The following is a 72,089-nucleotide window of genomic DNA, read 5'->3' on the forward strand; positions in this document are numbered from 1 at the left end:
TTTACTAAACTGAGAGTTTATAGAAGTAAGTTTTAGAAGAGATGTTGCCCATAGCAACCAATCAGATTCTAGCTATTATCCTCTAGGAGGTGCTAGTTAAATGTAAGTAGAATCTGATTGGTTGCTATGGGCAACATCACTTTTAAAACTCACTTCTAGAAACTCTCACTTTAGTAAATTTACCCCTATGAGTGAAAAAGTTTATATACTGTATGAATCACGGGCGTTTCTAGAGATTAGGGCGCCCGTGTGCAGTCTCCGACACGGGCCCCCTCCTCTCCGCCTGGCTGCCGACAGCACACTGAGCTGTGCGGGGCCAGCGCCGGAGTTATAGACTCTGCGCACTAGAGTGTGCCCAGAGTCTATAATTTATGTACAGGTCACCGGGAAAATGGTCGTCGAGGCCATTTTCCCTGTACTGCGCATGCGCAAACGATGGGAAAAGGGCCACCGCGGCCATTTTCCAGTTGTTTTACAGCGCTGGACCCCCGCGCCGACATGGGACTCCGGAGAGGTAAGTAATATTATGGGTGCAAGGTGTGCGGTCCAGGGCCCCCCTGAACCCAGGGGCCCGGGTTCCCCGCACACTCTGCACCCATTAGAGATATGCCCCTGGTATGTATGTGCCATCACTCCTAGTCCTGTACTCTGCAGCCAAGCAGTCAAACAGCGGTAATGAAGTTAGGGATATATATATATACACACACACACACACACACACAAATACTAGCGACCAATTTTGAATTTACGGCGATAGCCTTGTATAAACGAGGTCTTATGAGATCGCCTTGTAGACATTAGTGTTGACATCAGGTGGAAGTCTTGATGACGTTACACGCAAACAGGGCCATGTAAAGTCGTCCATGAGCAAAACAGTCTCCACTTTGGTGAACGTCGGCGCGCTAAGTGTCTGTCCCTGAGCTTTGTATATTGTCATTCCAAAGCCGACTCTTACCGGGAATTGGACTCGTTTGAAATTAAAGGATAGTTTTTCGCATAAATTAAACAGGAAGGGTAAAATACAGGGAAAAACTGAACTTTTGTATCAGTAAACAGGACTTACAGCTATTTTTCTGGAGAGATCTAATAATACGTATCACTCCCAGCAAACAGACAGACGGAAACCAGGAACTTTATTTTATACTACGTATAGATACACACACACTATATACTGTGTATAATGGTTAGACTTTGTGCACACAAGGAAGAGAAGGGAATGTTACTGAGACATTAGGAGAATGTGGATAATTCCTAATAGAGCTGTAGTCCATTTATAAAAAGTAATCACAAGCAGAGGTGCTAGCGCTGCCAGATAAAGCTGTGATCTAATAAACGGCTAGGTGTTTATGCTATTACTTGATTATTGGTTTTCTTACATTAAGACGCATGTAAATTAAGCTAAAAGCTGAATGTAAGACATGGTGTAATCCACCTATTATACTGTAGGGTGGGCGTTCTTATGACAAGGTCTATTGTCCTGGTGTGATTCACCTAATAAACTGTAGGGTGGGCGTTCTTATAATAAAGTCTAATGTCCTGGAAGTATATACGGGGCCTGGGTTTGCAGTAACTTTAGACAGGATGTTCTTATACAGCCAGTTGTCAGTACTTCTAATGCAAGTCACTGATGAGGTTCTCCAAACAAAATGATTCCCTTTATCCACTGGTATATTTCAGTCTATGACCCCTCCTCGGACGTCACCCATATGAGGAAAAGAGAGAGACCGGAGCATCAGGTGCAGGCGTACAATGGTTCTGTGATACAAGGTATAGTGTGCAAAACTTACCCAGATCCTGTAGCGGGTTCCCAGGTGCACCTGCAATCCCTGCTCCACGGTCCAGTGTGTGCGGGTATAGGGGTGGGTGGTGGTCTGGCTAGACCATATATACACTATGAACGTGGATGTATGGGAGTAAAAACTGTATTGCCTGTCCACACACCTAGGTGCTACAAGTGGTACAGGTAGAATAAAAATGGCAATAATCACGTATACACATACAGTAGTGCCAAATGTAAGAGTTCAGGGGTAAAAAGTCTGTAGGTGGTAGGGCCCCAACGCGTTTCGTCCCCTGTAGGGACTTTTTCAAGGGTAGGCGGTCTGGTGGGCACAATGAATAGCCTTAAATACCTTAGTTAAGATCCCCATGTGGTGTTCATCATGCTGCTTCCGGTACGCGCTATCCACTGCGCGCTGGTCCCGTCACTAGAGTGTACTAAACCCTCTGCATGTTGAGCTGACTGCGCTTGCTCCGTGCGCTAACTGTAGACTCTACATATCATAGTAAGGTGTGGTGGATTTAGCTGTCTGTAACACAGCGTGTATTGCAGCTATCTTGGTCTCCCCTGTCTCCCTAATGCGGGTGGCCATTTTGGGTGAGATTTTTTGCTGTGTTAAGTAACTATAGAGCTGTGCTTCCCGTGAAGAGGCATTGTGTGCTGCAGGATAATTCCTTGTTTCCCAAACGGAATTTCCCATACAAATTAAATGCACAATTATTTCCTATTACTCAACCATCCACATTTATAGTGATATTAGGTGTACACTATAAGGTTTATCTCTCTTAATATAATGCATAATTCTAGTTAAAGGGGCAGTATAGTTCTATCCCCCATGTCATCAAGCTAATCCTGATTTACCATTGCTTTCTATTCTTATCTTACATATGTTTCAGAACGGTCATGCAGTATAGATGGGTATTCATAATATACCTCCTCACAAAAAAAATGTTTTGGACTTATTGTACTCCATTGTTCAGTGTGCGTCTAATTTGGAAATAATGGTTAGGGTTCTTGTCATTAAAGGTACCATTAGAATTTAAATTAAGTTGTGACTTATATTCACAATATTGTTAGTATTGCATCCCCTTCTCCTAACAAATTGTTACGGCTGTATTTTTGGACTTCTTTAAGGGTCAATGTTTAGACCCTCCGGTTGGAGGGTTCTCATTTCAAAAATCCACCGACTTTCTATTCTGTCGATTCTGGTTGTGTGGTCCCCACCTCTCCAATTGGGTTCAACCTTCTCTAGTCCAATAAATGTAAGACCCTCTGGTTTGCACGCATGTACTAACCTGAAATGGTCTGAAACACTATGGCCTAAAAATCCCTTTTTAATATTGTTGATATGCTCATTGATTCTGGTTTTAAGACTGCGTGTGGTCCTTCCAATGTACTGAAGTTGACACGGGCATTTTAGTACGTATATAATATTGCAGCTATCACAGGTAATTGTGTCTTTTATCTTCTATTTCTTACCGATATGACCGATGTTATTTATTTTGTGGGTGCCGTGCTTCTATACTTAAGTTGTTTACATGACCTACAGTACAGTACATTGGAAGGACCACACGCAGTCTTAAAACCAGAATCAATGAGCATATCAACAATATTAAAAAGGGATTTTTAGGCCATAGTGTTTCAGACCATTTCAGGTTAGTACATGCGTGCAAACCAGAGGGTCTTACATTTATTGGCCTAGAGAAGGTTGAACCCAATTGGAGAGGTGGGGACCACACAACCAGAATCGACAGAATAGAGAGCCGGTGGATATTTGAAATGAGAACCCTACAACCGGAGGGTCTAAACATTGACCCTTAAGGAAGTCCAAAAATACAGCCGTATCATTTTGTTAGAAGGGGATGCAATACTAACAATATTGTGAATATAAGTCACAACTTAATTTAAATTCTAATGGTACCTTTAATGACAAGAACCCTAACCATTATTTCCAAATTAGACGCACACTGAACAATGGAGTACAATAAGTCCAAAAAATTTTTTTGTGAGGAGGTATATTATGAATACCCATCTATACAGCATGACAGTTCTGAAACATATGTAAGATAAGAATAGAAAGCAATGGTAAGTCAGGATTAGCTGGATGACATGGGGGATAGAACTATACTGCCCCTTTAACTAGAATTATGCATTATATTAATAGAGGTTAGCCTTATAGTGTACACCTAATATCACTACAAATGTGGATGGTTGAGTAATAGGAAATAATTGTGCATTTAATTTGTATGGGATATTCCGTTTGGGAAACAAGGAATTATCCTGCAGCACACAATGCCTCTTCACGGGAAGCACGGCTCTATAGTTACTTAACACAGCAAAAAATCTCACCCAAAATGGCCGCCCGCATTAGGGAGACAGGGGAGACCAAGATAGCTGCAATACACGCTGTGTTACAGACAGCTAAATCCACCACACCTTACTATGATATGTAGAGTCTACAGTTAGCGCACGGAGCATGCGCAGTCAGCTCAACATGCAGAGGGTTTAGTACACTCTAGTGACGGGACCAGCGCGCAGTGGATAGCGTGTACCGGAAGCAGCATGTTGAACATCACATGGGGATCTTAACTAATGTATTTAAGGCTATTCATTGTGCCCACCAGACCACCTACCCTTGAAAAAGTCCCTACAGGGGACGAAACGCGTTGGGACCTACCACCTACAGACTTTTTACCCCTGAACTCTTACATTTGGCACTACTGTATGTGTATACGTGATTATTGCCATTTTTATTCTACCTGTTCCACTTGTAGCACCTAGGTGTGTGGACAGGCAATAAATACAGTTTTTACTCCCATACATCCACGTTCATAGTGTATATATGGTCTAGCCAGACCACCACCCACCCCTATACCCGCACACACTGGACCGTGGAGCAGGGATTGCAGGTGCACCTGGGAACTCGCTACAGGATCTGGGTAAGTTTGCACAATATACTTTGTATCACAGTACCATTGTACGCCTGCACCTGATGCTCCGGTCTCTCTCTTTTCCTCATATGGGTGACGTCCGAGGAGGGGTCATAGACTGAAATATACCAGTGGATAAAAGGAATCATTTTGTTTGGAGAACCTCATCAGTGACTTGCATTAGAAGTACTGACAACTGGCTATATAAGAACATCCTGCCTAAAGTTACTGCAAACCCAGGCCCCGTATATACTTCCAGGACATTAGACTTTATTATAAGAACGCCCACCCTACAGTTTATTAGGTGGATCACACCAGGACAATAGACCTTGTCATAAGAACGCCCACCCTACAGTATAATAGGTGGATTACACCATGTATTACATTCAGCTTTTAGCTTAATTTACATGGGTCTTAATGTAAGAAAACCAATAATCAAGTAATAGCATAAACACCTAGCCGTTTATTAGATCACAGCTTTATCTCGCAGCGCTAGCACCTCTGCTTGTGATTATTATTTATTTGTATGAGGTTGGGCTACCTCTTTTGTGTATAGCAGCTAGAGGTAAAATTACAATCCTGTAGAGCGTACCACTATAGAGCCATTTATAAAAAGGCCTAAAACATGGCTTCCACACCCTGAGGCTTTCTCTGTGTTCCTCGCCATCCCGGATAACCTCCACAGAGTACTGTATGAGGCGCTTACACACTAGGGACGTGCAGTCACGGCAGGCAGAGGCTCCCGTCATACTCCCGAGATTTGATATAAAAAATGATTAGAATAATACAAAGACTATATTTATAACTTATAAACGTCTTCGTTTATTGTAATAATTTTTATAGGTAACACTCACCAGCTTTGTGAAGCTCCCTGGGACTGCAGGGAGACAAGAGATGAGGCAGCAGCAGCTCAGCCTCGCTTCTGTATAGTCAGACACTGCTTGCAGAGCTTGGGGCGGAGCCACAGCACGGGCAGTAAGCTGCACAAAAAGATAGCGAATAGAGGCATGCCTCTGAGTATGGGGGGGGCGTGCCTTGAGCACTGATGGACACCTTGGATGTGTCATGTGACCAGGAAGTGCACTGCAGTGTTTAGAGATCAGAGCTCAGCGATGCAGATAGGGGAATCAATGGACACTGAAGCTTAGTGTAGTGAGGGGAGAGTTACAGTGAGTAGGGGGTGAGACAGGCTCCCAGCACTCAGACCCATCTCCATGTGTGCCTCTCCCATGACAAGAATTCAATGAGCTAAATGTACAAACATAAGGTGCCTGTACTAAGGGGGATTATTTGTTTTTAACTAATACTCCCCATATAATACTTAGGGACATATTTATTAAAGTAAATTTGTGGCATATCCTCCAAAAAGTTTTCAAGGGGTACCTGCAAATATTAAGGATCCCTGAGATTTAAAGAGGGACTGCAGCAAATCTCCTTGATATATCCTGTGATCCCTCCATTTCTGATTGCGAAAACAGCCCCTATGGGACGCAACGGGGGCTGCTAAACTGTTGCATTTACCAAGCTCCAGATTGCGAAGTATCCCGTAGCTTGGCCTTGGCCGCTAACAACACCTGAAGATGGCAACGGTAGCCCCTGGGCCACTGAAGCGCTGAGGCTGTCATAGAGAGATCCTCCAGGTTGATCTCCATCAGCCCCCACTGACGACCGCGCAGGCCGACGACCGCGCAAGCACAATATGTTCTCCGGATCAGAGCTAGCAAGCCGATATCACTCTGCTTCCAGGCCTGTGCCAGGACGGCCTCTTATCAGAGCCCGTTTCCCGGCAAGAGCTTTATAATAAAGTCCCCGGAATATTTTAATTTCCATATTGTGAATTCAGGCAGAAATAATTTATTACATCTGCATTAAAAACGCGGATGGGGATAAATAGGGCCCTAAGGGGTAAATTTACTAAGATGGGAGTTCTATTAAGAAGTGATGTTGCCCATAGCAACCAATCAGATTCTACTTCTCATTTATCTAGCACCTTCTAGAAGATAATACTTGGAATCTGATTGGTTGCTATGGGCAACATCACTTCTTAATAGAACTCCTATCTTAGTAAATTTACCCCCTATGAGAGAAGTGCAATGAGCAACGTTATTTCTAGTCCATATTGAGAGGAATATGGGAAAATAGGGAATAAGGTTAGATGCGTTCAGGTTCTGGACTAACAATACAATAATAAGTCTTTGCTATGAACTATAAAAGTGTAGGACTAAGTGAAATGTGCAACAATTATATGGTATTCTCAAGCTTACCTCTTACCATCTGCATAATGTAGCATCCGCCCTCTCCGATACACCAATAGGAGTTGATTTTTCTCAATGATCTCTAACCACATTTGTATTTATCCATGAAGAGAAAGCCTGACATATGTACTGTACAGAGGAAGCAATGTACAGTACATTTACTGCTAAATTCAGATATGGTTTCAATAAAGAGTTCCCCATTTAATTCATTAGAAGGCGGATGGATCTCAGGAGTCCATGGAATTTTTCACACTGTATACAAACCGTGCTGAAATGTCAAACAAAATACCATAGTGTAAGGAGAATAAAGACTTCATTTAATACTGTTGGAGAGAGGATGCAGTGTAATTATCCATTATTAGTTCCAGGTAATACCAGTAAGCAATCTTTAGACTGGAGTCTGTAGCCGATGCTTTGTAATATACTTTAACTATTCTTTTTTTTAATGATCAATGTAGTTATTATATGTATTTTCAAAGTATTTGTTAATACGTCAGTGTATTCAGTGTTATTATTTGCTGTGAAACCTTTGGCAATTCTGTGCTGTGTGAAATAGGTGAAATAGGTGGTTTTGAGAACTCTGCTGCCACCTTGTGCCTACAAGTGAAAATACAGGATGTGCAGCTACGGAAATAATTAGGAAGCTCTCTACCCAACTAGTTCATAAAACATTTCTTCTAAAAATCATGTAATTTATTTAATCTCTATATAGAGTAAAATCGTAAAAAGGTAACTCAAAAGTGATATTTTCTAATTAAAATTATGCAATACAACTGTAATACCATTTACTAGAATGGCTTCTTAAAGCATTCACTCTGAGGCGTATATAATATATAGCTTAGGATATTCTGCTCATTGTTCAGAGTTAGGAGTAAGATCAAGAAGAAAATAAAAGGAGCAATTTGCACCTTGGTGAAACAGTGTTGCCCTGCAGGGGGGGGGGGCTGATGTAAAATGTGCAATGCTTTATATTTGGGAAGGGGGCGTGTTCCAGCCTCACACTAAATTTAAGTGTAAAAAAATAACGCTGTCCGGTATTTGTTCTCAACATGCAAAAGCCGCCAGTATTTACTATGCATGCAAAAAAATAACTGCATTTGCCCCCCCCCCCTCTTACATTGCAACATGGTTTGTTCCAGAAACAAATCACTCCTAACGCTGAGCGAAGACCTCCGAGCACTTTGCATTAAACCTAGATTTCTCCCAGGTTTGTGGTGCAATGTACAGAACATGTGGAAGAGCAGAAATTGGCAAAGCCGTGGCATCAGTTAGGTGACCTATAGGTTTGCAGAGAGCGAGATTACGGTGCCGCTGAAGGTGAGGCCATATTCTCAGGGGTGTTTCTAGCTAATTCTCCTTCACGGAAATTCCTTGAACTCTGCACGAGCTTTTAGGTAGCAGAGATTGGGTTTCATACTATACTTTGTAAGAGCTCCACCACCGCCACTTAGCACAGAGCTAATAGCCTCTATGCAAAGGGAGTACGTTGTTTCTTTGTTGGGCTTCCATTGTTGCCCCCTCCCCCCCCCCAAAGCATCAGCCTGGGGGCTAATTGTTCATCAGAAGGACCCGATTTATTGCATGGTGGCGTGTGCACCTGCTAACGTATGCCACATAAGTCCTTCTTGTCAAATAATGAGAATGGTGTTTTTCTCCGTGTTGAGCAGACAATTTCGGGCAGACGTTGTGTTTGAAGTATCAGGAGTTATTTTAGTAAGATGTATTAGCATGCAGATTGATTTTAATATGTTAACGTCACTTTAAGTGGCATTAATTAGTAAGCACTAAAGGCTTATAGTAAGGTTCCAAAGGAATCATCATAACCCCCGGCTCCTTCCTGGAGAAGACATCAACAGATATCTGGGAGTAATTCGGGAGTCCTCTGTCTCTGTTATGTTCTGTGGCTCTGGAGCGCCCTCTGGTGGAGACCCTCCAGATGTGTCTGATAGCATTCACTTAGCTTGGTGACCGTAGAGAAACGTTGATCCACCTGTGTAATCTACCAAGAGAAAGTATACTGGTTATTTCAATGGGGGGAAAAAAATTGGATTCCTGCTCACCATGAGATCTGTTTAATTTCCACATAGAACAGATGCTCCCAACCTTTGTGTTGTTATGACAAGCCCTTCTACTTGTGGCACACCCTCCTACTTGTGGCACACCCTCCTACATTTGTGGCACACCCTCCTACTTGCGGCATAACCTCCATTTGTGGCACACCCTGCTACGTTTGTGGCACACCCTCCTACTTGCGGCACACCCTCCTACATTTGTGGCACACCCTCCTACTTGCGGCACACATTCCTACAATTGTGGCACACCCTCCTACATTTGTGGCACACCCTCCTACATTTGTGGCACACCCTCCTACATTTGTGGCACACCCTCCTACATTTGTGGCACACCCTCCTACTTGCGGCACACCCTCCTACATTTGTGGCACACCCTCCTACATTTGTGGCACACCCTCCTACATTTGTGGCACACCCTCCTACTTGCGGCACACATTCCTACATTTGTGGCACACCCTCCTACATTTGTGGCACACCCTCCTACATTTGTGGCACACCCTCCTACATTTGTGGCACACCAATGTTAGACAAAAGTAGTAAATGGAATTAGGGACACGTCTCCACATGCGAAACCTAACGTGGACTGAATCTAACGCACGACATTTACAATGACATTTATTTCTTATATCGGGACCAGTGCTTCCAGTCAACTGGTTGTAAGCATTACCCTAGAATTCTCCAGGTATAGAGACACATAGAGGTACTTTGCTACTTATTACTAGTCACCATTAGAGGGCAGGACAACAGCCAAAGAATCATCTAATCCAGCACCCTAACAGTCCAGGTTTAAGGATATCCATGGTTGAGCACAGATGGTTAAATCAAAAGACTGAGGTACTAATTAAGTCACCTGTGCCCTAAAAACCTGGAACCCGGTGCCTTGAGGATTGAGTTTGGGAACCTCTGATCTAAGCCCAGTAGCTTTTCCCATTGCAATCTGGCTGGGCCAATATGTAACATGTGCCCCATAGCCCTATACAGCAAATGCCTACATTCTTATAGATTGTAAGCTAGCAGGCAGGGCCCCCTTACTCCTCCTGTCCGTTACCCAATCTTCCTTACTAGTGTTTGCTCCCAACTGTAAATAGCTGTGGATTATGCTAAATGTTACTAGGTAATAAGTATATAAAATAAAGTTCTTATTAAACATTAGTCCCACATATTGTATGACCCATGCCCTCTTTGCAGAGTGAACAGGGGGCATTAGTCAGGTTGGATTGCGCGGCTGCGTTCACACACAGCCAGTCCATGTTTTGTGCTCTGCGTATAAATCGCAGTGCGCGAACCCGGCCACTGCGGTCGGGAAGCGATCGCAGTGAGCACGCAGCCCAATCGCATAGTGATTGACATAAAGTGACCGTTTGGGGGTGGAGAGGGGGAGTGGTCGGTGGAACGCAGGCCGGCTTGTGCGTTTGAACACCGTTACAGGGGCGTGCATAATTAAGCCGGTGCATTGGCATACGCTGGCAGAGGTCTAGATGGCGACAGGAAGTTCAGCAGATTGTAAGGTAGGGTCGGGTCACCCACATCTGTGCAAATGGTTCCGATGTAACCGATGTTTTTGGTGACTTGCGGATGCATGTCAAGATGGGAAGTGGGCGACTTTATACAGTGCTGCGGGTGCCGTGCGATTGCATTCATTAGCATATTTTCGCAGCTGGTGGGGGCGTGAGAACGCAGCCGTGCGATCCGTGCTGAATCAGGCCTAGAGCTGGCTGTAGAGAGAGACAAGGGCAGAACTTAGCTGATGACTGTCCTCTAGTGGTGACTTTGAGTAAGACACAAGGAGCCAACATTGCACAAAGCGGGTGTAAGTCAGAACACAGGACTAGCACTGGCACAGGTGGCCCTGTCACCACTACCCTCGCAGAAATGATCTTCCCACCCATCCTGGTCAGATAACACACTCACCTCCGCCGTTACTGAATCCATCACAACTTCGGTCCATCGTCTGGAGCCATTTAGAACGGTCTTTTCACTTAACGCTCGCTGGAAAATATCTGACCACCTGTTGATCTCCTGAAAATAACACTGTATGTCAGTAAGCAGCAGCTGGGGGTACGGCACACAAATATATTTTACTTCTGCAGATAAAAACCAGGTAATAGTTATCCAATATAGGTAATACCAGTCTGGGGTGGCACTGATTTGGCTGTCTGGGCTCTTCCGCACATAAGCGCTGGGTCAATATAAATAAATGATGTCCTCCCATACAAGAAAGAAAAGTTATATACAGTATAAATTCATGTCCAGGCAGGCGGATAGACAGAGGTAGCGGAGCTGACACAGAGGCGCACGCTAAGTGCACGCAAAGCCGATGATAACACTGCCCAGAAATGAGTCTCACATGCAAATAACGCTCTAAGGCCGTGTTGGGCGGAGCTATGGGAAAAGAGGGTGGGGGGGGTGTCTGTTGTACCCCTGACCTCTCTCTGACTCCTCCTGTCTCTTATTTCTTCTTACACGGTTGGGCATATTCCCTAACCCACAAACCAAAGCTTGCCCGACCCTGTGCTACCCAATAGTGGTGCACACTCAATCAGGATCCATGGAAGTATTGGCAACAGGCATGTAAACTGCACAGATCTGGTAATTAGGCTGAACACCCATCCTGCATTACATGCACTACACCCTGCATTACACCCAGCATTACATGTATTACACCCAGCATTACATGTATTACACCCAGCATTACATCCTGCATTACACCCTGCATTACATATATTACACCCAGCATTAAACCCTGCATTACATGTATTACACCCTGCATTACATGTATTACACCCAGCATTACACCCTGCATTACATGTATTACACCCTGCATTACATGTATTACACCCCGCATTACATGCAGTACACCCTGCATTACACCCTGCATTACATGCACTACACCCTGCATTACATGCACTACACCCTGCATTACATGCACTACACCCTGCATTACATGTATTACACCCCTGCACTACATATATGCACTACACCCTGCATTACACCCAGCATTACATGTATTACACCCAGCATTACATCCTGCATTACATGTATTACATGTATTACACCCAGCATTACATGCATTACACCCTGCATTACATGTAATACACCCTGCATTACATGTATTACACCCTGCATTACATCCTGCATTACATGTATTACACCCTGCATTACACCCTGCATTACATATATTACACCCCGCATTACATGCACTACACCCTGCATTACATGTACTACACCCAGCATTACACCCTGCATTACATGTATTACACCCAGCATTACACCCTGCATTACATGTATTACACCCTGCATTACATGTATTACACCCTGTATTACATCCTGCATTACATGTATTACACCCTGTATTACATCCTGCATTACATGTATTACACCCTGCATTACATGTATTACACCCTGCATTACATCCTGCATTACATGTATTACACCCTGCATTACGTCCTGCATTACATGTATTACACCCTGCATTACATGTATTACATCCTGCATTACATGTATTACACCCAGCATTACATCCTGCATTACATGTATTACACCCAGTATTACATCCTGCATTACACCCTGCATTACATGTATTACACACTGCATTACACCCAGCATTGTACCCTGCATTACATGTATTACACACTGCATTACACCCAGCATTATATGCATTACACGTATTACACCCTGCATTACATGCATTACATCCTGCATTACATGTATTACACCCCCGCACTACATACATGCACTACACCCTGCATTACATGTATTACACCCAGCATTACATCCTGCATTACATGTATTACATGTATTACACCCAGCATTACATGCATTACACCCTGCATTACATGTAATATACCCTGCATTACATCCTGCATTACATGTATTACACCCTGCATTACATCCTGCATTACATGTAATATACCCTGCATTACATGTATTACACCCTGCATTACATCCTGCATTACATGTATTACACCCTGCATTACATGTATTACACCCAGCATTACATCCTGCATTACATGTATTACATGTATTACACCCAGCATTACATGCATTACACCCTGCATTACATGTAATACACCCTGCATTACATGTATTACACCCTGCATTACATGTATTACACCCTGCATTACACCCTGCATTACATGTATTACACCCCGCATTACATGCACTACACCCTGCATTACATGTATTACACCCCGCATTACATGCACTACATCCTGCATTACATGTATTACACACCGCATTACATGCACTACACCCTGCATTACATGCACTACACCCAGCATTACACCCTGCATTACATGTATTACACCCAGCATTACACCCTGCATTACATGTATTACACCCTGCATTACATCCTGCATTACATGTATTACACCCTGCATTACATGTATTACACCCAGCATTACATCCTGCATTACATGTATTACACCCTGCATTACATCCTGCATTACATGTATTACACCCAGCATTACATGTATTACACCCAGCATTACATCCTGCATTACATGTATTACACCCAGCATTACATCCTGCATTACATGTATTACACCCAGTATTACATCCTGCATTACACCCTGCATTACATGTATTACACACTGCATTACACCCTGCATTACATGTATTACACACTGCATTACACCCAGCATTATATGCATTACACCCTGCATTACATGTATTATACCCTGCATTACATCCTGCATTACATGTATTACACCCCCGCACTACATACATGCACTACACCCTGCATTACACCCAGCATTACATGTATTACACCCAGCATTACATCCTGCATTACATGTATTACATGTATTACACCCAGCATTACATGCATTACACCCTGCATTACATCCTGCATTACATGTAATATACCCTGCATTACATCCTGCATTACATGTATTACACCCTGCATTACATCCTGCATTACATGTATTACACCCTGCATTACATCCTGCATTACATGTATTACACCCTGCATTACATCCTGCATTACATGTATTACACCCTGCATTACATGTATTACACCCCGCATTACATGCACTACACCCTGCATTACATGTATTACACCCGGCATTACATGCACTACATCCTGCATTACATGTATTACACCCCACATTACATGCACTACACCCTGCATTACATGTATTACACCCAGCATTACATGTACTACACCCTGCATTACACCCTGCATTACATGTATTACACCCAGCATTACACCCTGCATTACATGTATTACACCCAGCATTACACCCTGCATTACATGTATTACACCCTGCATTACATGTATTACACCCTGCATTACATGTATTACACCCAGCATTACATCCTGCATTACATGTATTACACCCTGCATTACATGTATTACACCCTGCATTACATCCTGCATTACATGTATTAAACCCAGTATTACATCCTGCATTACACCCTGCATTACATGTATTATACCCTGCATTACATCCTACATTACATGTATTACACCCAGTATTACATCCTGCATTACACCCTGCATTACATGTATTATACCCTGCATTACATCCTACATTACATGTATTACACCCTGCATTACATGCACTACACCCTGCATTACATCCAGCATTACATGTATCACACCCAGCATTACATCCTGCATTACACCCAGCATTACATGCATTACACACTGCATTACACCCAGCATTATATGCATTACACCCTGCATTACATCCTGCATTACATGTATTATACCCTGCATTACATGTATTACACCCGGCATTACATGAATTACACCCGGCATTATATCCTGCATTACATGTATTACACCCTGCATTATATCCTGCATTACATGTATTACACCCAGCATTACACCCAATATTATATGCATTACACCCTGCATTACATGTATTACACCCTGCATTACATGTATTATGCCCGGCATTACATGAATTACACCCGGCATTACATGAATTACACCCGGCATTATATCCTGCATTACATGTATTACACCCTGCACTACATCCTGCATTACATGTATTACACCCTGTATTACATGCATTACACCCTGCATTATTTCCTGCATTACATGTATTACACCCTGCATTACATGCATTACACCCTGCATTATATCCTGCATTACATGCATTACACCCTGCACTACATCCTGCATTACATGTATTACACCCTGTATTACATGCATTACACCCTGCATTATTTCCTGCATTACATTTATTACACCCTGCATTACATGCATTGAACCCTGCACTACATCCTGCATTACACCCTGCACTACATGTATTACACCCTGCATTACATGCACTACACCCTGCATTGCATGCATTACACCCAGCATTACATGCACTACACACTGTATTATATCCTGCATTACATGTATTACATCCTGCGTTACATGTATTAAACCCTGCATTACAAGTATTACACCCTGCATTACAAGTATTACACCCTGCATTACATGTATTACACCCTGCATTACATGCACTACACCCTGCATTGCATGCATTACACCCAGCATTACACGCACTACACCCTGCATTACATGCATTGCACCAATGGAGAACATCAGCAGCCACACATGCTGCAAACTACCGAGCTGGCCAATCAGATCTGCATGTGTGGTGGGCTGAAGAGAGCAAGGTGCAGCATGTAACAGATCTTACCTGTAGTGTAGATGTCACTTTACTTGCTGAGTGCTTATATACATCCAGCTTCCCTTGGATTACTTTGCTGCTTTTCCTGATAATCTAGAGAAACCGAAGGTGGCAGGATGCATGGTTATTCTACTTTTACCACCAACACATGAGTTATATGATGAGTAGAAAGTTTCCAGTCCATGCAAGCACTATACAGATAACGGAAATGGACAATGGTGGTTTTCCCCTCTGTACCTGGAGAAGGAAGAGATGCTGCCGGATGACAGTATGGTGGTCACAAGTTGTGCTGTGGAGGTTCTCCTGTAGCTCCAGCGCTTCTGACAACCAAATCTTCACTGGTTTCCCCTGCTCCATAAAATCCCTGAAATGCCTCTGGACCATGGTCAGCATGTGCCCGCTGGAGACCAGACAATGGGGACATTTAACCAAGTCATCAATAGAATAATTGTCAGTGACAGTTTGAATGAATGCAGTGAGAAATGTAAATGTAAGATAACCAGTGCCTCCAACAAGAGACCTGTGCATCAGTAGGACTCTGAGCTTATCAGTGTCAGTGGCCCTACTCATCCTAGGGTCCTGCAGCTCTTATAGTAGTAATGCGAACCCACTGTGCTACATGTACTGCAGAGGGTTTGGCTTTCTAAGCATTTCCTTTCAGCGTAGTGTCAGTATCCCATCACACCTGCAATGCTGAGGAGCTTCCCATCACACCTGCAATGCTGAGGAGCCTCCCGTCACACCTGCAATGCTGAGGAGCCTCCCGTCACACCTGCAATGCTGAGGAGCCTCCTGTCACACCTGCAATGCTGAGGAGCCTCCCGTCACACCTGCAATGCTGAGGAGCCTCCCGTCACACCTGCAATGCTGAGGAGCCTCCCGTCACACCTGCAATGCTGAGGAGCCTCCCGTCACACCTGCACTGCTGAGGAGCCTCCCGTCACACCTGCACTGCTGAGGAGCCAACTGTCACACCTGCACTGCTGAGGAGCCTCCCGTCACACCTGCAATGCTGAGGATCCTACCGTCACACCTGCAATGCTGAGGAACCTCCCGTCACACCTGCAATGCTGAGGAGCCTCCCGTCACACCTGCAATGCTGAGGAGCCTCCCGTCACACCTGCAATGCTGAGGAGCCTCCCGTCACACCTGCAATGCTGAGGAGCCTCCCATCACACCTGCAATACTGAGGAGCCTCGAATCACACCTGCAATACTGAGGAGCCTCGAATCACACCTGCAATGCTGAGGAGCCTCCCATCACACCTACAATACTGAGGATCCTCCCATCACACCTGCAATGCGGAGGAGCATCCCGTCACACCTGCAATGCGGTGGAGCATCTCGTCACACCTGCAATGCGGAGGAGCATCCCGTCACACCTGCAATGCGGAGGAGCATCCCGTCACACCTGCAATGCGGAGGAGCATCCCATCACACCTGCAATGCTGAGGAGCATCCCGTCACACCTGCAATGCTGAGGAGCATCCCGTCACACCTGCAATGCTGAGGAGCATCCCGTCACACCTGCAATGCTGCTTTATGTTAAAGCCGCGGCTGATGGGCATCCTATTGAGCTGTCCATCGGCAGTGGCGCAAATCCGCACTAAAGACACCCTATCAGCGGACCATCTGCTACACCATTAGACATCGCACCTGCTTATGGCAGGCATAGAATGTCTGAGGGACCCCATTGGTCGCCATTGTCAGCAGAACTGCAACTTTAGACACTGCCAGTGACACTGGCACTTTAGCGACCCCCTTGCTTGTTATCCGCCCCCCCCCAGTACCCACGCAGAATCCGCCATCTAAATTACATGGATCTCCATCGGGATGAATGCGCATTGCGTCTAAGATGCATGCACAGAGGGAGGAAATCGGGCGCTTGTGTATGACTCATAATTACCCTTGTTGCCAGGGTAGTTGGAAGGATAGGAGGAGCTACTGTGATGCTAGGGCACAGGTTATACATATGTAGTAACTGTCAGCGACACATTCACTAAATGATGACATAATAAGTACATAAATCCCAAAATGGTAATAAAGGAGGCATTTTAGGAGAGAAGGGGGCCCGACTGCTGCCTCCGTGTGGGCCTCTTCCTCTCCCGCAGTGCCAGAGTCTCCGGCGCAAGAGCAGGTCTCCAGGAATATGGCGCAACGATACTGTTTTAGTACCTCTATACACTCCTTCCTATACCTTCTAATATCCTGCCTATACCTTCTGACGCTAATTTGCGTATGCAGTCATACAGTAAATAAAAACTTCAGACCTGGAATCTGTGGTTCCAAAGCACAAAGTATTATTCAAGTAAAAGTACAGTCAGTTACACGCTATTGATCCAAACACAATTAGGTGCAAAGGAATTATACAGACCCAAGTCCAGTATACATACGCAGCGCTCTGGACCAGATGTTAGGCATCAGCAAGAAACCCCTTCGTCAATCAGCATTCAGCACGAAGACTAAGACCCAGTGTTGGAGCACACATATTTATACCCCCCAGGAATAGACAAAACAATAGAGAAGTTTGTTGCTGATGCCATTGGTTCCCAAGGGGAATGCATCTGTTATAGAGCGTTTAACAGGCTGATTCAAATAGACCCAATCCAGCCTCCAACAACTGGGGGTCTCTGGTTTCCCGCCTCATGCAACATCCTAACAGTTGTTCATATTATATACATTTTGTTGCTTGAAGTCTCATAAGTTGAGAATGCATAATGCAATCTCCACACCGATGATACCTGAATACTGTGGAAAGAGTACGCATCAGTACAAAACCAAACACGGCTTACTTATCATGTATAAAACCTTAGTTACCAAATAATCTTTATTTCACAGCATTTATACTAAATTAACAAACTTAAATCTTATACCTTAAAGCTTATGGAACCTTGTATGTGGATATGTAATGTGTGAGTATGCGGGGTTTGATATAACAACGCTAGTTAACTTGGGACAGATGTGTGCGCATAAAGCTAATAAACAGCGTTTTCATAAAGTATCTTATGCATTCGCTAATATGCGACTAGTTAACGGCGCAATTGTGCGTATTAATTTGTATTTGAGAAATGGTGAAAGATGCAATCGCATGGTGCTAATCGTAATATCGCCATATGTACTTAATAGTGAGAAATATCTAAAATGGCGCTTGGGACTACCCTTCCCAGGTAACACAAACCTTCGGAACTCGGGGAGAGCCACTAGTAGTATAGAGCACACTTTTCTGTCAAACTCAAAAGTGACAGGTGCCCCGCCCACTCTCCTCACACACCATGCCCACTCTCCTCCCACACCACGCCCACTCTCTGCCCTAACCCGGCCCTAATCCCGCCCATATTACTCCTCATGACACGCCCTGTTTTACGCCCCTTTTTTATATAAAATATCATATAAATTTTATATCCAGTATATAAATTTTATATCTTTTTTATATAAAATGTATATAAATTTTATATCTTTTTTATATAAAATGTCATAAATTTTATATCCTATTAATATTAACTGTATATAAATTTTATATGCTGTTGATAATAATGGGCTATCAAATTAATATAGCATTTATATAAAATGGGTAATTTGTAATTAATTGATAGCGTGTAATGAATATTATTAACCCTTATAAGAGTAATAAGCTGATTATGTCTACAATCAAATACGCTGACGTGTGACACCACGCGGCTAGCTGGGAAAAATGTGGATGAAAAAAGCGTATTACACGGTATTAAATCCAGGGAGTTCTAGCGGCATTGATACGTTTTATGCTGCAAATAAAGGCAGGTTTAAAAGAACCGATATTAAAAAATGGCTGCGTGATCAAGATGCTTATACTTTACATAAGCCGGCCAGGAAAAACTATAGAAGTACAATGATCTGCGTATCGGATATAAACCAGCAATGGCAATGCGACTTGGTCTCGCTCATAGATCTCGCGAGGTACAACAATGGTTTTAAGTACATACTAACCATTATCGATATTTTCAGTAAGAGAGCGTGGGCGGTAAGTCTAATGAATAAGAACGCTACAGCGGTCGCTAATTCATTTGAAAAAATATTCCATCAGGATTACATACCAAAGACGCTGCAAACTGATCGTGGTAAAGAGTTTCTAAATAAAATCCTAAAAAAGCTGTTAGAAAATATGGTGTACATCATTTTACTACCAATAATGATGTCAAAGCATCGGTTATAGAGCGCTTTAATAGGACTTTAAAAACACGGATGTGGTGTTATTTCACAGCTCTGAATACATACAGATATATAGACGTATTACAGGACTTCATAACCAGCTATAATAATACATACCACAGAACGATTAAGTGTACGCCGTGTGAAGTGAACCCCTCTATCGCCTTGAGAATTTTCAAGACCACATACGGAGATTACTTTAAAGCCTGTAAATTTCCGCCGCGTCTAGCCGTCGGTGAGCACGTACACATCTCCAAATATAAGGATATATGTCAGAAAGGCTACGAACAGAATTATTCTGAGGAAATATTTGTAATACACGGAGTGAACACTAAAGGTCTTAAGACGCTTTATACGTTGACGGATCTGTACGGCGAAACTATAACGGGTAGTTTTTACCCCGAAGAGCTTCAAACCATACCAACAAACTATAATAGAACTTACAAAGTGGAAAAGATTTTAAAAAAATAAGATGGTCAGAGGTCGGAAAAACGCGTTGGTCAAGTGGCGCGGATAGCCCGCAAAATTTAACAGCTGGGTCGCTGCATCGGAGATAAAAGATATATAAAACACAACACCTGCTTAACAAGGAGAGATGGATGAACGATCTCTACATATCCTTACCCAGCAATGCCTCGGCAGACACATTCCCGCAACATAAGATTTCTAACTATACAACAAAACTTGCAAAACCGATACACTTAAACGGTGAATGGGAGGTAGCTCTTACAGAAATACAATACCCCCACACCCGGAATACTGTGGATTTACACGATTGTGTGTTGCAAATAACAAAGTGGGGTAGCCAGAGCTTGGATATTACGAGGGTGTGCATTAAACCCGGTTTTTATGAAACAATCGATGCGCTACTTGTGGTAATCAATGCAGAAATTGCGCGACATAAACTGGAGGGAGGGTTGAAACTATGGTATGATCCGCTTGAACACAGCGTATCCTTCGACAGTAAGCCCTTGTACCAGCTCACAGCAGGCGCTAAGCTGACAAGAATACGGGGTTTACAGCCTAAAACTAAGTTTTTAAAGCCATGCGCTGACATCAACGGAGGACAATATACGTTGTACGTGTACACAGACATTATCGAACACCAGAGGGTCGGTGATAGTTATGTCCCATTGCTACGCACGGTTGAAATTAAGGGGCGTAACAACGATATGGTCACAATTCGATATGAGAAGCCCGATTATGTACCTTTGTGCAAAGCACATTTTGACACTATAGCCATAGAGATAAAGAACGACCAGAATGAGAACATCGCATTTAAGTTTGGGAAGGCGATCGTGAAACTACACTTTAGACGTCGCAAAAACGATTTTAATTAACTAACAGAATGGTCGCTATTAAAAATTATGGTGATCCGGCACTCTACGCACAATATTATAAAGCGCAAGCCGGTGATGGTTTACGCGGTTTTCACGGCAGCACATACATGTACGGCGGCGGATTAGGCGGCATTTCTCGAAGCCTTTTCAGAAAAGCGGCGCTTCTTTTCCGAAGAGGTTTAGAGTTGGCTAAACCGCACGTAAAGACCGCAGCACGTAATATCGCAAAAGATGTTATCGGACACGCCACAACGGCTGTTGTGAATAAAATACAGTATGCGAATCAAGCAAAACAAGATGGTTCGGGGTTAATATATACAAGGAAAGGAGCAGCTAAAAGAAAACGGAAGCGGACGACAACACTTCCGCCGTGGTGTATGCCCCTTTTAAACAAAAACCGGAGACGTCGCAACTTAAATAAGAGAAAAGCGACGCGAGGAGTTGGTGATATTTTTTAATAATGTCTTTCATACACGCAGAGTCAGTTGAATGCGCAAAATCAGAGCTGGATCTTTTCGATATACCCCCGACGCAAACTAGCGTGGAGAAAAGTCTATATGTCGAAGTTCAACCTTTAGCGGCGTTATCCGACACAGCGCCACTTGAATTTTATTTAGCAGCCAGCGGTGAACACTACTACGATCTGAACAACACTCTGCTGTACGTCACATGTAAGATCGTACGTGCCGATAACACACCGATACCACAAGGAGCACGGGCCGCCCTTATTAACTACCCCATAGCGATGTTATTCAGCCAAGTGGATGTTACATTGGGCGACAGGCTCATTTCACAATCCAATAATCTTTACGCCTATCGGGTGTACATCGAGACTATATCGAATTATAGCTCTGATGCATTGTCAACAAAGCACACCACTGGATTATTTTACAAAGATGAGGCCGGAGAACATAACACACGTGCGCTGGATGGCGCAAATATTGGATTTAGAAAGCGCTCAAGAGCAACAGCACAGAGACGGTCGGTTGAATTACTTGGACCCCCGCACTGCGACCTTTTTCACCAGCATAAACTAATTTTAAATGCCGTTGATTTGAAGATTAAACTCACCAGAAACAAAGATTCATTCTGCTTAATGTCAGCGGAAGTTGAGCCCCTTAAAATACAGATCATCGCAGCATCTCTATTTGTGAAAAGAGTACAGGTCTCACCAGCAGTGCGGATTGGGCACGCGCAGGCCCTGCTAAATGGCAACGCGAAATACGCGATTGACCGTGTCGGAATGAAAATCTACAGCGTCCCTGCAGGCAGTAGAGTGTTTAATTTAGAAAATCTATTTTTAGGCCAGGTGCCGAAAACTGTCATAGCAGGATTTGTGGACAACAAATTATTTTCAGGCGCCATTGATCGGAACCCGCTATGTTTTGAACATAAAAATGTGAACTTTGCCTCCCTTTATCTGGACGGGACACCCCACCCAGCCAAGCCATTTCAACCTGACTTTGAACACGGTAATGCGGTGCGCGAGTACATGGCGCTCATACAGATCACAAATAAACAGAAATCAGATGCTGGTATACTGATAGACCGCGAGGAGTACCTCAACGGCTACACGCTTTTTGCTTTTGATCTGTCGCCAGAGCAGGAGTGCGGGGAACATCTTTCGCTGATAAGAACAGGCAATCTACGCGCCGAATTCCGATTTGCAGAGGCGCTGGACCGGACGGTCAATGTGATCATTTACGCGCTATTTGATATCATCGAAATTAATCAAAGGCGCGATGTGCTGTATGATTACCTATAAGTGAAATAACCTATTTTAATATTTTTCGCATATTTTATTAATAGTCAATACCCCGATGAGAAAATGAGCACCCTACAGATAAATTGCATTCTGTACGATGCACCGACCACACGGTCTGTTTTTAAAGGAACCTACCCCTGTGATATGCTGCCTGATGGTAACCTGACACACTACCCGAGTGCATTTGTAATCAACACCCATACTAGCGGACAGCCTGGTGAACACTGGCTGGCTGTTTATTGTAATGAGCAGGGCGGTTGTTATTTTTTTGATTCTTACGGCCTCTCCGCGGACAGTAGCATTTTCCCAAAGACTATATTACATTTTATACATTTTAATACAAAAAGTATATCACCAAAATCGTCAGTTGCGAGATTTTTCAAGCGATGTGTGCGGCCAACATTGTATTTACTTTATATTTTTTATGTGTAAAAAGTACAAATAGCAGGAATTCCTGGCCCGTTTTAGTCATAATACAAAACGTAATGATCGTTTAGTTTCAAACTTTGTAAGCCGCCTGCCAAGAAGTCATTGTTTGAGTCATTATACGGATAAATATATACAGAAATGTGTAACTTGTTGTAATAACCGATGTGCTTGACGTATTTCATGTACAATGCATCATAATTATGATTTTAAAATAAACATCAGTGTTTTTAAACTTTATGCTGTTTTTTTTTTTAATTCTAATCAGTGCAGTGGTAAGAAACACACAATCACAAAACACGTCTTTCTAAACCACAGTCATGTTTTATTGGAAGGTAAAAAGTATATTTCAGATACATGGCCGATGCAGAAATATAACACGACATTTCTTTACATTTCAGCGTCATAATACAAATCAAATAGGCTACAAAATAAACACACAATTTCTAATGTATAAACACATAAAACAGGCAAAATGTTATAGAGTCAACCAGGGGGGTTCTTGAAACCGGCCTACAGATTTTTTTCTAGGCAGCAAGTAGCCATGGGGTGTTGTTAGGCCGGATGAACTTAGGGCCTGATTCAGAGCTGAACGCTCTGACCAGAGTGCTCGCTCTGAATCAGGCCCTCCTACCTACAAATGGAGCATCCTCCTGGACGCTCGTATAGCTGTGGGTGACTACCCACAGCTATAGCGAGCGTCCATGATGATGGTCGCGATGGTCAAAGACCATCGCGACCATCGGGCTTGCGACGAGACCCTGCGGTAGGGTCTCACTTCCGCAAGCCCAGGAGTGATTTTGGCTCTATCAGAGCCAAAGTCACTCCCACTGACATCATTACTGATGTCAGTGGGGCCGGACTCAGACGGTAGGCGTTCCCATGGGAACGCCTCCGTCTGGCTGCCACGCCTCCGGCACGCCCACCAAAGGGGGCGTGCTTTCAGTCACCATCGACAGCACGCCCCCTTTGGTGCGAGACCCCGAGCGACGTATTTCTCGTCGCTCGCCGGGTCTCGCACATGCGCAGTATCACAACATCGACCCGCTAGCGAGCGAAATTTGCTCGCGAGCGGGTCTGAATGACCCCCTTAAAACATTTATAAGTCTTTTTTTAAGGGGCTGTAGCTGAGCAGGTCGTGTAACAATACCAACAACAGTATCGGTCGTCTCTGCTTTTAAACGATCTAGGTACAGTCTATTTGCCACATTACCAACCACAGTGGACGGGACATTCAATTCAGACATAGCGCGCATGAATACAGGCCAGCCATTCGGCATCTTGCTGCTTGAAACGCAATGACTCTACGTAATGTTTCTTATTAAATCCAATATGTTGGACCCCGGTACAACTTGCCCTTTATACAGAAACTCGCCTTTAGCATTCCAGTTTGTCATGTGTTTAAAGCGCATAATTTACTCAAAAGTATTTCACTATACCGCGCATTGACGCCGTCCAAAATTTCACGATAAATATTATCGCCATCAACATGCGGCTCTGCTTTAGTTGTTTCATCATCAGCTTTTGCGTCGTCTGTTGTTGGTATTGTTACACGACCTGCTCAGCTACAGCCCCTTAAAAAAAGACTTATAAATGTTTTAAGGGGGTCATTCAGACCCGCTCGCGAGCAAATTTCGCTCGCTAGCGGGTCGATGTTGTGATACTGCGCATGCGCACGACGGAGGGAGCTCCAGCGTGCGCATGTGCGAGACCCGGCGAGTGACGAGAAATACGTCGCTCGGGGTCTCGCACCAAAGGGGGCGTGCTGTCGATAGTGACTGACAGCACGCCCCCTTTGGTGGGCGTGCCGGGGGCGTGGCGGCCAGACGGAGGCGTTCCCATGGGAACGCCTACCATCTGAGTCCGGCCCCACTGACATCAGTAATGATGTTAGTGGGAATAACTTTGGTTCTGATAGAGCCAAAATCACTCCTGGGCTTGCGGAAGCGAGACCCTACCGCAGGGTCTCGTCGCAAGCCCGATGGTCTTTGACCATCGCGACCATCATCATGGACGCTCGCTATAGCTGTGGGTGGTCACCCACAGCTATACGAGCGTCCAGGAGGATGCTCCATTTGTAGGTAGGAGGGCCCTGATTCAGAGCGAGCACTCTGGTCAGAGCGTTCAGCTCTGAATCAGGCCCTAAGTTCACCCGGCCTAACAACACCCCATGGCTACTTGCTGCCTAGAAAAAAATCTGTAGGCCGGTTTCAAGAAACCCCTGGTTGTCTCTAACATTTTGCCTGTTTTGTGTTTATACATTAGAAATTGTGTGTTTATTTTGTAGCCTATTTGATTTGTATTATGACGCTGAAATGTAAAGAAATGTCGTGTTATATTTCTGCATCGGCCATGTATCTGAAATATCCTTTTTGCCTTCCAATAAAACATGACTATGGTTTAGAAAGACGTGTTTTGTGATTGTGGCCCTCATTCAGAGCCGTACGCTCTGAGCAGAGCGCACGCTCTGAATGAGGGCTGGCCTCCATGAAAATGGAGCGTCCTTCTGGACGCTCGTATAGCTGTGGGTCACCACCCACAGGCTATACGAGCGTGCATTTTGATGGCCGCGATGGTCCGGAGTGATTTTGGCTCTATCAGAGCCAAAATCACTCCCACTGACATCACTAGTGATGTCAGTGGGCCGGCTTCTGACGGGAGGCGTTCCCTTGGGAACGCCCCCGGCAGGGAGGCACGCCCCCGGTATGCCTACCAAAGGGGGCGTGCTGTCAATCAACATCGACAGCACGCCCCCTTTGATCAGACACAACGAGCGAAGGACTTTCCTTCGCTCGTCGCGTCTGGCGCATGCGCACGACGGAGCTCCCTCCGTCGTGCGCATGCTCAGTCCATAACATCGACCCACTTGCGAGCGGACAGCCGCTCGCGAGTGGGTCTGAATCAGGCCCTGTGTGTTTCTTACCACTGCACTGATTAGAATCAAAAATAAAAAAACAGCATAAAGTTTAAAAACATTGATGTTTATTTTAAAATCATCATAATTATGATGCATTGTACATAAAATACGTCAAGCACATCGGTTATTACAACAAGTTACACATTTCTGTATATATTTATCCGTATAATGACTCAAACAATGACTTCTTGGCATGCGGCTTACAAAGTTTGAAACTAAACGATCATTACGTTTTGTATTATGACTAAAACGGGCCAGGAATTCCTGCTATTTGTAGTTTTTACACATAAAAAATATAAAGTAAATACAATGTTGGCCGCACACATCGCTTGAAAAATCTCGCAACTGACGATTTTGGTGACAAATATTTTTTGAATTAAAATGTATAAAATGTAATATAGTCTTTGGGAAAATGCTACTGTCCGGGGAGAGGCCGTAAGAATCAAAAAAATAACAACCGCCCTGCTCATTACAATAAACAGCCAGCCAGTGTTCACCAGGCTGTCCGCTAGTATGGGTGTTGATTACAAATGCACTCGGGTAGTGTGTCAGGTTACCATCAGGCAGCATATCACAGGGGTAGGTTCCTTTAAAAACAGACCGTGTGGTCGGTGCATCGTACAGAATGCAATTTATCTGTAGGGTGCTCATTTTCTCATCGGGGTATTGACTATTAATAAAATCTGCGAAAAATATTAAAATAGTTAATTCACTTATAGGTAATCATACAGCACATCGCGCCTTTGATTAATTTCGATATTATCAAATAGCGCGTAAATGATCACATTGACCGTCCGGTCCAGCGCGTAGATTGCCTGTTCTTATCAGCGAAAGATGTTCCCCGCACTCCTGCTCTGGCAACAGATCAAAAGCAAAAAGCGTGTAGCCGTTGAGGTACTCCTCGCGGTCTATCAGTATACCAGCATCTGATTTCTGTTTATTTGTGATCTGTATGAGCGCCATGTACTGGCGCACCGCATTACCGTGTTCAAAGTCAGGTTGAAATGGCTTGGCTGGGTGGGGTGTCCCGTCCAGATAAAGGGAGGCAAAGTTCACATTTTTATGTTCAAAACATAGCGGGTTCCGATCAATGGCGCCTGAAAATGCTTCGTTGTCCACAAATCCGGCTATGATAGTTTTCGGCACCTGGCCTAAATATAGATTTTCTAAATTAAACACTCTACTGCCTGCAGGGACGCTGTAGATTTTCATTCCGACGCGGTCAATCGTGTATTTTGCGTTGCCATTTAGCAGGGCCTGCGCGTGCCCAATCCGCACTGCTGGTGAGACCTGTACTCTTTTCACAAACAGAGATGCTGCGATGATCTGTATTTTAAGGGGTTCAACTTCCGCTGACATTAAGCAGAATGAATCTTTGTTTCTGGTGAGTTTAATCTTCAAATCAACGACATTTAAAATTAGTTTATGCTGGTGAAAAAGGTCTCAGCGCAGGGGTCCAAGTAATTCAACCCACCGGCTCTGCGCTGTTGCTCTTGCGCGCTTTCTAAATCCAATATTTGCGCCATCCAGCGCACGTGTGTTATGTTCTCCGGCCTCATCTTTGTAAAATAATCCAGTGGTGTGCTTTGTTGACAATGCATCAGAGCTATAATTCAATATAGTCTCAATGTACACCCGATAGGCGTAAAGATTATTGGATTGTGAAATGAGCCTGTCGCCCAATGTAACATCCACTTGGCTGAATAACGTCGCTATGGGGTAGTTAATAAGGGCGGCCCGTGCTCCTTGTGGTATCGGTGTGTTATCGGCACGTACGATCTTACATTTGACGTACAGCAGAGTGTTGTTCAGATCGTAGTAGTGTTCACCGCTGGCTGCTATATAAAATTCAAGTGGCGCTGTGTCGGATAACGCCGCTAAAGGTTGAACTTCGACATATAGACTTTTCTCCACGCTAGTTTGCGTCAGGGGTATGTCGAAAAGATCCAGCTCTGATTTTGCGCATTCAACTGACTCTGCGTGTATGAAAGACATTATTAAAAAATATCACCAACTCCTCGTGTCGCTTTTCTCTTCTTATTTAAGTTGCGACGTCTCCGGTTTTTGTTTAAAAGGGGCATACACCATGACGGAAGTGTTGTCGTCCGCTTCAGTTTTCTTTTAGCTGCTCCTTTCCTTGTATATATTAACCCCGAACCATCTTGTTTTGCTTGACTCGCATAGTGTATTTTATTCACAACAGCCGTTGTGGCGTGTCCGATAACATCTTTTGCGATATTACGTGCTGCGGTCTTTACGTGCGGTTTAGCCAACTCTAAACCTCTTCGGAAAAGAAGCACCGCTTTTCTGAAAAGGCTTAGAAAAATGCCGCCTAATGTACGCGCTCCGGTGAAAACTGGGTAAACCATTACCGGCTTGCGCTTTATAACATTGTGCGTAGAGTGCCGGATCACCATAATTTTTAATAGCGACCATTCTGTTAATTAATAAAAATCGTTTTTGCGACGTCTAAAGTGTAGTTTCACGATCGCCTTCCCAAACTTAAATGCGATGTTCACATTGTGGTCGTTCTTTATCTCTATGGCTATAGTGTCAAAATGTGCTTTGCACAAAGGTACATAATCGGGCTTCTCATATCGAATTGTGACCATATCTTGTTACGCCCCTTAATTTCAATCGTGCGTAGCAATGGGACATAACTATCACCGACCCTCTGGTGTTCGATAATGTCTGTGTACACGAACAACGTATATTGTCCTCCGATGATGTCAGCGCATGGCTTTAAAAACTTAGGGCCTCATTCAGACCCACTCGCAAGCGGCTGTCTGCTCGCAAGTGGGTCGATGTTGTGCACTGCGCATGCGCACAACAGCGGGAGCTCCGTCGTGCGCATGCGCCAGACGAGCGAAGGACCTTCCTTCGCTCGTTGTGTCTGATCAAAGGGGGCGTGCTGTCGATGTTGATTGACAGCACGCCCCCTTTGGTGGGCGTGCCGGGGGCTTGCCTCCCTGACAGGGGCGTTCCCAAGGGAACGCCTACCATCAGAAGCCGGCCCACTGACATCACTAGTGATGTCAGTGGAAGTGATTTTGGCTCTGATAGAGCCAAAATCACTCCGGGCCTTGCGGTTGAAAAACTCAACCACAGGCTCAAGACCATCGCGGCCATCAAACTGCACGCTCGTATAGGCTGTGGGTGGTGACCCACAGCTATACGAGAGTCCAGGAGGACGCTCCATAATTATGGAGGGCGGCCCTCATTCAGAGCGTGCGCTCTGCTCAGAGCGTACGGCTCTGAATGAGGGCCTTAGTTTTAGGTTGTAAACCCCGTATTCTTGTCAGCTTAGCGCCTGCTCTGAGCTGGTACAAGGGCTTACTGTCGAAGGATACGCTGCGTTCAAGCGGATCATACCATAGTTTAAACCCTCCCTCCAGTTTATGTCGCGCAATTTCTGCATTGATTACCACAAGTAGCGCATCGATTGTTTCATAAAAACCGGGTTTAATGCACACCCTCGTGATATCCAAGCTCTGGCTACCCCACTTTGTTATTTGCAACACACAATCGTGTATATCCACAGTATTCCGGGTGTGGGGGTATTGTATTTCTGTAAGAGCTACCTCCCATTCACCGTTTAAGTGTATCGGTTTTGCAAGTTTTGTTGTATAGTTAGAAATCTTATGTTGTGGGAATGTGTCCGCCGAGGCATTGCTGGGTAAGGATATGTAGAGATCGTTCATCCATCTCTCCTTGTATAGCAGATGTTGTGTTTTATATATCTTTTATCTCCGATGCAGCGACTCAGCTGTTAAATTTTGCGGGGTATCCGCGCCACTTGACCAACGCGTATTTCCGACCTCTGACCGTCTTATTTTTTAAAATCTTTTCCACTTTGTAAGTTCTATTATAGTTTTTTGGTATGGTTTGAAGCTCTTCGGGGTAAAAACTACCCGTTATAGTTTCGCCGTATAGATCCGTCAACGTATAAAGCGTCTTAAGACCTTTAGTGTCACTCCGTGTATTACAAATATTTCCTCAGAATAATTCTGTTCGTAGCCTTTCTGAAATATAGCCTTATATTTGGAGATGCGTACGTGCTCACCGACGGCTAGACGCGGCGGAAATTTACAGGCTTTAAAGTAATCTCCGTATGTGGTCTTGAAAATTCTCAAGGCATTAGAGGGGTTCACTTCACACGGCGTACACTTAATCGTTCTGTGGTATGTATTATTATAGCTGGTTATGAAGTCCTGTAATACGCCTATATATCTGTATGTATTCAGAGCTGTGAAATAACGCCACATCCGTGTTTTTAAAGTCCTATTAAAGCGCTCTATAACCGATGCTTTGACATCGTTATTGGTAGTAAAATGATGTACACCATATTTTCTAACAGCTTTTTTAGGATTTTATTTAGAAACTCTTTACCACGATCAGTTTGCAGCGTCTTTGGTATGTAATCCTGATGGAATATTTTTTCAAATGAATTAGCGACCGCTGTAGCGTTCTTATTCATTAGACTTACCGCCCACGCTCTCTTACTGAAAATATCGATAATGGTTAGTATGTACTTAAAACCATTGTTGTAACTCGCGAGATCTATGAGCGAGACCAAGTCGCATTGCCATTGCTGGTTTATATCCGATACGCAGATCATGTTCCTTCTATAGTTTTTCCTGGCCGGCTTATGTAAAGTATAAGCATCTTGATCACGCAGCCATTTTTTAATATCGGTTCTTTTAAACCTGCCTTTATTTGCAGCATTAAACTTATCAATGCCGCTATAACTCCCTGGATTTAATACCGTGTAATACGCTTTTTTCATCCGCATTTTTCCCAGCTAGCCGCTTGGTGTCTCACATCGGCGTATTTGATTGTAGACAATCAGCTTATTACTCTTATAAGGGTTAATAATATTCAGTACACGCTATCAATTAATTACAAATTACCCATTTTATATAAATGCTATATTAATTTGATAGCCCTTTATTATTAACAGCATATAAAATTTATATACAGTTAATATTAATAGGATATAAAATTTATATACTGGGCGTGTCATGAGGAGTAATATGGGCGGGATTAGGGCGGGTATAGGGCCGGGTTAGGGTGGGGAGTGGGCGTGGTGTGGGAGGAGAGTGGGCGTGGTGTGGGAGGAGAGTGGGCGGGGCACCTGTCACTTTTGAAAAAATAGTAAAAAAATCTGCGCTCCAGGTTATGGAATATGCTGTTTAGCAAACAACGTGGTCCCCACCACACTTATATAAAACACAAATAAATACCAAACGCAATATCCTAAAGGTACCTCTCAAACACTGTCCAATATAAATACAAATAAAAGTGTCTGTATGAATCACCAATCTTCTATCCAGAAAAATGTGTACGTCTTCCTCTTTATTCCTCCGAGAAAAGAGGAAAATCAATGAGTGAATGTGAATCCTTTTACTGGGATAAACAATATCCTTACTTACATGTAAAATTGGAATCTCTCTCATCAACTTTTCCAATTCATTAGTTTCACCTTCTATGAAAGCATCCTGTTGTCCCTCAAAAACAATTTAGAAATAGGGATATCCCATTAGTGTAACTCCACACAAAACTTTATTACATACATATATTTCCACAATAAAAATGCCTGCGTACCAGAGGGGGCCTTCAGATCAAGGCAGATGGTATCAGCATATACATAGATGGGCTTTTGTTCCAGATTAAAAGACCATGTCCGTATAGTACCTTTCCAGTCCAGTCCCCAGCAGGCCGCAGTCCTTATGATCACACTGTCACGCTAGAAGATTGGTGATTCATACGGACTTCCTTTTATTTGTATTTATATTGGACAGTGTTTGAGAGGTACCTTTAGGATATTGCGTTTGGTATTTATTTGTACCTGTCACTTTTGAGTTTGATAGAAAAGTGTGCTCTATACTACTGCCACTTATACGCTTTTCTTCCACATATAAAATATACATTGTCAGGGAGAACATAAGGAATGGTATGCATCTTTATCATTAAGCACATTTCCCTTGCAAACAATCCTATTTCTGGGTCTTCCATCTGGTATATGCAAGTTTCTGGCTGTATTATTTTAGCACAATAACCATCTGGCACCTTACCAATAATTTCTTTGGTGGAACTCAATGTATACCGATACCTAAAATGTTTCCCATCAGATTTAATGGAGCGTAACAGATCATGGTTTATGGACTCATTATCAGCTCTTTGTGAGAAGGTCATCATCTGATTATTCCCCATCACTTCCCAACTCCCGGGTTTATTGGGGTTGGTTATGTTTAAACACAAAAGTGATCTATCTACTGGAATTGATAGAGTTTGAAATGAGATGGTTTGGATGAGAGGAATTTTCCATCCAATGTTTTCCCTTTTTGCAATTCTAAAATTTCCGTGATATTCAGCGGAAATGGCACCAACCCTACGTTATGCTGTCCCTGTGGCACATGTGAACACACCCAGCAATCAGTTTAATTTAACACTTTGCCTACCATGCTATGATAATCCTCTAAAGGATACCCACCCCATTACGGGTTATATTTTGGTTGGCACCGTTTGATACAGTTCTCATCAACTAGGGACCCACAAAGCTCACAAATACAGGAATCTTCAGACAATAAACCTCCACACCGTCCCCGAGTGTCCGGAATGACAGCTCTCTTCACAATAACAGTACTAAGATTGGTCAGACACTCCCCTGATTGGCAGCGCACTCCTCCTGACTCCACTCCATCAGCACTGCCATCAGCTCCCATTTCCTCAATCGGTCTCCCATCACAAAAACTGGATATTCCCGAACCGACCAGGATGGTGAACACTCTGAAAGAGAATATGAAAATGAACACAGCAGGCCCGTCCATTGTCACAACAACACCTACAAATTTCTCTTAGTTCAGGTATCTCACTACGACCTTTTCAATCCTCCCGAAACAAGCTCACGAGCGACAGGTCCACGCTATCAGCCTTGTCTCCGACTTGTTTCTCCACCGGTTGATTGACCTTTTTGCAGTGAGTGGAATGGACCCAGGTATCTCTATCAGCCACCTTCAAAGATGTAGTACTTGTCAGCAGCACCTGGTACGGACCTTCCCACCGATCAGTCAAACAACCTGAACGCAAGAAATTTCTGATCATAACATATTCTCCTGGTTCAACATCATGACAGTTCGTTCCAGGCATATCATGGGACAACAATTTCAGTTTCTGCTGCTGTTGCTTTAACTGCTTACTCATTGATATAAGATACTTTACAGTTACCTCGTTGTTACCTTTCAAGTCTTCCTGTGGACTTATAATCAAATGAGGTTGTCTACTGAACAGTATTTCAATTGGGGACAGATTTAGAGGAGGTCTAGGAGTGGTCCTTATGCTATGTAGGACCAAAGGTAATGCTTCTGGCCATCCTAGTCCAGTCTCTGCCATGATTTTACTTTACTTATTTTTAATAGTCCCGTTCATCCTCTCTACCTTGGCACTGGCTCGCGGTCGGTAGGGGGTATGAAGTCGGCTATTAATACCCATCAGCTTACACATATTTTGAAAAACATCACCTGTGAAATGAGTACCCCTGTCACTCTCGATGATTTTAGGGATACCGTACCGGCATGCAAATCCCTGAACTAATTTCTTGGCAGTAAATGCAGCAGTATTAGTGGCCGCTGGGTAGGCCTCAACCCAATTAGAAAATACGTCAGTGCACACTAATACATACTTACGGTTCCTGCAGGGTGGTAATTGGATGAAATCAATTTGTATCACCTGGAAAGGTCCATCAGTCGGTGGAATGTGGGACGGTTCGGTAGGGATCGCTTTCCCTATGTTCTTCCTCAAGCAGGTCAGACAGGACATTGCTATCTTTTCTGCTTGTGAAGAAAAACCTGGTGCACACCAGTATGCTCTCACCAACTTGCACATACCTTGCTTTCCCAGATGAGTCAGACCGTGTGCTGCCTCAGCCAGGCTGGGGTAATATGCCTTGGGGGCTACTGGTTTACCTTGTCCGTCCCTCCAGAGCCCGGAGGACTCTTGCCCACATCCCTTGGACTTCCAAATGGATTTTTCCTGAATTGAAAACAAATTTTGCATCTCAATTAATTTCAGCATATCAGTTGTTTGGAAAGACATAATTTTTTCAGTTGGAGAAAACATTTTTAACCCTGCTGCCCATTTTGCAGCTTCATCGGCTCTGTTGTTGCCCAGTGACACCGGATCATCCTCACATGTATGGGCTTTACATTTAATTACTGCCACCGCTTTGGGCAGTTGGATTGCTTCTAAAAGATGTTTTATGTGTCGGGAATGTGCTACTGGTGTGCCTGCTGCTGCCATAAAATTTCTCACATGCCATAGAGCCCCAGAATCGTGCACCACCCCGAACGCGTACCTCGAGTCAGTGTAAATGTTAGCAGATTTGCTTGCTGCCAGTTCACACGCTCTAGTTAGTGCTACTAACTCTGCCACCTGGCTGAGTGAGGAGAACCAAGAGGTTTAGCTTCTATGATGTCTGTGTCATTTACAACAGCATAACCTGTACATAATTCACCTGTGTCTGTTTGTCTATGACAACTCCCATCCATATAAAAAGTCACATCCACATTCTCTAAAGGTGTGTCATGTATGTCAGGTCTAGCAGTAAAGGTCTGATTCAGATATTTCATACAATCGTGCGTATCATTATGTCCGCTGAACTCACCTCCTGCCAATAACTCACCTCCTTCCACCCTTTGTACATTATGTTGTACATATGGTAAATAACGTTGCTGGATTCAGCGTGCTGCAACGTTTAACAGTGATGTTTGCGGGTGCGATTAGAGCTAGTTCCCATTTGGTAAACCTAGCCGAAGAGACGTGTCTGGTTTGAGCTGAGTTCAACAAAGCAGATACAGCATGGGGACTGTAGACAATCATATCATGACCCAGTACTACGTCCTCACTTTTACTCACCAATAGAGCGGTAGCTGCTACACTTCTCAAACAAGTGGGGAGTGATCTTGCTGCAATGTCCAAATGGGCACTGTAGTATGCTACGGGCCTACTGGTATCACCATGTTTTTGTGTAAGGACACCTGCAGCACAACCATCGGCTTCCGTACAATACAAATCAAAAGGTTTTTCATAATCAGGTATTCCCAATGCAGGAGCTTTTGTCAGACTGTCCTTAAGATTAAGGAAAGCCTGCTCTGATTCCTCTGTGTGTATGACACGATCGGGCTTTGAGGAAGAGACTAATTCCTGTAAAGGTAAGGCCAAAATAAAAAAACCTGGGATCCACATTCTACAGTATCCACACATTCCCAAGAAGGTACGAATTTTCTGTTGATTCTGCGGCAGTGTCATGTTTTGTATGGCCTGGATTCTATCATTTGTAAGATGTCGTAAACCCTGGGTTAGGCAGTGTCCCAAATATTTTACTCTGGATTGGCATGGCTGTAGTTTGTCCTTAGCCACCTTGTGTCCTGTATGCGAGAGATGAAGTAACAAAAGTTTAGTATCATTCAAACATGACATAAACGAGTCAGAACATAGCAATAAATCGTCCACATATTGAATTAGAACAGATCCATTGGCAGGTTGAAAAGATTGTAAACAGTCGTACAATGCCTGGGAGAAGATACTGGGGCTGTCTATGAAACCTTGGGGTAACCGTGTCCATGTATATTGTACACCTCTGTATGTAAATGCGAATAGATACTGACAGGGTGGAGAGGCACAGAGAAGAAAGCAGAACAGAGGTCAATGACAGTGAAATGGGTTGCATTTGGTGAGATCTGCATCAGGATGACAGCTGGATTTGGCACTACAGGAAATTGGTTCTCTACCACCTTATTAACACCTCTAAGGTCTTGTACCAGCCTATAACCCCTCCCACCACTCTTCTTCACTGGAAAGATGGGACTGTTGGCTACACTAGCTGTACGAACTAAAATTCCCTGTTGCAATAATCGCTCAATTATTGGAAAAACCCCTAACTCTACCTCCTGTTTTAGTGGGTACTGGGAAATTTTTGGAGCTTGCCTACCACTTTTAAAATTTAGCATTACAGGGCTTACGTTTGCCATTAATCCAGTGTCCTGTCCATCCTTAGTCCAAAGAGAATCTGGAATTTGGGACAACATTTCATCTACCTGGGATGGATTATCATTCAAGCTTGTAGAGTGATACATTATCCTTTGGGGAGTGTCCAACATATCCCGCACCTCGTGTGCAACTCTCTCTGGGATATCTAAAAACACACCATCAGGGGTGCAATATATAACACATCCCATTTTGCATAACAGATCTCTACCCAGCAGGTTAGTAGGAATCGCAGCAGCCAGAAGGAAAGAATGCCTGGTATGCAACGGCCCAATAGTAACCTCTGTGGACTATGTTAAAGGATAATGTTCCACTTTACCTGTTACACCCATTTTTGGTACTGTCTCGTTGGTCACCTGTAAATTAACGGGAGATTTTATCACTGACCTGGTCGCCCATCACTGACCTGGTCGCTACAAGAAAGGATATTCAGTACCAGCTACATCAACCATCATGACCGGTTCTTCCCTAGTACTTCCCGTTAACCTGACTATCTGTAGACTACAGGTATGACCTGACCCCTAGCGTTGGCTCCCATTCTCCAATAAAGCATTTACGGCCACAATTGTAGCTGGTGCCTGCTGGACATTTGCTGGTCTCTGTGCATATCCCTTATGGGGTTGTCCAGGTCTTCCCTGATTTGGGGTCCTACTATTTTTACTGTACAGTTTCTACTTAAGTGTCCTGTTTGTTTACAATTAAAACATGTTCGTGGATCGGGTGAAGACGTGTTGTTGTGAGGTTTGAGCAGAGGGTAAAGGTGGTGGATATGGGTAAGGATAGGGAGGGTAAGGGTATTGTGGGGGATATGAAGTTTGTGAGTAGTATGGGACCTGTGGTTGTATTGGGTTAGTGGAATAGAGCTGTGTTTGTTGTTGCGTGGGGTTAGTGAGGGCATATATCTGTTCAGATGTAAGTGTGTGTGCAGGTGCGAGTGTGTGTTGGCTGTGATGTTACAGTCATTCCCTCCAGAGCTTGGATACTGACAGCCATTAGTTTTTCGCTCTGGGTCTCTCTCTTCTTTGAGATGTTTTTATCATGTTCTATGGCAGATTCTATGAGGGTATCTATTGTGAGTCCCCTCCAGCCAGGCTGTGAGGTCTGAACCAGAGTCTTTAAATTCTTTTTCAGACCGTCCATGAGTACCGTGACTATCATTCCCCTGTGGTGAGTGCTATCTTTAATATCTTCTATCCCAGTGTACTGGGTGATAGCCTGCAGAGCCCGGTCGCAATAATCTTCTGCAGATTCACTTTCCTTTTGCTTAATGGTGAAAATTTTGGTCCAGTTAACTACTACTGGAAAATATATACCTAATTGAGTTACAATGCGGGAAATGTTACCTTGGTTTACTTGGTCTGTTAAGGGAACGTCACCATCCAATACACAATCCGTGATAAATTTTGTCACGTCGGTATTGCGTGGTAGACAGGCCCTTAACACCACACGCCAATCTTTATTAGTTGGCTCATGTGAACTACCCAAATTTCTCAAAAATCTTTGACATTTGGCTAGTTCCTTTTTGGATTCGGGGAAATCATTTATGATGGAATTTAGTTCTGCTCTTGTCCAAGGACAATGCATTACCACTTCCCTCGTGGGCACTACACCGTTCACATCTGCATTTCCATTCGGAACGGTTATTGTCCGAATGGGATGCAGACCGGCAGCGCTGCTACCTTTGACCTTGTTACCTGGCTGGGGGTTTAATCTGTTGCTGCTACGTATGGTATTAACAACTTCCTCTACGGGTGCAGAGGGTGTTAACACTTCCCTTGCTGTTACCGATGGAGACGGCGGCACCACTCGTGATTGTGGTGAGGCAGCATCTATCATTTGCACAGCATGGGAAATGGCAGACATTACAATAGGCTCATCATCCACATCATAAACATTTTCCTTATGGTTGCTTAAGAGAGTGTACAAATTGCTTGTTACAATTTTATGGGTATATTTTTGGTAACTGTACTTGCACCTCCATCCACATAAGGTGGGGGAGGTGAGCGTGAACTACTGGCAATACTCTCCACAACGCTACAATTCAGCGTCGTGGATGTATTCTCTGGCAAAGCGCTCACAACGCTAGTTTGCGTCGCTTGCGTATTTTTAAGCCACACATCCCCTTCATGCTGCCACAACTTTAAACATTCATAATATTTGACCCTTTTCTCTCGGGAGCGCATCAGACTGATGTGATACCGGACATTATCTAGTACATTTTTATCAAAACTACCAATTCTGGGAAACGGTCTAACACTCTTCATCGTCATTTTAAACCATACATCACAATACCTTATTGCATAATTACAGTTCTTAGTATGCATAATACGACGGGCCGATCCAATCGGCACCTCCATTAACAGCACATCATTGTCTAACATCTCTACTGTTTGCGCGGCTCCCATTCTGAGACAAATCCTACGCTTTTCAATAAAGATTTAAACTGGTGAAAGACAATCAAGATACTTTCACTTACCTGTGAACGATTTAAACAGCAGCGCCCACACACCTGGATAAGATTTGAAAAAATCAACTTCCACACCCGAATAAGATTTAGTAAGGCAACTTCCACACCTATGGAAGTTTATATGTCGGCTACTTCCACGCACTTCTTTACAACAAAGACAACATGTACACCTGCTACTGTGTATAGAACGGTAAGCTGCTTACCAAGCGACTAGCACTTAGCCCTTAAAGGTCATTCGGTACCTCTAACTGTAGGGAACAAGTTACCCCTACCAACAAATACTCACTGTAACACACTTTTTTCCTGCGCAGAAAAATACACGTTAACCCAGATATTGATAACAATTGAAAAATGTAAACCTCAACGGCTTTATTTAAACACGTGGCAGCACAACCGGAAGTACGTATACGCTATTGTGTGACCAGTCGCATAAACAAAAATGCGACTACCACACAACCGTATGACAACTTTTTAGCTGCGTACGCAAAAGTGCGTCTTTGCTGTGTGCAAAACTGCGACTCAGCCGCGTACTCAATACTGCGGCACCCCTTTAAACGTTAGGTTCTATCAACAAAGGAAAACAAACTTTTTCCTCTCTTGTCCCTGGATTCTAGTCAGCTTCCTTGGTTCACACGGAAATGGATAGCGATCTTTCAGCACAAAGCGGTTGCAGGTAAACCCTGCATGTGGCCACTCCACCCTTTGCCGAGATATCGATAGCCGTATGTACCATGTGAGTAGGTAAGTGACTTCACTACGAGCCCCCAACTAACAATACTGTTTTAGTACCTCTATACACTCCTTCCTATACTTTCTAATATCCTGCCTATACCTTCTAAGGATGACGCTAATTTGCGTACGTAGTCATACAGTAAATAAAGACTTAAGACCTGGAATCTGTGGTTCCAAAGCACAAAGTATTATTCAAGTAAAAAGTACAGTCAGTTACACGCTATTGATCCAGACACAATTCGGCGCAAAGGAATCATACAGACCCAAGTACAGTATACATACGCAGCGCTTCCGGATCAGATGTTAGGCATCAGCAAGAAACCCCTTTGTCAATCAGCATTCAGCACGAAGACTAAGACCCAGTGTTGGAGCACACATATTTATACCCCCCAGGAATAGACAAAACAATAGAGAAGTTTGTTGCTGATGCCATTGGATCCCAAGGGGATGCATCTGTTACAGAGCGTTTAACAGGCTGATTCAAATAGACCCAACCCAGCCTCCAACAACTGGGGGTCTCTGGTTTCCCGCCTCGTGCAACATCCTAACAGTTATTCATATTATATACATTTTGTTGCTTGAAGTCTCTGCGGTCCATAAGTTGAGAATGCATGATGCGATCTCCACACCGACGATACCGGACTACTGTGGAAAGAGTACGCATCAGTACAAAACCAAACACGGCTTACTTATGTATAAAACCTTAGTTACCAAATAATCTTTATTACACAGCATTTATACTAAATGAACAAACTTAAATATTATACCTTAAAGCTTATGGAACCTTGTATGTGGATATGTAATGTGTGAGTATGCGGGGTTTGATATAACGACGCTAGTTAACTTGGGACAGATGCGTGCGCATAAAGCTAATAAACAGCATTTTCATATAGGATCTTATGCATTCGCTAATATGCGACTAGTTAACAACGCAATTGTGCGTATTAATGTGTATATGAGAAGTGGTGAAAGATGCAATCGCATGGTGCTAATAGTAATATCGCCATATGTACTTAATAGTGAGAAATATCTAAAATGGCGCTTGGACGACCATTCGCAAAATGGCGTCTTGCGATCTCATTTCCAAGATGACGTCTTACGGCCAGTCGCAAGATGGCGTCGCTGCGATCCAATTTTAAACTGATCTTGTCTCAGCCAATAATCCAGCTTCGACATCTGAAAAAAATTTGTTCTGTTCGGGGGAGTTTCTGGATGCTCAGATACCCCCCATGTGTGCACCACTGGTCTCTACTATAGAGTGACTTGTCCCAACTTTTCTACATAAGAAATAGCCAGCAGTCAATATGTACAGTATGTTAAGTAGCAATAACAGATATTATAGATCTAAATATCTTTGTTACGTATTTGGGCATATATTACTATTACTGTGTTATTATGTGTAATCCTTGTGGCATGCAGTGATTCATGAGGCTCATTTCTTATCATTTCTGTATAAGAGCAAATACCTGATATTGTTTGTATATTATCTTTATTTCTATGTTTTTGGCGCCCCTGTAAAGTCTACAAAATGCTGGACAGCAGGTACAGCGACTCACCGCTACTCAATATACGCTTTCATGTTCTCAAACCTCTCCTGTACCTCCTGCATCCTCTCATTCATGGCAGAAGGAAAGTTGGAAACATTACGGGTCTTCAAGGAATCAATGACTATCTGAATTATCTTCAGCACTTTACAGGCGCTCTGCAGAATGAAACAGAACACAGGGGCTAAATGTACCCATGGGGGACAGATACTACAGGGGCTAAATGTACCCATGGGGGACAGATACAGGGGCTAAATGTACACATGGGGACAGATACGGGGGCTAAATGTACACATGGGGGACAGATACAGGGGCTAAATGTACACATGGGGGACAGATACAGGGGGTAAATGTACACATGGGGGACAGATACAGGGGGTAAATGTACACATGGGGGACAGATACAGGGGGTAAATGTACACATGGGGGACAGATACAGGGGCTAAATGTACACATGGGGGACAGATACAGGGGCTAAATGTACACATGGGGGATAGATACAGGAGCTAAATGTACACATGGGGGACAGATACAGGGACTAAATGTACACATGGGGGACAGATACAGGGGGTAAATGTACCCATGGGGGACAGATACAGGGGCTAAATGTACACATGGGGGACAGATAATACAGGGGCTAAATGTACACATGGGGGACAGATACAGGGGCTAAATGTACACATGGGGGACAGATACAGGGGCTAAATGTACACATGGGGGACAGATACAGGGGCTAAATGTAAACATGGGGGACAGATACAGGGGGTAAATGTGCACATGGGGGACAGATACAGGGGCTAAATGTAAACATGGGGGACAGATACAGGGGCTTAATGTACACATGGGGGACAGATACAGGGGCTAAATGTACACATGGGGGACAGATACAGGGGCTAAATGTACACATGGGGGACAGATACAGGGGCTAAATGTACACATGGGGGACAGATACAGAGGATGAAATGGGAATTCTGCTTGCTCAGGACCACAAGATGTAACTAGCTAATATGTCTGTGCCCCATAGAGCCTTCAAACACTTTTAAATCATTGCCATGGGACTCTCTTTCTTAATAAAACGTATCGCTATCTGCATAATGACTGAAGCAGTGCTGACCCTCCTACAAGTATTTATATCAGGAGAGGCAGGTTTGACGGGTATCCCAGACGCTGGTGCCTCCAATGTGTGGGAATATGGGCGTTATTTTAAGCCCAGCCTCAGCTGTTGCAGCTATATCCCCCAGGTACAGCCCTATATCCCCACTTCCTGTTATAGAATTGCACGCCATAACAGTTACGCTACAATGAAGAGGCATATGGGGTTATGCCTTACACCTGTTACATTCTGTGTAATATAACACACGTCATGTGTGAATTTTTATTCCTCACTGTTTTGCTATGATTGATGATGGGATGGGTATGGGATGCAGGCGGTAGGTATCCTAGCCCTCTCCCTACCATAACCCTCCCCAGTGCCTGAACCTAACCTCCCCCACCTAGCGCCAAAAACTTACCTCCCCTCCCCCCCTAGTGCCTAACTCTAACTCTCCCTCTGTTGCCTAACCCTAACTCCCCTCCCCCCCCCAACACATTTTTTACCTTCGGGAAGCTGGCGCCGGGGATCAGACAGGTATCGGGTATTCTTAGTGTCGGCATCCCCTGCACCGGGATTCCTGATGTATCCCGATTTTGTTTCTATTACCGTATCGCTATTAAACCCTACTTTTATTTTCATTTTGATAAAAAAAAAAAAAATTATAGGGTCTATTTACTAATAAGCAGTGAGTACAAATCAGCTATCACTACAAGTTATCATTAAAATGTCACCGGAGCAGCCCAGTGGTACTGTCTGGGAATAGTAGCTGTCACCTTACCACTATGGCGGCCAGTGTCATGTACAATGGAACTGGAATTAATGGTATGGTCTACCAGTTCCATTTCACTTTAAAAAAATATATATATATATATAGCATCACAGATGGTGTAGTGGTTAGCATTACTGCCTCACAGCACTGAGGACGTGGGTTCAGTTTCACAGCATGGCCCTACCGGTGTGGAGTTTGTATATTCTCCCTGTGCTTGCGTGGGTTTCCTCTGGGTGCTCGGGTTTCCTCCCACACTCCACAAATATACTGATAGGGTAATTGGCTCCCAACAAAAATGATCCCTAGTGTGTATGTGTGTGTACATGAGGTAGGGAATATAGATTGTAAGTTCCACTGGGGCAGGGACTGATGTGAATGGCCAAATATACTCTGTAATGCGCTGCAGAATATGTGTGCGCTACATAAATAACTGGTAATAAATAACAAGAATAAATATATATATATATATATTTTATTTATTTATTAACAGTTTCTTATATAGCGCAGCATATTCCGTTGCGCTTTACAATTGTAACATTAATAAAACAAAACTGGGTAATAACAAACAGATATATAGGTAGGAAGGCCCTGCTCGCAAGCTTACAATCTATAGGGAAATAGGCATTGATACACAAGGATAGGTGCTATATATTGCATTTTGGTCCAGCCAGAATGCACAGTTTCTTGGTTGGCTGCATGATCCAGTCACACAGGAATATCGACCAAATGTCAGGAGGATGTGAGAGAAAGACGATGTGTGAGATTGTGTGTGGACTGTAAAAGGGGATGTAATTAGATATGGAAGCTAAGAAGGTTATGTGGGAGGTTCTGGGATCTGATAAGCTTGCCTGAAGAGGTGAGTTTTCAGGGAACGCTTGAAGGATTGGAGACTAGAGGAAAGTCTTATTGTGCGAGGTAGGTTATTCCATAGAGTGGGTGCAGCGCGAAGAAAGTCCTGTAACCGTGAATGGGAGCAAGTAATGCATGGGGATGAAAGACGCAGATCTTGTGCTGAGCGGAGAGGTCGGGTTGGGAGATATTTCGAGATGAGTGAATAGATGTATGTTGGTGTGGCTTGGTTAATAGCCTTATGTGTAAGTGAAAGTATTTTGTATTGAATACGGTAGAAAACCGGCAACCAATGGAGGGACTGACAGAGCGGGGCAGCAGAAGAAGAACATTTCGCAAGGAAGATATATATATATAGATATATATATATATATATATATATATATATTATACACACACAGTGTGTGTATATATATATTATATATATATTACAGAATTATTTTAATATTAAAGTATATATATATTACAGAAAATATATATATATATATATATATATATATATATTACAGAATTATTTTAATATTAAAGCATTTATTTTTGATGAATATTCTCTATGATATAAAATGTACTAAAGTAGTATTTGTAAGACTGCGACCCTTGCTAGCTAGGCTACACTACACAAATGAACTTCTCTCTGTCACAGTTCACCCTGGCCACCCCTTTGATACCTATGTTCTTTTTCCCGGAAAACGGGCTTTTCTCCCTTTAATAAATAGACCCAATAGGAAGTGAGAGAACCCAGAGGGTCACAGTCTTCCAGTTTTTACCTCTAATTTGCAGATCTTCTCCTCCACTGATTCTGATCCTGTTCTCAGACTTTCTTCTTCATACAACCAGAATTGAAATAATTCAACATATCTCTCAGCGTGCGCAGTACCGTCAGCGTCCGTGGGCCTGAAAATAACCATACAGCACTGTGATCTGGTTGATGTATGTTGGTGGTAAAGAGGACCCTTACATTTATGTGTTCCTGCTGTTCACCTTTAGCAGAGAATCAGAGAAAGCATGACAAAACATTCTTGCAGCATGAACTTCCTCATCTCAAGAAATCTAAGCCTATGAGGTCAATTCAATTAGAAGTGACTAACTTGCGGTCGCGAGTAAGTGCGGATATAGCCTACACTTACGGCACTCGCAGATTTTTGTTTGCAGCCCCATAAGTTTGCGTATTAAAAGCCACAAGTCCAGAGCGAGATTGAGCCACAAGGGGTGTAAGTTACGGGAGGTGTTAGTAGCGTTTCCACACTGTTAAAATGGCAACTCGCCCTACCCCCTCCCATTACGCGTGTAATTTAATAGATCTCTAAATATATGATATTTTGTTTACTCTACAATTGCTGTGAAGTATTTGGTTTGTTGCTGTCAGTAGGTCATGGGTGTGTCCTGGTGTGGTACCCCAAATAAATTTATAGTAGATGTCAAAATGTGTTGGATTATCACAGTCCTGTGTCACCAGGATGTGGTGTTGGCAGAAATCCGCTCTTGCTCTGGCACTCTGTCCTCGGCCGCACTGTTGCTTCTTCCCTCCCTCAGACCGCAGCAGAGAGGCAAGGAAAACTTACCCTTTCCCAGACACAGACAATACAGTAGACATAATGTAGGCAAAAATAATTGTATTTATTTATTCCTAGTGACCCCAAATAAAGGCTAGAATGGGCGATTTCAGGTAAAGAAACAGATGGCGCGCAGTTCTTCATTATGGCCATATCATACATTTAGATGACTCTTCCTAACAATCATTCCCTCACTGACTCTACGTCAAATACATCTTAACTAGCTCTTCGCAAATGCATATAATGTAATAATAATTATACAGTCCTACTTAACGCCACACAATATTACTTCAATACTTAAGCATGCAATAATACAGACACATGGATTTTTACATGCTCTCAGTACTGTTTGGTTCAATGAAATTTTCCTTATACTAGGTGGTAATATTGAGGATACAATGCACTGTAACAGAGCTAAGAAAAAAAAAGCAGCAGTTTTAACCATTAGAACCAGGGGTGTAAGTGAGGATAATTGTGGGCAGTTGGAGCCTCAAATACACAGAAACGGTCTATTGTTGCAGCGCTGTTATATATGCTTTAAATGCAGCAATGTCGCTCATATGAAATAAAGGTTATCACTCACCAAATAGCAGGATAAAGCTTCTCCTCCAGAAGATAGCGCAGCATACACTAGAACACGTGGTCTGGATGTGGCAACACAAGTCTCAGCAATCTCTTTAATGCAGCTTGTCTCTCGTAACACCATGTTTCTCAGGTATGCAGTCTGGATGCCGACGGTCTAAATGCTGACCGTCGGCATCCCGACTGTCTAATCCCGGCAAGTGTCTAATGACAGGCGTCGAAATCCTGACACCTGTCATTAGACCTACGCCGGGAGCCCGACACCCAGCTTACCGACCAAAGGGGGGGTGAGGGTTAGGGACTCCCGGGGGGTTAGGGTTAGGCTAGGGGGAGTTAGGGTTAGGCACCCCCGGGGGGGGGGGGGGGGGGGGGAGTTAGGGTTAGGCATCCCCCCCGGGAGACTTAGGGTTAGGCTGCGGGAAAGGGAGTGTTAGGTTTAGGCACAGAAGGGGGTTAGGGTTAGGCACGTGGGGGGAGGGTTAGGGTTGGGGGGGAGGTTAGGTTGGTAAATAGAAAAACTACTTTCCTATCGGGATCTTCAGTGCCCGCCTTCCGCTGCGGCCGGTGGTAAATCATACTGATTCCGTTTCTCATGCAGATTGTGTCTCTCACATATTTCTTGCTTTCAGAATGTGATGTATCTTTCTCCTGCTGTCTGCTATCTCCACACTCCTGGCTGCACATCTCTGTATTCCTTTTTGTACTTCATTCGCATTTCCCCCCAACTCTGAAAAATCTCCCCCCATGGCTTCACACTTCTCTCTCCTGCAATCTCAAACTCCTGCAGTTGAACTTACCTTCTCTGCATCCTGGGGGGTATAGCTCCAGACATCAACAGGTGCAATGGGGACATTGGGATTAATGCAACTGTGAGGTATCACACTGGTCACTGTACTTTTATCTCTGACCTGTACTGTATTTTTATATTATATTTATTTTAGGTTAATGGTTTTTGAAACATCCTTAACATAATAGGGACTTTGCCGTGATACAAGTATGGTCTTAGATGTGCTATCAGGTCAAATGTTTCCAAACAATACTTTCATGATTTCCTGAATGGGTGGTTCTAAAGGGATAGAGGGTTTGAATAGTTTACATTTCTGCAGTAGGGTTGGCCCCTGCAAGGGGACAATAAAATATTGTACAATGTGCCGCCATCCCCACTTGTGATGGCATGTAGCCTTTGCATGGATACCATTCGATGGCTAACTAGTGCACATGCGCAGTAGAAGCCGAATGTTTGCACACGCATAACGGAGCTCTGCTACGGACAACGCTTCCTGGTTTCGGCAACAGAATGGAAGCCAGCAGCCTTTAGATGAGCAATGAAAAGAAGCATGCAAAGGGTTGGCAACCATTGCAATCCCGGCATCATATTGGGGACATCAATAGTTGGCAACCATCGGTTTCCCACGACCATCCCAGTGCACCGCCTTTCCAGAGGCGACACGTCAGGTACCTGTGGCCAGGTTCTAGGTATCTGCAGACCATAGGCATGCACTTTGACGTGTGCTGGCTGGACCACCCAGACAAACTGATGCAAAATCAAAGTGCTTTCTGCTACTCATCGATGGCGCTTCATAATCAAGGCTCTCAGAAAGGAAACTTAAGGCTGGGTTTCACGGATACTTTACAGTTGTGTGACGTTAAAGGATTCATTTCATCACCGTGATATCTTGGTTTGTACAGTATCTAACTGTATACACACGGGGGGTGCTGGCATGGGGGTCAGGAGGGCAAATGTTCCATGGGGCACTTGTGGTTACAGATCAGGATGGCACAGAAAAGGCTTTATGGAATACAACAGTGACATATGATATGGCAACTATGTAGCCCATACAGAGACTCATATAGCAGCTTGTTAGCGGTATAATAATGCTGCCAGAAGACAGATTCCAGCTCGCTTTCGCATAGTACAGAGTAGTTGTATCTGCATACCTAACTTTATAACCAGTTTCAGGAAACATTGTCACCATTATACCAAAGCAGTGGTGTAACTAGGGGGGTCGAGCGGGGCTAGTGCCCTGGGCGACGTGGCAGGCCCAGCAGAGGGGGTGCCAGCCAGGGCATTGTTACCCGCACCGCCCACTCTCCGCTTTATCTACTACTGTACACAGTACAGTGTAGTGAGTGACTAGCAGCAGCAAGCTGGTGTTGACTGTAGGGGGAGCTGCAGGAGAGAGGCGCAGCCCCTCCAAGGCAGTCCTCCTGGTATTCTGCAGCATGCTGATCCTGAGAGGCTGAGAGCTGCTGGTGCTGACTGTAGGGGGAGCTGCAGGAGAGAGGCGCAGCCCCTCCAAGGCAGTCCTCCTGGTATTCTGCAGCATGCTGATCCTGAGAGGCTGAGAGCTGCTGGTGCTGACTGTAGGGGGAGCTGCAGGAGAGAGGCGCAGCCCCTCCAAGGCAGTCCTCCTGGTATTCTGCAGCATGCTGATCCTGAGAGGCTGAGAGCTGCTGGTGCTGACTGTAGGGGGAGCTGCAGGAGAGACGTGCAGCCCCTCCAAGGCAGTCCTCCTGGTATTCTGCAGCATGCTGATCCTGAGAGGCTGAGAGCTGCTGGTCCTGACTGTAGGGGGAGCTGCAGAAGAGAGGCGCAGCCCCTCCAAGGCAGTCCTCCTGGTATTCTGCAGCATGCTGATCCTGAGAGGCTGAGAGCTGCTGGTCCTGACTGTAGGGGGAGTTGCAGAAGAGACGTGCAGCCCCTCCAAGGCAGTCCTCCTGGTATTCTGCAGCATGCTGATCCTGAGAGGCTGAGAGCTGCTGGTGCTGACTGTAGGGGGAGCTGCAGGAGAGACGTGCAGCCCCTCCAAGGCAGTCCTCCTGGTATTCTGCAGCATGCTGATCCTGAGAGGCTGAGAGCTGCTGGTGCTGACTGTAGGGGGAGTTGCAGAAGAGAGGCGCAGCCCCTCCAAGGCAGACCTCCTGGTATTCTGCAGCATGCTGATCCTGAGAGGCTGAGAGCTGCTGCCGGCGCCAGGTGACACGGATAGTGAAAGTTCTCCTTCCCCAGCGCTCTGCAGCTTCACCACTGGTAAGTATTGGGGGGGGGGGGGGGGGAGCAGCATGTCAGCTTGTGTGTATAAGTATCAGAGTGTGTATATATGTGTCAGCGTGTGTATCTGTTTCAGCATGTGCATGTGTGTATCTGTGTCAGCATGTGTGTATCTGTGTCAGCATGTGTGTATCTGTGTCAGCATGTGTGTATCTGTGTTACTGTCAGCATGCATCTGTGTCAGTATGTATGTATATGTGTCAGCATGTGTGTGTGTATATGTGTCAGCATGTATGTATCTGAGTCAGCATGTGTGTATCTGTGTCAGCATGTACTTATATGTGTCAGCGTGTACGTATCTGAGTCAGCGTGTACGTATCTGAGTCAGCGTGTACGTATCTGAGTCAGCGTGTACGTATCTGAGTCAGCGTGTACGTATCTGAGTCAGCGTGTGTGTATTTGTGTCAGCGTGTGTGTAATTGTGTCACCGTGTGTGTATCTGTGTTAGTGTGTATCTGTGTGTGTCTGTATGCGTCTGTGTCAGCGTGTGTGTGCGTATCTGTGTTAGTGTGTGTGTCTGTGTCAGTGTGTGTATGTGTATATGTCAGTGTGTGTATGTGTATATGTCAGTGTGTGCAGCGCCGTAGCAGGACGGCAGTGCGCCCTGTGCTGCACTTCCGCCCCTCTCGCTCACCCCCGCCCCCCTCCTCCCCCTGAGCGCTTACCTTTTGCTCTCGGAGGTGGGTGGAGGGCGGGGATCTTCGCTGGCATCGCTGGTGTGCGCCGCGCAGCACTGCAGGTCACTTTCTACAGACCTCTCCGGAGTCGGGCAGTTCTTGGCCGGTGCCTCTAGAGGATGCCGCCCTGTGCGGAGGCACCGGCCGCACCACCCTCCCTATGGCCATGAGTGTGTGTTTATGTGTCAGTATGTACTGTATGTGTATATGTCAGTGTGTATGTGTGTGTGTGTGTGTGTGTGTGTGTATAATATATATATATATATATATATGTATATGTATATACATGTGTCAGTGTGTCTGTCCTGAAAGACGACGCAGGAGGGAGCTGATCGCCTGACTGAGAAACGACGCAAGAGGGAGCTGACCGCCTGACTGAGAAACGACGCAAGAGGGAGCTGATCTCCTGACTGAGAAACGACGCAAGGGGGAGCTGATCGCCTGACTGAGAGGCGACGCAGGGGGGAGCTGATCGCCTGACTGAGAGACGACGCAGGGGGGAGCTGATCGCCTGACTGAGAGACGACGCAGGGAGGGAGCTGATCGCCTAACTGAGAGACGACGCAGGGGGGGGGGGGCTGATCGCCTGACTGAGAGACGACGCAGGGAGGGAGCTGATCGCCTGACTGAGAGACGACGCAAGAGGGAGCTGATCGCCTGACTGAGAAACGACGCAAGAGGGAGCTGATCGCCTGACTGAGAGACGACGCAGGGAGGGAGCTGATCGCCTGACTGAGAGACGACGCAGGGAGGGAGCTGATCGCCTGACTGAGAGACGACGCAAGAGGGAGCTGATCGCCTGACTGAGAGACGACGCAGGGAGGGAGCTGATCGCCTGACTGAGAGACGACGCAGGGAGGGAGCTGATCGCCTGACTGAGAGACGACGCAGGGAGGGAGCTGATCGCCTGACTGAGAGACGACGCAGGGAGGGAGCTGATCGCCTGACTGAGAGACGACGCAGGGAGGGAGCTGATCGCCTGACTGAGAGACGACGCAGGGAGGGAGCTGATCGCCTGACTGAGAGACGACGCAAGAGGGAGCTGATCGCCTGACTGAGAGACGACGCAGGGAGGGAGCTGATCGCCTGACTGAGAGACGACGCAGGGAGGGAGCTGATCGCCTGACTGAGAGACGACGCAAGAGGGAGCTGATCGCCTGACTGAGAGACGACGCAGGGAGGGAGCTGATCGCCTGACTGAGAGACGACGCAGGGAGGGAGCTGATCGCCTGACTGAGAGACGACGCAGGAGGGAGCTGATCGTCTGTTTGAGAGACGACGCAGGGAGGGAGCTGATCGCCTGACTGAGAAACGACGCAAGAGGGAGCTGATCGCCTGACTGAGAAACGACGCAAGAGGGAGCTGATCGCCTGACTGAGAAACGACGCAAGAGGGAGCTGATCGCCTGACTGAGAAACGACGCAAGAGGGAGCTGATCGCCTGACTGAGAGACGACGCAAGAGGGAGCTGATCGCCTGACTGAGAGACGACGCAGGGGGGAGCTGATCGCCTGACTGAGAGACGACGCAGGGAGGGAGCTGATCGCCTGACTGAGAGACGATGCAGGGGGGGGGGGGCTGATCGCCTGACTGAGAGACGACGCAGGGAGGGAGCTGATCGCCTGACTGAGAGACGACGCAAGAGGGAGCTGATCGCCTGACTGAGAGACGACGCAAGAGGGAGCTGATCGCCTGACTGAGAGACGACGCAGGGGGGAGCTGATCGCCTGACTGAGAGACGACGCAGGGGGGAGCTGATCGCCTGACTGAAAGACGACGCAGGGAGGGAGCTGATCGCCTGACTGAGAGACGATGCAGGGGGGGGGGCTGATCGCCTGACTGAGAGACGACGCAGGGAGGGAGCTGATCGCCTGACTGAGAGACGACGCAGGGAGGGAGCTGATCGCCTGACTGAGAGACGACGCAGGAGGGAGCTGATCGTCTGTTTGAGAGACGACGCAGGGAGGGAGCTGATCGCCTGACTGAGAAACGACGCAAGAGGGAGCTGATCGCCTGACTGAGAAACGACGCAAGAGGGAGCTGATCGCCTGACTGAGAAACGACGCAAGAGGGAGCTGATCGCCTGACTGAGAAACGACGCAAGAGGGAGCTGATCGCCTGACTGAGAGACGACGCAAGAGGGAGCTGATCGCCTGACTGAGAGACGACGCAGGGAGGGAGCTGATCGCCTGACTGAGAGACGACGCAGGGAGGGAGCTGATCGCCTGACAGAGATGACGCAGGGCGGGAGGTGACGGTATGTTGAGAGATGAGGTAGGGGGGAGATGATGGTGTGCTGAGAGTTGACACAGGGTGGCGGTGATGGTGTGCTGTGAGACGACACAGGGGGGGGCTATGGTGTGGCTGACGGATGATGCAGTGGGATGATGGTGTGGCTGAGAGACGCAGGGGAAAGGAAGTTACACAGGAGGCATGAGGCTGGTTGAACCGCTGTTGTATGATGTTGACACTGTTATTATTCCGACACGAACAGGCATCTTCCGGACGATGTGACCTACATGAATAGTGAATACCGACTGAAGACGCCATCGTGCCAGGGAGGATACATTTCTTCAGAGGTTCCACGATGTGAGAAACCACCGCAGAGGTAAGGTGCATATGGAATGTAAAGGAATGTGCCAATATGGGTGTCGTGTCATGTTGGCACGGCCCATATTCAGTAGCCACGCCCCTTCTGGTAGGTGACCACACCCATATTTTTGGCACCCTCATCTTATAATTAGTCATGGTGTAATACTTCCATCAGTCACTGTTGAAATTCAGTTTCCCAATATTATGAACATAGGGCCTCATTCACTACAGATCGCTATTTTGCGTATACGCGCGCAGCGCAGTTACTAATATCAGGGGGTATATGCAAATGTTTCCATTCGCATTGCGATCGCAGACTGACATAAGGACGCGCACTTCCCCTTACTCACATCCGTATACTTTGTCAAAATAGCAAAACAAATAGGTAACATGGAACCCAGACGCACACTTGCACAAGCCCTGACCTTACTCAGGAATTGCTAACAGCCATGCATGCTATGGGATCTCAGGCTGCATATGGTATTGCAGGGGATAATTTATGCACGCCCCTGCAACGCCACTGAAACACACTTGACACGCCTGCGTTCGCCCGGACACCCACCCCCCCATCACCACCCACAAACGGCACTTCCTGGCAATCACTCTGCCATGGGTCTCATTACCAGCAATTCAGGATGGGACCCAGAAAATGTAGTTTGCATCACAACCTAATATAAATGTATTTAATATTAATCACCCCTGTAGTTCTAGCATTAAACATTCTGTAATAAACAAAAGACATTGGACGCACCCTGAATAGTTTCCTCCCTCGCAACATATATAAAGTATAACCTATGTCAGGATCATTATTTAAACTGGTGTCTGAAAAGCATTAGTTACAGAATTAGTAAGTATGTCATCTCTCCCTGTACAGACGGATGCACCCATATTCTGTAAGCATCACATACTCACTGCGTTCCGTCAGCATCTCTCCCATTCATTTTCACCTGGAGGAGGGAGGACGATGAACAGGGTTATTAGCAAGAATATATACACACTTTGGCAAGTCAGATCACACACAAACCATCCACCAGCTCATAGTCTTCATCTTAGGGGTTGTCTACGTGATATTGATAATTAGCCACACACCACTGAAACAAACGCAAACCTCACAAACTCCGGAATTATTCTCCCAGGGTGCCCCCGCGTGCCATGTACACGCTGTCCAGGCAGTGCCAATGTGGGCCATGAGACTTTGCCATTGTAAAGTAACGGCAGGGAGGATATGTAAGTAAAGCATTGCAAAATAAAACATTCGGCTGCGGGGAGGGAGGGTTAAGTTTATGGGTAGGTTTAGGATACTTACCTGCAGGTGTCAGTATCCTCACCCCGTCAGGATTCTAACCACCGGGATCCTGAGCCCCGGCATCCCGTACCCATCCCGTTTTTGGAGTGTGTAAGGAAATCAGACCACCCAGAGGAGATCCACGGAAGTTGAGAGAACATACAAACTCTGCACAAATTGGACCATGGTCAGAATCGAATCCATGTCCAAAGGACTGTAAGATAGAAATGCTAACCAGTTTACAACCGAGCCTGCCACACATTTTCTAGCGGTGGACAGCTGAATGGTGTTACATACAGTACCAGCACCGTTAGCAGGAGACAGGAAGACAGCCACCATAGCAGAGAGATGCAGACTCATTGTTATCATTGTCCCTATTGGTTGGGAGTGGAGCTGGAAATAAGACCAGACTGCGCTGGTGACCATATCAAGTGCCTTATTCTGCTGCATCCCACACCTCTCGTTAGATAGTAAGCTCTTATGAGAAAGTACTAGCAGACACAGGACCCGATTCAGAGCTGCTCGCACGATGTGTATGCAAATTGCGTAGGCAGGGCTATCGCACAGCAATGCATTAGCACGCCCACTATTTCTTAGAGAGCGATCACATAGTGTATGCAGACACCCACCACCCTGTTCTAAGACGCCCACTTGTGCACGTCATGTCCAGGAAGTGTATGCAACCATCGGTACATCGGATGCTATCACAGCGCTTGAGGTTGACCATATCCTGCCGCAAGCACTTCAGTGTAAAAACCAGCCAGGTGACGTGTACTATGACGCTGTCCTATAATTATGCACGCCTCTAACACGCCATTGAGATGCTCAGGCACGCCTGCGTTTGCACCTCCACTCCCCCGTTATTAATGGCCAGCCCCTGTTACCACCTACAGACGGCTTCCCCTGTCACTCACTCTGCTGGGCTGTCTATGCGCAGCGAGCGAATGCATGGTGAACTTTCGCTAAGGTATGCGCACTGCGTACCATTGGCAGCAGCAAGTGTTTGCATCTTAGCGAGCGGGTCTGAATGAGCCCCACAGTTTGTGCACTTCTCACTAATGTTACACCGCTACATAAGCATTGAACAATAATACTTCCATCAGAGACCAGGGCAGCATTACACATCTAATGGTGCCCACACAAGAATCCAGCGACAGGACTGTCAGTCCTTTTGGCCAAATCAGATAATATCCATCCGTGCGGGTATAAAATCACGTGCCCAGATCTTCTTTCCCGACTTCCCTGGTTCTGGTAACCGCGCACAGGCAGGCATCGATCACGCATCTGCCACCTACGTTTTTTCACCATACCCAGTAATGATCCTATTGCTTTTGAGTGCATCGCTGGCACTGTAGTGGCTTTGCGGGAGAACGCATGCTGTCGCAGCGACAAATGGCGCAGTGAGGCCAGTAAAAAGCTGGCGACTCCGACACGGTATTTAATAATACAAGATAAACATTAAGATCTAATTTCTCCATTAAGCTAGGATCATAGGATGTAGAACCAGGAACAAATAAAATCGGGATGAATTTATGTGGTTCATAATATACATAATACAACTTACCTTTTCCTTTTCTGGCAAGTCATCTGAGTAGCAAATGCAAAAAATACTGAATGTCCATAGAAGCAGGAGAGAAGAATACGTAGAAAATAAACCGTTAATTAGTCCGTAGACAGACAGAACATAATCCATATTTAAAACTTTATGAGAAGTTTCCTCTGTATCAGCTGCCGATCTATTCACATGGGTCCAGCAATAGAACACGGAATATCTGCTGGGCCTTGGCGAGAACAACCAGTCGTTACATCCATAAGTGTCCTTCTGCTGGCATTGCAACCCCCATATTCTCTGCTGGCAATATCCCCCCCCCCCCCCCCCTCCCAGGACTGTACGTCTGTCTTTACGGGTAGGTATGTATATATGTAGCCGGGCAGCCTAGATCCATCCTATAGATCTGTACTCAGATTCTGTGCTAGTAGTGAGTAGTCCATAGATCTTGTGGCTTCTGTGCCCAGGCTTTCTGCAGGCAGGACACATCCAATAGGTTTGTTACTAGTGTCTAATACTGGAAACGCACTTGTCGTATAGCCCTGCGCTCGCTTATTCTGCAGATAGTGAAGATCTGCACTCTTTGCACCTATAGGCAGGCTCCATCAGGCAGTAGACAGGTGTGTTATCACTAGAAGTATCTGTACTTGTGTCACAGCATTCCGTGCAGATTCCAGCCCTTGAGTGGCAGATTCTTCAGTTACTCCCTCACTAGGATCACATCTATGTCAGCAATGTCACCGGGCCAGAAAGCCAAGATATTTGTGCAAAAGTGACATTTTCTGAAAGGCATGGAGCTGAGAGACTGGGCGGGTCTGTGTCCTCCATTAACGTAGATTATTACTCCACTCTCCAACACTTGGACCATAGAGTACTTATGGGGAGGTGGATCAAACCTCGGAGAAAGACAAAGTTCCAACCAATCAGCTTCTATCATTTTTCAAATACAGCCTGTAACGTGACAGAAGCTGATTGGTTGGTACTTTTTTTTTCTCTCTCCAAGGTTTGATACATCTCCCCCATTTTTTAGGTACATATTGCACATCAGTGTGAATGTATTATAGTCCTATGACCTTAATAACACTACTGCCTACCTTGTGCCTAAGTGTGTGAAATCTGGAATTGCTGCTGTGGTGGATGTCACCATAGTGGTTTCCAATACAACTGTGGGCAATCTCATCTGTTACACTTGTGTCAGGACTCCTCTGTCTGACCGGTCTTTGGGCTGTGGGTCCGATTGAGAGCGATTTCAGCTGCGATTTCATATGAAACGCAGCTGCGGAAATATAGTAAAAGTTTACCCGAGCACAAGGACGCCCACTGCTGCCTTCTCATGTGTGTACAACCATGCCTACCTAACACAGATGCACATCGAGCGGCCATCTTGCCCTTACGGCCGGTCTGACCAGCGGCAGACTCGGCGGCTCTCCTGCCACGCAGGGGGCTCTCATGCAGCGGAGATCGCAAGGGCTAATTTATGCACGCCCATGTAACGGCGTTTAAACGGTCAGACGCCTGTGTTATATTGACCACCCCCGTTACCCACCCCCAAACGCTGACAACCAGTCACTTGCTTAGCGATGGATTCCTCTGTGCGTCCATAATCACAATGCGATCGCTGAAGCACGAGCAGTGCACCTTATACGCATACGCGACGGCAAACCATTGCTCGATCTGAGTATGTAATCGCCATTGAGTCCATTTCTGAATCAGACCGTGTTCACATTCCTTGCTACTCAAGCCAGTGCAACTGGGACTACAGACTATTAGCCACATAAATCCTCACAGATGCAAGATATATTTGTTCTCGCTAGGCTGTGCCAACGAGGCGTCCCGCCCTGCCCTTATGGAGGCGCCCTAGCACTGAGCACACTGACCTTGGCAGGCCTTCGGCTCCTCATCTCCCACTGTGGACAGTCCTTCATGATGGGCCTCCACCAGCCGAATATGCTGAACAGCCGGAATCGAGAGGCTCTCTGCACCATCTATGCATGCGGTAGGGACATTAGAAACCATTGCTCCGCTCACAGTGATCTCTTCTTTCACGCTGTCCTTGTAGACCTCTAGGCAGCTGATTACTAGCTCCCCGTCTTCCACCTCTGCACATGGGAAGATGTAGTTCAACTTCTCCTGGGGTGCTTGAAGGGCAGGCTCCATTTCCTTCCCATGTCCAAAAGCCTCACCCAATATAGCACACTGGGCAGCTACTACCCCCTGGGGGATGGAGAAGCTGCTTCAGGCGCTGCCGTACTATATTCACCCGTTAGCATTGGTCTAGCCACTCTGGAATATCAAGAACCCCCTGGAGTCCATTACTTTTTCCACCGCTATCAAAGTACTCATCCAGACACTTCAACTATTCACGTTTCCCTCTGGTGTCCCTGGAGCAGAACCCAACTCCAGTACAGACTGAAATCCTGGATGGGGTCCTCTTTATCACATATGAGGCATAAAAAATATTTAAACCCGTGCTAAGTGTTAGTAGGAGATACCTCGCAGCTCACATTCCGAAAAAAAATAAAAATTATAATATATATATATATATATATATATAAATAATCTGCCTGTTGGAAGTATTTGGCTCAATGCCTTTCAAATGACCCAGACTTGTTCAGTAAGTAATTTGGTAATAACAGTCCACAGGAGTTCCACATGGACCCCACGAATCACAGCAGCTCTCCAGACAAGATGTCTACAAAAGCATGTATGACCAAGTTCTATCCTCAGCTCATAAGTGAGGTGTTTTGTTCAATCTCGCTTTGGTGGCTAGAATTGAAAAGATACTGTTAAACAGGCTTAATTATGCAGATGTAATTGAGTGACAGTTACACTGTCAATCACGTTCTTGCTCACATAACGGTCAGGGTATGCCTCTCTTGGATTAGGTCCATATGAAATATAGGAGCAGGTGTTCCCTGTATTAACTGTAATACATATATAATATACATAGATACGGATGAGCCAAAACAATATGACAACCTCCATATGAAGAAACTGATGCCAACTACTTCATAACAACAGCACGTCAAGGTCAGGGATATATGAGACTGACAATAAACATTAGACATGTATAGTCAACCTCTTGAATACAGAAAATATGGACAAGTATAAAGACCCGAGCGACTGTGAAAAGGTTCAAATACAACTGCATATGCCCCAACCGTCCCAATTTTGGAGGGACAGTTCAGCTTTAGAGGCACTGTCCCCCCGGCCATAGTGTTCTTCATGGGGGAAAGGCGGTCTCACAGCTACTATGGATCTAACTAGTGCAGAGAGAGCCTGGAGGCAACCCAGAAAGTTAAGGGAACCAGTTACCCCTGTCCATCATTGAAAGCGCCCACAATGTGCATTTGAGCGTCAGAAAAGGTCTTTGTATCAATCGAAGAAAGTCATCTGCTCTGATGAATCCCATTTTCTGTTGTATCATGTGGACAGTTGGGTACATGTGTGTGGTTTTCCTAGGGAAGAGATGGCACCAGGATACACCGTGGGAAGAAACAGGCCGGTGGAACATCATGGGAAGAAACAGGCCGGTGGAACATTGTGGGAAAAAACAGGCCGGTGGATGGAGTATGAAGCTTTAGTCAATGTTTTTCTGCATCCGGTCATTCATGTGGACAATGCATACCATCTACCTAAATATCACTGCAGACCAAGACCATCCCTTTCATGGCAATGGTAAGTGTCCTATTTCAGCAGGATGACCCGCCCTGTTACACTGCACAGATTTATTCTAGAATGGTTTGAGGAACATAATGGAGGCTTCAAGGTGTTGCCTGGGCCTCCAAATTCACTACATCTCAATTCAATCAATCACATGGGGTATGTTTAGGAACAAGTACAATCTACAGAGGCTCTACCTTGCCACTTATATGTTAAAGGATCTGCTGGTAATGTCCTGCTACCAGACAGCACAGGATGATACAGGTCAGAGATCGTGAATAGCAGTGTTTCCCAAATTCATTCCTCAGGGATCACAAACAATGCATGGTTTCCAGGTTTACTTGCTGGTGCACAATTGTAGTCATTACTGGCTGACATTTTAAATGATCCACAGGAGGAGCTAATTATTACATTTATGATTCTGTGAGGAGACCTGGAAACCATGTACTGTTCGTGCTCCCTGAGGGATGAGTTTGGGAAACACTGGTGTAGAGTAAGTGCCTCAGTGGGTCAAGGTTGATTTGGCAACACACATAGAAGCAACAGCATATTAGGCAGGCAGACAGAATGTTTTCACTCATCAGTGTATATATGCACACACTCAGGAAGACGTATAATGTAGAATTAATCACCTTCTTGATGTATGTCCGTTTTTATCCTTAGATTCATTTTAGAAAAGATCTACCAAGCGGTGAAGCAACGTTCCTATGGGGGATGCAATGCTGTTGGATTTACCAAGCTCCACAATATAAAGCATTCGTTTTGCCGACGCCATCTGAAGATGGCGCTGTGCTGCTGCAGCCTATGGGAGAGGGTTACTCCGAAACCCTCCCCAGCAAAGGTCGCCATGCAAAAGTCCCGGCACAAGAGTGAAGAGACTGTTGTTGTGGTCTCTTCATTCTGAGCACATCGCTGGGACGGGCGGTATAATCGCATCCTGCAATGCGAATTGTGGCGCTAATATTGCTCCAAGAGCGGGGGCGTGGCCATGGCGGTAATGGAGTAGGTCGCTACACACTGGAGCTCTCTAGCCCACTATCCTGCTAACCTATCCTGTGCCTTAGGAACAGGCATCCCAGCGGTGGAGAGGCTTTACTACCTTGCACTGATCCTCCTGAGCAATTGGCAAATCGCTACCGGTGTGTGGAGAGTCCAAACGGTGGCTTTCTTTTCTCCCCGGCCTGTGTGTCCGCCCACCATAGTTTGTCTGCCCGCAGCTGAACCTGGGGTCCTCCATTTTCCTGCACGCGCTGTGAGGGACTGGTGCACGACGCTGCTTGGAATGTCTGCTCTCTGTCCTTGACCCGGACAACTGCCTGGTGAGGTCTGCTTCCTCTCTTCAGCCATCCGTTATTGGCTGTCTGGGCTGAAATCTGGCCATGTTGCTGCTGCAGCATCTCAATTGCTGTGCTGCACAAGTTGCTCCTTTACCTCCGGCTTCTGTTTTACCTCCCTCTTCCAGTGCCTCTTGGCTGTCTGCTCCACCTGCGGTCACCCTGCAGCAGGTCCTGGAGGCTCTCACATCCAGTAGAAATAGGCTAATGAGCTGGAGAAGGTGCAGATGTATTTGTCCTTAATACGTCAAGAAGGCCTCCTACCATCATCCTTATCCTGGTATCTCACCGTTGGCTTTATGGGGCACACTGCTGCTGACGTTGAATTGAGAAGATATACCAGCCTCTTACCCCCGACTGAGGATGACCCCCTGGGTTTCCCTGAATCATCATTGCTGAACGTTCTCGTTGTCCCTGAGGGGTCGTCTACTTCAACAGAGGTGACCCTGCAGCAAGAGCTCAATCCTGTGAATCATAGTGAAGAACGGGTCACGGAAAACCTGCTGATCAGGTCATCTGCTCTGGCCCTTTTGCATCGTGATTTACCTCATGTCCAAGTATCGGTTGTTCCAATGTCCTTATTTCTAGTCAAGCACAATATTCGTAACCAGAGGGAAGATAATGAGACAGTTGTTCATCATGTATCCACTACAGATGAAGTTGTTGTTCCTGCGTATTCTGTCCCATCTACTGGTCCTGCTTCCCTGAAGTTGGCTTGTCTGCGGGGTCTTTCAGATGTCGGACAGTCTCCTTCGAAGCTTATTGAGAATAGAGCTTTTTACCCTCCTAACTGTGGACTTCCTTGAGACGGGACTTTAATGGCATTTAAAGTACTATTTCTCTCCCTTAAAGATCCTGCTGCTGTTTTGTCCCTTACAGGACTTGAGAATGTATTTATCTATAGAAGACATCCGTGGCCTTCTTCAGTTCATCCTCATCTCCGTGATTTACTGTCTCTTTATGGCATGTTGTTCCTGATTCTGGAGGCCACATTCATCTCTCTGGTACACGCCGTGTGGTTGCTATCTGGCGGAGCCATATGGTTTATTGAGGGACTCATTCTCCTGATTAACTTTGGATTTTTAGTATATCGATATAGCCCTTCTAATTGACGACACTAGTGCTGTACATTATTTCTTCTATGTTATTTGTGTAATGTGTTTTTATACTTTTAGTCTGACTTTTCGTGTATATAGAATTGTCTTATTTGGATTCATCTCCTATGTACTATGTTGTAATTTATCTGGTTATTTGTGCTGCTTTATATATTCTGTTCTGCCACTATACGCCTGCTTGGTCCTGCTGCTCTGTTACTTTTTCTTTAAGTTATATTGCATTGCTGTCCCAAAAGAGAATCAGTATGTAATGCCGGCGGTTCTAAACCAGACAGCAGAAGTCCGGTAGGGGTGAAAACCCTGATCACTAATTGTGGCAAGTACCTCTAACCCTACCCTAACCCTCCTTTAGGGGTGCCTAAACCTAACCCTCCCCCCCTTCACCGCAGCCTAAGCCTCCCGGAGAGACAAGATAGAGGTGAGAGGTTGGCCGTTTAGGGATCTTAAGTTATGCAACAGCTGGGTATATGTATACAGGGTGGGGGTTAGTTTAGTTCAGTTGTTGGGTATGTCTTTCTATATATGGTTTCATTTTTTTTGTTTGTTTTTGTTTATTGTACACTATTTATACTGGGTGTATTAGGCTTTTGGTTGTCATATGTAGTGTACCCTGAGGTTGGATGTTTGTCTCAAATATTGTTTCCCTTTTTGGGTTGGATTATTAGGCCTTTCCCTCTAGTTCCCGGGAGGTACTGTGGGGTATAATTTCTAGTCCTGATGTGACCCGAGTGCTACTAGTATTTTTGGATGTATTCTAGACCCAGGTTGAGTGGCGTGGGCTAGAATAGCGCCTTTAGGCCCTCACCTTAATACTCATACTCCTCTGCTTTGTTAGTACCGTGGGTCAGGTGTGTTTGCACATTTTTTCAGATATATTTTTCCACCCTCTCTTTTTGTTTCATAGTTTATATTATTGGATTCTTTACTGATATGTTATTTTTGGTTAGATGTATATTGGTCTTGGTATTAGCCATAAGATTGTCCAACATTGGGTAACATCCTTTCAATGTATGTTTGTTTTTTTTTTGTTTTTTTTTAAATCTTATAATTTTTATTGAGTTTTCAGAACATACCCAAACAAAGTAACAAAGATACATTTGGCTAGTGATATCAGCAGGCATAAAAATATACAACACAAAATAGTGCTCTTAATACAGATATAAATAGCATAAATCAAGAGTAAATAATGGAAACATAGATCATAGCCATCTCAAATTGTACGGATGTTCCCACGTGAACCCATAGGCGCCATCTGGGCCCACACGGCATATAAACTGTCTAGGATAAATTATATAAGCAAGCATAATGTCTAAATATTATATAATGTACACCGAATATCCCATCAGAATAAGATGCAAAAAGCAAAAACCATTCCATGCCTGCCAATATATATATATAAATTATACAAATATATAAAGTACCTATCCCCCCCAAAAATCCCAAAACAAACCACCCTTAAACCCCCCACCCTGTATGACCTAACCCCAATCTAGGTATACCTGGATCCCCTAAACCCTTAACCCGTTACTAACTAACCTAATCTGTCTGTCTGTCAAAAAAAAAAAAAAACACCCCCTCCCCATAGAAAATAATAAAAACAGGGGCAAAAAACTGGATGGCCCTAAGCTAGTGGAGACCGACCCCAGCCCGCAAGGCCTGAACTAAGGATTAAACCCCATCACCTCCCAGCCTAAATACAAACAAAATATTTAAATATAAAGATTGATAAAGATAAATAATAATTGGCAGGGGCATTAGACTTAAGTAACTGAACAATAGTCATATCCCGGCTCCCAGATATCTAAAGAGGAATGAATTCCTCAACTTATTGAAATGAAATATGGTACTCTTGTGGCATGAAAAACAAACGCTTAAAGAATCAGGATATATACTTGTATATCGGTGCGGAAAATGAAAAATCATATAGATACGACATCGAAAATATAAAAAGTACATTTAGAATAAGGATTACTAATCCGGCCAAGCCTCAGGTTCTGGCAAAATATTAAAAGCAAAAGGAGCTTTGGACCAACCCACCCAAACATATGCAAAAGAGTACATATAATGCTGATATGTGGGAATCAGAATCTTCAACATAGCGTATATGGCAAAAAGATGGGCTATTTGGAGAGGCGTCACAGGTATAGAGGGTCCATAAACTGCAAATTCAGCGGTCTGGGATTTGGCTGCAGCCTCAATGGAGGATATATCCGTATATTGAGCCTGAAAAGCCACATACGATTCAGAATGTTCAGGGATCGGAAAAAAGTAAATCTTGGAGGAAAATGCAACCACTGAGGAGGATAACTCCAGGAGCTGGTTGGTTGCTGACAGAGTGGGGCCGCCATATTCAGATATCAAAGGAGAAATTGAAGAAACAGCGAAGTACCGATCCCTGCCGGCAAATGGTATCGGAGACATCCTGCTCCACGGTTTGATGGTGTTCAGGCAGCCATTAACAGAGACATTGCTTTTCCCCACGTCATGATCACAGGCCACCTTTTCGGCTATCTGAGAGACAATGTGCGGGAAATCATAACGTGAAAGAAGTAACTCAGAATGTAGATTCATCACCCGTGCTACAAGCCTCTACACTGATCTGGAAATAGCCGTTTTGAGAAGTTCCATGATCGGATATGAGGGCATAACCGCTTCAGCAGCTGAGCGTAATATCAATAATATATTATAAGAAGAAGTTAGTATAAATATGGTTTCGTTGTGGGTAAGCTACAATGTCAGGCAGTAAGTGCAGGGAGGCAGACTGTAACGTGAGCAATGGGTCGTAGAACTGTGCAGAGAGAAATCTAGCACATCAATAAGTACAACTGCACCTGCACTCCAGGATATACAGGGTAGCAGTGTGAAGGTCCACCCTCAGTCCACAAGCCTTTACTGATTCAGAGGGGCCCTATAGGATAGTCAACAGCTCAGGGCACAAACCGGCAGAGATTCACTCTTATCAAGGGAGCAGGAACAGCGGCACACTCTGAAGCCAACCACAAGATGGCTGCCGGGTCCGTCGCTTCACGGATCGACAGGATCCCACATATAACCGCAGGGTAATTGAAGCAGGGTCTTCCACCTTCCCACCAGTCCAGGACACCGACCAGGAGGACAGGGAACTCAGTGCCCAAGCCAGGAGCTGCAGCAGCCGCCGGATTGAAATCCAAGATGGCGCCTGCGGTGCTGAGACGCTGCAGAAGGAGACAGCCTGCATCCACAACACAGCCACCAGAAAGAACAGGCTGCCCAAAGGGTTCCAGGAGCGTGGAGAGGTAAGTATCCAGCTATGTGCCACACTGGGAGTCCGGTCAGAGGGTATAGGATGCTATTACCGGATATTTGGGCCCAGGAGCTGTAAAGTCAGCCTCCTTCTCCTAGCTCGTCCAGGCCACGCCCCCTTTCAATGTATATTGACAACATTACTGTTTATTGATATTCTAATATTTTTGTTTTTCAACATTGTGACTTTATACTGTTAGAAATGCTATGCCTTTTTATAATTTAGTATGTATTTGTTATTAATTGAATTTTCAAAAATTGACAGCACTCAAAAAAAAAAAAAAAGCATAATTACAAACTGGAGCCACTTTTGTTAATTTCTCTGCCCCCTAGAGGACAATATCCAGCTCTCTGTAGAAATAACGCAATATTAAACATTAAAAAAAAAAAATTGCATAACATTTTTTAAGATTTTTATGGTCTTTCCACTCCAGGATAAACACTGACTAGTAAACCATAGCAGCCTGTAAAAAGAGGACATGTACTTCATCACAATCAAGTGACATTCAAAATAAATGGGATAAATCAAAGAAATATTTTCTGATTCAGTTTTCAACATTTTTTTTTTTACCCAAAAGTAAATGCATTTATTTCCACATAAAAGCAACGTTACATCCTTTTCAACATTCACTTTTCTCTTTCATACAATGATTGCAGCAGGGCACAGAGTAAAGTTATATTATAATTGATCTCTGATAACAATTTCTGAAACCAACGTGCAGTGAAATGTCCAGTGATACATATTCATAGAGTCACCCCCCCTCCTGTAACGGTTCAAACACTTAACGTAGGGATTAGTACATGTCCGAAACTGCATCTTGGTACTCTCGTTTATAAGTGGAGGCATAGTCCCATTTCTCTTCACGTTTGTTCAAGGCCTGACCACTCACGTTACCATTTCATAGACAGCACACATTAATGACAATAAGTTCCACTAGTGAATGTAGCAGGGAAAATCTATATACGACATGTCCGTACTACAACATGAGCAGGCCTCCTTCTCTTCTCCGGAACAGCTCCAAGCAGTCCAACCTCTCCCCCTTCACGGACCACGTCGCCAACTACAGAATCTAACTGTGCCACATAAGAAATCTGGAACTAGTTAGCACTTAAACAGTAGCAGGTGCAAAATCTGTGTGGCAAAATATCAAGGCCCATTTACCCCATGGTCAGGTGACAGACACAACCCCTTTCTGAACTGCAACTATATCGCCCAACTTCTTCTTTATCTTAAGGAAATGTCGCTTGAACTCCAGACCATCGCCCTGGAAGAGAAAACAGAGGTGAACAAAGCTTCATTCCCTGTCTGCCTGGGTGTGTTTTCCACTGCACCAAGGAGCATATGGACCAGTATCCGCAGCAGAAAAAAATAAAAAAAAAAACAGGCGAAAAAGTTCTCTCCGTCCCAGACTAGGAGGAGAAGGAAAAAAAAATAAAATAAATAATAATAGTGAAAAATCCCTATTTTTGGCTAAAAATGTGGGGATTTCTTTCACAGCCCTTTGGACAACTCACCTATGATAAATTAGCGGAGAAAAAAATTAAAAAAATTAATTTGTACGTTGCATACTTGGGTGGAAAACGGCCGAGCCAAATTTTGGGCAAAAAAAAAAAAGAAAAAGAAATGGTTGAAAATGGTTTTAACGGTCTGATTATTCAGGGGGCGGTATGGATGATTTAGCAGACGGGTTTTTTTAAATGGTTTTTAAAATTGCATTTTTACGACACGAAAATATACTTGCACCCATTTTAACGTACCCACAATTTACGTGTAACAGTAATTTCCTGAGGGGGGGCGAATAGCTTTATCGTTTTTCAACAAATGTTTTTTTTTTTTTCCTGTGGACAAAATTTGCGCAGTCGTTTTTCGTCAAAGTACACATCTTACGAATTTTGTTCCGGTACTTTAAAGGGTTCTGAAAGAAATCCCCACATTTTTAGCCAAAAATAGGGATTTTGCTTTTTTTTTCCCCCTCTGGTCTGGAGAAAAAACTTTTCTCCAGGTTTTTTTCGCCTGTTGCCGTTTGAGCCTGTTATTTGGCAAAAACATCAGTTTTTGTCAATGACGAAAAAAACGCCAGTTTTCGCCGCTAAGTGAATACGGCCCTAAACATCAGGAAATCATCATGCGATTACAAATGAAATTGGCATGTCTTAAGACAACGAAGAGCTCTTTCCCCAAGAGCACAAACATATACCTCATGGGTAAAGCAGGATGCCAGACATGCTTGTTCCCAGATTAGGTTAAGAAGCATCAGTATGAGGATGTAGGATTTGGAAATGTGCCTGTGTCATACATGTGTACAGTGTTGTTGGTCTCTACGGAGTAAAACATTCAGGTCACTTTGTCACGTACCTTGGAAAGGCGGAAATCCAATAAAACTTTCTCCTCCATTTCCACCAAATTGACCTTGAAAATTAACTTGTTGTTCCTTCGATCAGTGGTTGAAAGTGTCACCTGAATGAAGACCAAAGTCAGTGAGTTTCTCATGTAGAAAAACCCAATGGCCTATAACAGGGTTTCCACAAATTCACTCTTCAAGACACCCTAACAGTCCTGGTTTTAAGAATATCCATGTTTGTGCACAAATAGTTTCATTAAACTGACTGAGGTACTAATTAAGTAATCTGTGCTTAAGCATGGATATCCTTAAAACATGGACTGTTAGGGTCCCTTGAGGAGTGAGTTTGGGAACCTCTGGCCTATAACATATGAGTAGAGCGATACATATGCATGGAGAAAGGAGCAGACAGACCACAAAATGAAGAAACAAACTTCTCCAGTCACAGCACAAAGTACACACTAGCTCTGCCAGGTTTCAACGTTATCCTTCTAACTAAAGCCAGGACTTACGTGCATAGAGAACACCATATACTAGGTAATTATTACCACCAATCCTGTATACAGAGGGCAAATCGTACACGTCCGTGCTCATTGGCTGTTCTCAGTTTGGTCTATTTTGGCAACACTGAGTCACCGCACATTTCCTTACACCCAGAAAGCTGGACAATGAGGGTCAGGAGTTTGTAGCACAATTAGTAAAAGGTGCAATCACTGTGTTCATTTAAAGACCCACTAAAAAAGGTAAGAAACAAACTTATCAAAGGCGACCAATGTATCAACACATATGTAACTGGTTTCAGTAGCTTTTCCTATACATAGCAGACCTCCTGTCTGTAATCCCAACTAAAGGCTACTTACAGTCACCCAATTCCTGCTTAAAAACAGACCGAAGAAAAAAAAAGTAAACACATTATTGTTTATGTTACTAGTAACAAAAGGACCATAACTTGTGTATATACTTTTGTTTACTGATCCTTTAATAGCTGGTGATATTTGAATTAAAAAAAATATATATATATATGGGGGCAAATCAACTGTTGAAGACGCCCCCCCTGCTGTGTGAAGATTTGGGATGCCCAAACGGGCAAAGAGTTGCCCTACGCACCTGGTTGGCACAGCATTTCTTCCATACGTAGCCCATCATTTCACAGGCTTCCTTCAGGTTGCTATAGGAGCTCTCTGCATCCACTTTTGTGAAGAACCGGGTCATCCGCTTAACTAAACGCTGCCACGGGTTCTGTGGGATTAGAGTACAGTGGGTTTTGTGAGCGCAATAACAAAAAAAAAAAAAAAGTATGATAAAAGGTCATTTTGTAGTCAGATAACAGCAGCTGAAGTACTTAGAATCCCCCCCTCCCCAATACCTGCGAGGACCCTGGGGTCCCCATTAACTGGCTGCTCAGAAGCATGTTCTCGGGACAGGCCGGCTGGGAGAAGCTGATCCCTTTACCCTGCACCAGTTTGTCTATGTGAGAAGTGCTGCTGTCCCAGGTAGTTAGGGTGGTGCGGGGTTCGGGCTGTGTACTGGAATAGGTCGTCAAATCTCCGCTGCAAAAGAAAGATCGTGTTTAGCTGGACGTCTACATACATGGAGGGAGAATATGAAATCAGTCTATAAAGTTAAACTAAAATGCCAAATGTTGTACCTGCCGTTTACAGCTCTTCCTCCGAGGATTAGGGGGCAAAATGTCCTTCCAAAAGGACTTAACATTTAAGCAGTGCCAACCACGGAGGGCAGATACGCTAAGCCCAGCCCATTCCAGGGTGACTCCGGAGTGAAAACAAATGGGATACAAAAACATCTGAGATGGACAACTCTATTCCTTGCACCAAGCTAGGTAGGATTTAAAAACTCTATGATAGACAGAAGGGGGCTTCTTCTGTGTCTGTCTAAACAGAGACAGCAAGGCCCTATCGCTAAAGTATAACGCCAAATAAAAGCCAACTATTAAGCTCCGTCAAAAGAATAGGCTCCAAGATAGACACAGTGAGATTAAGGCCAATAAGGGGCAATGAACGTTAAATGTTGGGAGTGTGTTCGACACATAGCCAAATGGGATCAAACAAGCTCCACGCGTTCTCGTCTTCAGATGGGGGAAAACTTGTTATGGTACATACACATGCTAAGATTTCTTATCAGATATGAACGATAACGATTGTAAAAATCGTTCAGTTGTTCATATCTTTGACATGTTGGGCATGCATCGACCAACGATGCGCGTGCCCGCATGTCACATAACGATATCCGAGATCGACTGTTTGCAGTAAGATTTGGACAATTTCATTAATTTTAATACAGTCTGAAATCTTTCACAAATAGCTGATGAAATCGTTATCGTTCACCTAGCAAATCTGACCGTGTGTATGCACTATTAGAGTGGCCTGAAAATGCGGGTTCAGATAAGCCATCACCGTGGCACGGTCTAATGACCCTGGCTGCCCTACATGGATTCCGGTGTACAAAAAGTAACCGGGCTGTGGGGAGGAGGGGAAACCCTCATTCCAAGAAACAGGCAAACAGAGTCATTACCTGTCACACCAGGACCAAAGAAGTTTCTACCCACTGTGAGAAGGGCGAGACCAATATACCAGTTCGGATTGCTATCTTTCTGAATCACCAGGACATCATCCACATATGGGACAGTAATGAGGCCCTGAAGAACCACCACCATAGAGACCCCCCCCCCCATCTTAATGACAACCCACAAACAGAATACCCCAAGACCTACGCCGATGAGTACTCAGGATTCAGACATTGGCAGGAGGTTTTGCCATAGAGAAGCAAACAGGCCCTTACTAGTATCACCACACTCCTAGCCCAAAACTTCTGTAAATATCAGTAAATATTAAAGCTTCATGAAGTGAAGACATCAGATCTCAAGGCTAGGGGCCGGATTCACAGCTGTGATTACAGTAAGATAGAGCATGTAACTGAAGCTTGGTCAAAACAATGCTGCACTGCAGGTGGGGCAGAATGACCTATCATCGGTATAATCTTCAAAAGGCGATAAATTATACTATAGGTTAGTGTAAGATTTAGATTCCGTTGAAGCTGCTACTTGTTGAAGTATAGCACGCAGCACTGACCTGTGGGAGAGCTGTGACACATTCATATCAGACCGAACGTGTTTTCCGAGAGGTCCAGTTGCGTCAGCTCCGCCCAAGGATAAGAAGCTTCTCTTTACCCCTAGTGGAGGAAATAGACAAGAATCTGTGCACTTACTGATCCAGCTGTAAATGTCTTAAAAAAAAAAAAAAAAAAAAATTAACCCTCCCCAATTTGCAAAAAACAGGATTTTGGTACTTACCGATAAATCCCTTTCTCCGATTCCACAGGGGACACTGGAGTTCAAGACAGTGGGGTATAGACGGTAGTAGAGTAGAGCCTGGCACTTTAAATAATTTAGAAGTGTGACTGGCTCCTCCCCCTCTATGCCCCATCAGCCCCAGTTTAAGAACTGAGCCCGAGAGGAGACGGAGGACAACAGGAAAACGAGGAGAAGGAGAAGACCACAGAACAGAACAATACCGACTGAAGGAGAACAGAGGAAACCACTGCAGGGAACACATGCAGTCACACAACTATATAAAGACCCACAACAGGCAGGTACGCCGCGCCGGGCGTCCAGTGTCCCCTGTGGAATCGGAGAAAGGGATTTATCGGTAAGTACCAAAATCCTGTTTTCTCCTTCATCCACTAGGGGACACTGGAGTTCAAGACAGTGGGGACGTCCCAAAGCCAACCTCCCGGGTGGGAAGCGCGGAGAACATGCCGACCCTTCGGGCAACCGAACAGGGACCGCATAGAACCGGAGGTTCAACGGAAGGCAAGAGCTGAGAATCAAGTGTCGTGAGCCAAGAGACAACCAGAACTCCGTGCGGAACAGACACAGAATACCACAACGTACAGTAATCGAATGGAATAAGCGGCTAGCGAGAAAACACCCTCAGATGAGAAGCATCAGAACACTGTAAACTCAGCTGAAAACAGACCAAGCCAGACTGTTGGGAGCAGAGAACTCCTACCCGAATCCATAGGAGAAGGGCAGTAACCCGAGAAGAAACCTCGAGGTAACCGTACCAGATTCGGAAACAGGAAGCTGCCACATTTTGCAGATAGCAGAATACCAGCACTGCTGGACATAACTCATATAGATAGAAGTATAACTATACCAATCTACAAAAACAGAGAGTCCACAGACTCCTCACAAAGAGTATAAGGTAAAAGTCAAGGCCGCACAGTCGCCCTGAACCCTTCTGAAAGTCCAACTACTACAAAGTTGTGAACCAGCGGAAGGATGAGACCATAGAAATCTCCAACGAGTGGAGATCACCCTGGGCATGAGAACGAGGCGGCTTCGAGAAGATTGAGATTACAATACCTTCCAGAGGGTCAGACCGCAGTACAACCCATTCTGAGAACAGGAATAAACCAGCAACTGAAACCCTGATGCTAAAGAGAAAACAACGGACAACTTCCAACATGATGGAAGTGCATAGGTAGTAGTAACTGCTGGCCTGAACATAGCATGAAAACAACCAGGAAGATACCAGTCAGGTACCCACCAGGCCCCCTGAGTGGAACATAGTGACTGTCACACTTCTATGTAAAGATGTGCAGTAGCCCAGAGATGTGCTTTGGTCCATAACGCCAACAGATTCTAGTAGAATTGGTTCTCAATGTTGTAACTATGCACCCACACTCCAGGAAAATTCTAAAGTGTAGAGCCAACTGATTAAAAGAGCGGATGGCTGCTAGGAGGCAGTAAGGGAGAAGAACTCTATGTATGTCAGTTTACATGAAATAGGAGCCTCTACCGAGGCATTAGTGGGTAAGCTCTCACCGGTGAGCGACCAGAAGCCCTCTGGCCCGAAATGTAGAATGTCACTGACCTGTTGTATCGCAAAGCAACCCGCCACATTAGGAATAGAGAGTAGCTTCAGTGGGCTAAGACCAATGCCCTACAGCACGTACTTCAGTCTGGAGATGTGCAGTAGAAAATACTGTGGAAACTAGCAGAATGTTAGTGGAGACAAGAAGGTCGTAAAACAGGACTCTATACCTGAGCCTGTTCCATTAGAGACGTGTATCTGAAGATTATACTTATACCCCAAAAACGGTCTGCTAGTTTAAGTATCCTTACATAAATATTTACAATGTGTATTATGCCCACCAATCTAATATAACCCAGGTCTGTCCCTGCCTAAATCGGTAGGTGGCCCTAGGCCTTCAAGATATGAATTGTACCTAAGGGCCCTTTAGACT

At 44.9% G+C, this 72,089-nt stretch overlaps 2 protein-coding genes across 4 annotated transcripts in view; both read right to left on the reverse strand.

Annotated features, from left to right (window-relative positions):
• Nucleotides 1–7,203: 7,203 nt before the first annotated feature.
• Nucleotides 7,204–55,343, reverse strand: LOC148513485 (uncharacterized). Of its 3 annotated transcripts, XM_088481838.1 has the most exons (8): nt 55,101–55,343; nt 53,164–53,198; nt 44,564–44,690; nt 41,098–41,243; nt 15,904–16,066; nt 15,676–15,759; nt 10,946–11,053; nt 7,204–8,961 (listed from the first exon to the last, which is right to left on the reverse strand). In XM_088481838.1, exons 5-8 carry the CDS (start codon nt 16,057–16,059, stop codon nt 8,854–8,856), a joined length of 456 nt encoding a protein of 151 aa, XP_088337964.1. In that variant the 5' UTR covers nt 16,060–16,066; nt 41,098–41,243; nt 44,564–44,690; nt 53,164–53,198; nt 55,101–55,343; the 3' UTR covers nt 7,204–8,853. The 3 variants fall into 3 exon arrangements, with proteins under 3 accessions (XP_088337964.1, XP_088337965.1, XP_088337963.1); XM_088481839.1 differs by lacking the exon at nt 41,098–41,243; XM_088481837.1 differs by lacking the exons at nt 41,098–41,243; nt 44,564–44,690; nt 53,164–53,198; nt 55,101–55,343 and having other exon boundaries at nt 15,904–16,464.
• Nucleotides 55,344–64,924: 9,581 nt separating this feature from the next.
• The window catches only part of CHEK1 (checkpoint kinase 1), a 25,982-nt gene continuing 18,817 nt past the window's right edge, over nt 64,925–72,089 (reverse strand). The window contains exons 9-13 of the mRNA XM_088481769.1: nt 69,911–70,010; nt 68,188–68,371; nt 67,929–68,060; nt 66,836–66,937; nt 64,925–65,744 (exon numbers count right to left, since the gene is read on the reverse strand). Coding sequence (XP_088337895.1) covers nt 65,649–65,744; nt 66,836–66,937; nt 67,929–68,060; nt 68,188–68,371; nt 69,911–70,010 — 614 coding nt within the window. The 3' untranslated portion in view covers nt 64,925–65,648. The remainder of the gene's footprint in view (nt 65,745–66,835; nt 66,938–67,928; nt 68,061–68,187; nt 68,372–69,910; nt 70,011–72,089) is intronic.

This window comes from Taudactylus pleione, unplaced genomic scaffold (genome assembly GCF_031769625.1).
Source record: "Taudactylus pleione unplaced genomic scaffold, aTauple2 ptg000278l, whole genome shotgun sequence".
Lineage (NCBI taxonomy): Eukaryota > Metazoa > Chordata > Amphibia > Anura > Myobatrachidae > Taudactylus > Taudactylus pleione.

What these genes read in the sequence shown, in the direction of transcription:
- LOC148513485 (XM_088481837.1), bottom strand. Translation starts at nt 16,236, where the DNA reads ATGAGTAGGGCCACTGACACTGATAAGCTCAGAGTCCTACTGATGCAC. An exon ending in AGCATCTCTTCCTTCTCCAG is followed by an intron (nt 15,760 to 15,903) that starts GTACAGAGGGGA and finishes CGGTTTCTCTAG; the next exon opens with ATTATCAGGAAAAGCAGCAA. An exon ending in AAGTGACATCTACACTACAG is followed by an intron (nt 11,054 to 15,675) that starts GTAAGATCTGTT and finishes TGTTATTTTCAG; the next exon opens with GAGATCAACAGGTGGTCAGA.